Raw genomic sequence first — 72,089 nt, forward strand, 5'->3', positions numbered from 1 at the left:
CGTGGGATTGGTTTGAATAGCTCTTTTCAAAGAGCCGACTTAGACACGATGGGCCGAAAGGTCTCCTTCTCTGCTGTATAATTCTATGATTCTATGATGATTGAGTTCAAGATCTTGATCCTCACTTTTAACTCCATCCATACTCTTGCCCCTCCCTATATCTGCAACCTGCTAAAACCCTACCAACCTGCCAGGTCCCTCCACTTGTCAGGCACAGGCCTGATTCACGTCCTTCACTCTGCTCGTCGCACCATCAGCGGTCAGGCCTTTCTGCCCCCACCCTCTGGAACTCCATCCCAAAGTCCCTTTGCCTCACCCCTTCCCTCACTTCCTTCAAGTTCCATCTTAACATCTTCCTATCTAATGCACCTTCGATCAACTCCCCCATCCAACCTCCAGTTTGGACGCAAACCCTCACTGTCAAGCGCCTTGAGACGTCCTCCCAACATTCAAATGATAAGCAGACATTGTTTCATCTGCGCTCAAAGTCCAATGTGAAGACAAAATAAAGATCTATTCTAATCTTTGTGTAGAAAGGATGGAATCATGTCCAGAAATAAAAATGTTTAAGAATGTTTTCATCAAATGAATAAACCCCCTTTCATACCGCTCAAACTTAGAAATTGTGCATCAGCCTGACCTCCTAATATGCATATGTAGCTGTACTCTAGCTGGGGCCTAGTAGATTTGACTATGACATGACAGGTTCTGACATCTCCAAGTATGTTGAGGGATTTTCTATCACCAGCAGCTCCAATACCTTACTCAGAAGCTACGTCTGGCAGCAACAAGTTCCAGAGTATTGAAATGTTTTGGCTGAAAGCACGATAGGCATAATAGGCACGATATTAAGTGAAATAATCATTATTATAATAATTTTCTCTCTTTTTGCTACACACGAACCCAAAAGGCAGCTTGACAGGTTCCAGGTCAAATTATTTTCTCTCATAGGAGGCCGGTTCAACTAGCTCACGCTACTAATTTCACCTAAACATATACTAATTTAACTCTTCTAAACACTTCTAATTTTAGAACAGTCCCATAGCCTCCAAATTGTCCACAAATCTGCATGATTTTAAGTTTTAAGGTAAAATGGTTTTGCAGGTTAAGATTGGTTGGAATTTCTATCCTCCTGTTCGAACTTGTTGCTATTCCCTGGACCTCTCCAAATCCTCAACGTCATTATAACAATCGGGCACCCATAATTAAGCAAAGCAAAACAGTCTCAGATTTTAATTTACAGCAGTTTAGGTGTTTACAACATCTGTTCAAAAGCACAGGGTAAAAAGGAAGATGCATAAGAAGGAAGGCTATAATAGCACAGTCTATCCATAATGTGTTTGACATTATTGTATTTTTTCCAACACATTATGCACAGATACTGTACAATATCCCTGGTTATCTTGGAGTGCACTCCAGTTGAATTAGCTTCAGATCTGGTCAGAGCCCCCATGTGGAGGAAAAGAGATGAAAGAAAAAAAAGTTAAGGAAGAAAATGTATTTTGCAAGTGTAAAGATAATGGATTTTGTATTGACAAATGTATCCAGGAAACAAATCGGGAGACCTAGAATTATGCACATCAGCAGTTAGTATTTAAGGTTATGTTTAATCATTAACTAACATAACTAGCTAGTTTTTCTTGAATATTCAAAGGACTGGTCAATACTGGTCAATTGAACATTTTCCTTCTCTTTACAACCAGTGTCAACATAAAATTATTGCATGACCATTCTGGGCATTAGAAGTTTCTGCTCGCTAGAATTCTTCCCAAATCCATTATATGCTAAACACAAGAGATATGAATAAGATTGTTTGGAAGTGTTGCTAATTTGTAATGGTTAGTCAATTTTAAAATTGCCCAACAATAAAAAAAATACTAAGTTATACCTAGAAATACAAACTTGCTTCCTCCAGCTTATCCATCTTCTTTTTTTGCCCCCTGCTTTTTACCTCATTCATCTACCTTTTTCATTCTCTTTCTCAAATTCTGCCTTTGTTTCCGCTTGCTCTCAAGGCCTGACAGTGACAAGTTGCACAAGGGGAAATAGAGCTCTCACATGACCTGCAGAGGTGATAGACACGCTCCCAACAGTTTACAGGATTCCAGACTAATTTCCTTGCATTTACGAAACTTACCCACATTTTGATCTCTATTAAATCCCCTCTCTATTGCACCAGGCATGTGATAATGACAATTTACTGGATTTTTAGTTACGTGTGACATTACCATGATAGACACAAGAAAGTAGTTAAGAACGTGTGTTAGCTTGGCTCAGTGTATACTCTTGCCCCTGGATAGTCAAGGGTTTACACCCGAGTTGGGGGTTGGATTCAATTGGAGTGGGCACAAGGGGATGTGGATATGAAGATATCCGAAAACATGATCAAAGAGAAAGTCTTGGGATGGGCCTTGAAGGAGACAAGTAAAGGGGCAAGTGAAGAGACGCTGAGATGGAATTCCAGAGGGTAAGACCAGGAAGGCTGAAGGCTCGACCACCGATGGTGAGATGGATAGGCGGGGAATGTAAAGCAGGCCAGTGCCTGCCATGCGGAGGGAGCAAGCAGATTGGTAAGATTTCAGCAGTCACAGAGGTAGGGTGTGGAAAGACTATGGAAGATTTTAAGGATGAGGATCTTGAACTCAAAGCTTTGGAGGATGGGAAACTAGTGGAGCCCGGTGAGAATGGGGGTGATAGGCTCACGGATCTTGGTGCAGGAGAGGACATGAGTTATCAATACACATGGAATTTCAGACCTGTCAATTATAGACAATAATAATAATAATAATCCTTGCATTTGATATAGCGCTTTTCACGTCGGGGGGATGTCCCAAAGCGCTTCACAGAACAAACTGTAAAGTGAATTGACTGTAAATTTGTGGGCGAACGCGGCAGCCAATTGCGCACAGCAATGTCCCACAAACAGTCGTGGATTGAAAATGACCAATTTATTATTGTTTGGGGTTTTTGGAGGGATTATTATTAGGCGTGTGGAGTAAGGAAACTTGCCCAAGGTTTCGCCCTGCCTGGAATTGAACTCAGGTCTCTCGCTTGCAAAGGGAGTGCTCTAACCACTGAGCTACAGGACTCCCAAAATTCTGAATAATCTGCAGCTTGTGCAGAGAAGAGGAGCAGGGAGTTAACAAGCCTGGATGTGATAAAAGAATGGATAAGCCTCGCATTCCGCTACTCCCACTCTGTACTTCTCTCCCACTACCCTCCACGATCAAATCCACCAGGGTAGGGTAAGTATAGTGTATATTCTACTATCCTTCTGCTACCTTGTCCTCCCTTCCCTCCTGGTCTCTGGCACTTAAGCCATGACCGCCTTCCTCTCTCTCCCTCCCTTGCGCTGTCACCTGTAGCTCGCTGGCTGATGCTATTGGGAAAAATGAATCCCGGGTTCGATCAAAAGACTCGACAAATACCAAATATGGCGTGACACACCTTTGAATGCTTTATTTTGATACCCAACAGGTAATCTCAATCATACCATACAAAGAAAAGCAAATGATCCAATAACCAATACTAGAATACAATGATTGTATCAAAGTTTAACGATTATACTTGACTATATTATATTAAAAACACATTGGTTACATTCAGTTAAGAAATACTCATACTACTAGTTTAAAGGAGTCAGCAGCAGCAGTTCTTCGTCATCCCTCTCTTGAGCCCGAGCAGCTTGGTGATATACTCACAAACTTATGGTGACCCTCTGATCTCTGCTCCCAGGCTGACTATCTCCCTCTTGAGTCATCCTGTTCTTCCAACTATTCTCACCTGGAGGTGGGCTAGTTATACCCCTTTTCCAAGTGTTCTTTTCCTAGGGCCGCTCTATCCATTTCTGATACTGTCACGTACTCAGGTTAGTCAATCGTTTGGCTTGGTGCCATCCTGACTTGAGTCTCCTTGGTCCTGTCTAACCCAAAATGATTAATCAGTTTAGGACTGTATCTGGTGCTTGTTATTTTATTATGTGGGATCGTTAGTACATTCCTTTTAAGTGAATGGTTCTCTCTTATCAGTATCCTGGGATTGTACCAAGGTCCTCCAGTTTAACCATCTTGCTCAATAGTTCATTATTCTTGAGGGTTGCTTTCTGTTTCTTATCAGGCCCCATCAGAATCTAGAGACTTACTGCTAAGCTGAGATTTTGTGTCGACCGGTACTTGGACCGTTATCTCTGTGGCTTGTTGTTATCTACTGATAAGTGGTGACCTTCTGCCCTTTTCCAAGATTATCTTGTTATCTTGTCTTTCTTCAGCTCAACGTGCGAAAAGCCGAGGCCCTCCTGATTGGCTCACGTCAGCACCTCCGCACCTCAGGCGCTGACACCATCAGCATCCAAGGCTGCACTCTCCACCTCTCAAAGTCAGTCAGGAACCTCGGCGTTTTGTTCGACCCTGAGCTGTCCTTTCTCCCTCACATCCGCACCACAACTGGCACCGCCTTCCATCACCTCCGGAACATCGCCAGACTACGGCACTACCTCACCCCTCACGCTGCTGAAACCCTGGTTCACGCCTTTGTCACCTCAAGGCTGGACTACGGGAACTCTCTCCTCGCCGGCCTTCCCGCCACCTCCCTCCACACGCTGCAGGTCATTCAGAACTCTGCAGCTCGTGTACTGTCCCGCACCAGACTTCGGGACCACATCACTCCCACCCTCGCTCGCCTCCACTGGCTCCCCATCCCCCAGAGGATTGATTTCAAGATCCTCATCCTCACCTACAAGGCCATTCACGGCCTTGCTCCCTCCTACCTCTTCAACCTACTATCCCCTACCTACCTGCCCGTACCCTCCGTTCCTCTGGCTCCGGTCTGCTCCACGTCCCCCGCCCCAACCGCCCTACCATCGGTGGTCGGGCCTTCAGCCTCTCAGCCCCCAGGCTCTGGAACTCCATCCCCCAGTGCCTTCGCCTTGCTTCCTCCCTTTCCTCCTTCAAGGCCGGTCTCAAAACCTTTCTCTTTGACCGTGCCTTCAGCTCCCCTCTCGACTCTCTTCCCCCTCCTCGCTCCCTCCCTTCCCTCCCCTCACCCTGACCATTCCCCCCTCCTCTCTCCCTCCCTTCCCTCCTCTCACCCTGACCATTTCCCCCCTGCTCGGGTCATGACCCAACTGTGCAGCGCCTTGGGACGTCCTCCTGACGTGAAAGGCGCTTTATAAATGGAATCTTGTTGTTGTTGTTGTTATTCCATAAGAAACAGAGAAAACCAGATGTGTCCTATCCCATGACCGTCAACATTTAACATAATTTCATACATTTTATACATATTTGCATAACATAATCCTGAATAATATTCCATTATAAATTCCTTATATTGTTATATTCTAACAATGCTGCCCCACTGATCGCTCGTGGTCTCTGCGTGCGCGTTTTGGCTGCCGCCCCGACCTGAGTCACTCCCCCTGAAAATGTTCCTGCTCCCACTCCCCACATTCCTCAACTCCCAGTCTATCCTTCTCTCCCATTGCTTTCTCCCTCTCCTGGACCCCACTATACCTCCCTCTGGGAGGTAGCCTGGGTATCCTCTGCCTAGGTATCCTCTGCCAAACCTATTGTGGCTCCCAGCATTGGTTGTCCCAGAGAGCCACCCCAACTGTCCCATCACTCACTCTCTCCGCAGCAAGCACCTCCGAAAGGTAAACACACCTTCCCCCTCCCTCATCCATACCCTCCCCAACACTGCCTGCTCCTCAAACTCCATGGTCACTTGCCCCCATGACCTCAAATCCTCTCTATACCACTCACCCCATCACCGACCCCACCAGCAAACCCATCCGCATTTCCCTCCAAAATGTCCACTCCCTCTCCAACAAAGCCCTTACAATCCATGACCTCATCCAGGATGAGCACATTGATATTCTTGGGCTTACAGGAACCTGGCTCTCCCCCTGTGATCCCATCCCCCTTGTTGAGTCTTCCCTCCTGGCTACACCTTTCACCACACCCCCGCCCCAACCAAAGTGGCGGTGGGTGGCACTCATCCCCCAAGCTTCCCTTGGTCTATCCCTCTATTCCTCTGACTATTTCTCCTCCTTTGAGCACCTCACCCTCTACCATCTCTCCTCTCTCACCCCCTCAAAATTATCCTAGTTTATTGTCCCCCCCCCCCCCAAACCTTCCGGCTCCTTCTTCACCGATATATCCTCTCTCCTCTCATCCCTGTCCCTCTGCACTGCTCATAATGGGTGATTTCAACCTCCACCTAAATTCCCCTTGCACCACCTCCTCAGATTTCACTTCCCTCCTCCCCTCCCTAAACCTCACCCTCCACAGTGATGCGCCGACCCACAACAGTCGCCACTTCCTTGACCTTATCAATACACATGGCATTTCAGACCTGTCAATCATAGACAATAATACTAATAATAATCCTTGCATTTGATATAGCGCTTTTCACGTCGGGAGGACGTCCCAAAGCGCTTCACAGAACACACTGTAAAGTGAATTGACTGTATATTTGTGGGCGAACGCGGCAGCCAATTGCGCACAGCAATGTCCCACAAACAGTCGTGGATTGAAAATGACCAATTTATTATTGTTTTTTTTGTTTTGGAGGGATTATTATTAGGCGTGTGGAGTAAGGAAACTTGCCCAAGGTTTCGCCATGCCGGGAATCGAACTCAGGTCTCTGACTTGCAAAGCGAGTGCTCTAACCACTGAGCTACAGGACTCCACAAGGCCATCTCGGACCACTTCCTCATCTCCCTCTCCTCCCACATCCTCCTCCTCTCTTCCAAACCCTCCACCATTTTTTTCACCCCTGGAAAAAGCTTCCCCCTGAGTCCCTCACAAATGTCCTCTCTTCCTCGGACCTCCCCTCCTTCTGGCCCTCCACCAATCTATCAAGCTGCTGAATGACCATCTCTCCAAAACCTTCAATTCCCTGACTCCTCTGAAATCCAGGGTTTTTTCCAAAACCACCCACTCCCCCTGGTACAACAATCATTTCCGCTCACTCAAAACACAAACCCGGACACTCGAGCGCAGATGGCAGAAATCCAGCCTCACGAATCACCGATAGCTGTGGCTCGAACACCTCTGCACTTACCACCTTTCCCTTTCACAGGCCAAAACTGACTTTTATTGCAAAGTCATCCTGGAGGCAAACAACAATCCAAAGATGCTGTTTTCCACTGTCCATCACTTCCTCCATGCACGCCCTCAAGCACCCTCTATCTTCACATCAAACGCCAATTGCGAAGAGGTCCTACACTTATTTGCCTCAAAAAATTGAAAACATCTGCTTGGCTGCATTGTCCTCCCACTCCATGTCCCCACTCCACTTCCACCCCACCCAGACCATCCACACCACCTTCTCCCTCTGCCACGGCTCCTGCCACTCCCCCCTTCTTATACTCTTTTGCCCTCATTTCTCCCTCCTCCTTCTCAACCACCCGGATGAAGTTCACCACCTGCTACCTAGACCCCCTCCCCACCCAGCTGCTGGTCACTCAACTCCCCCTTCTCTCCCCACTGTTGGCTGACATGGTCAACCAGTCCCTCTCCCCTTAGGCTCTGTTCCCCTGAAAACCGCTGTTATCACACCCCTCCTCAAAAACCCACCCTCGATCCCTCTAATCTCTCACACTACCATCCCATCTCCATCTTTCCCCTCCTTGCCAAAGTCCTGGAACGCATTGTTGCAGGTCAACTTCGGTCACACCTTTCCCTCCACTCCCTCCTCAAGCCCCTGCAGAATGGTTTTCGCCCTGCCCACAGCACACTTGTCAAAGTCACAAACGACATTCTCTCTATCTGTGACCAGGGCTCCTTTTGCCTCCTCGTCCTCCTGGATCTCTTTGCTGCGTTCAACACAGTTGACCACACCATCCTCCTCCATCGACTCTCCTCCCTCATCTCCATTGCCCCCTCCCTTGCCTCCTTCAAGACCCATCGCAAGACCTCCTCTTCAACCGTGCTTTTGATCTTTCTGCTTACCCCCCTGCTCTCCACACTCGTCGACCCCGACCCCCAGCTTGGGTTTGAAACTCTGTCTGTCCAGCACTTTGGGACATCCTCCCTACGTGAAAGGTGCTATACAAATGTAATTTTGTTGTTGTTGTTGTATCTACTTTAGTGGAACCGCACTCACATGGTTTGAGTTATACTTAACCAACTGCCTCCATTTCATCTCAGCAAATGGTTTCTCTTCCCGCCTCTGCCTGGTCACCTGCAGCGTACCCCAGGGCTCCATCCTTGGCCCTCTTCTTTTCCTTATCTATATGATCCCACTGGGCGATGCCATCTGCAGACACAGGGTAAACTTCCACATATATGCAGATGACACACAAATCTACTTTGCCTCCTCCAGTACCAACTCCAGGTTCGCCGATGTTCTATCAGCTTGTCTGGCAGACATCAAGGCTTGGATGAGTGTAAACTTCCTGCAGCTGAAGATGGACAAGACGGAAACCATACTCCTTGGCTCCAGTTAACATCTTCACTCCTGCGAATCTAAACTCCTCAACCTCCCTGGGCTGTCCCTAAGACTCACTGAACCAGTACACAACCTAGGCATCAAGTTCAACCCCCAATTGTCCTTCGTCCCCCACATCTGGTCCCTGACCAGGACACTTTCTTCCACCTCCACCACATTGCCCGCCTCCAACCGTACCTTACCCCAAATGCTGCTGAAACCCTCGGGCATTCATTTGTCACCTCCCGCTTGGATTACTCCAACCCGCTCCTCGACGGTCTCCCCAGCTGCACCATTCGCTGCCGCCCGCATACTAACCTGAACCAACTCCATACCCACATCTCACCATTTCTGGCCAGGCTCCACTGGCTCCCCCTCACTGAATGGTTCCACATCACCAACTGGATCGACTTCAAGATCCTTACACGTTTGTGTTCAAATCCCTTCACTCTTTGGCACCTCCCTACCTCTCTGACCTCTTCACTCCCCAATCCACAACTTGGCGCCTCCGCTCGACTGCCACTGGCCTCCTACTCATCCCTCGCACCCTCCGCCCTACCATCGGAGGTCATGCTTTCAACCACTATGCCCCAAAACTCTGGAACACTCCCCCTCAATCCCTCCGCCTTGCCCCCTCTCTCCCCTCTTTCTAGTCCCGCCTGAAAGCTTTCTGTTCGACCTTCTTACGGCCACCTACCCCTCACCCTGGCTCGGAGTCAGGCTCCGCCACTGTTAAGCGCGCTGAGACGCTACACTGTGTGGAGGGCGCTATATAAGTGCAAGTTGTTGTTGTTTTAGCATCTTATCGGCTCGAGGGGAGAGGCGTGGTGGAGGCGGGCAATGTTGCGTAGGTGGTGTAAGGCTGAAAGGGTGAAGGCATGGATGTGGGATTTAAAAGACAGTTGAGGGTCGAACAAGAGACCAAGATTCCGTACTGGCTCAGTGAGGTGGAGAGTGAATCCATGTCCAGGCATATGCTGTCAGTGCATAAGGCAAGAAGGCGTTGAAGGAAGCCAAGTAGGTGAGCCTCAGTCTTGTCAACATTCGACTTGAGAAAGTTAGCTCTCATCAGGGCCCAATGTCCATAATAATAATAATCCTTGCATAGCGCCTCATCACATCTTCAAGATGTCTGAAAGTGCTTCGCAGAATATACAGTAAAGTGGATTGACTGTATATTTTGTGAGCGAAACACGGCAGTGCACAGTTGTGGATTGAGTGACCAAATTAAGGTGGTAGAGATAGAGTCCATTGTGGGTTTCAAGAGAGATGTAGATTGTAGATAGGTACATGAAAGATAGAGGCTTGAAGGGGTATGGGGATAAGGCAGGGAATTGAGATTAAATGAACATGTCACTCTGAGAGCTGGTACAGACTAAGTGGGCTGAATGGCCTCCTTCTGTGCTGCAAATTTCTAAGATTCTAAGGTCTGTTTAGCAATGAAAACATAAGAAGGAAATACTGTAATACAAGGAACTCCCAAGCGTTTTCAGTAAACACCTTTCCTGATTGTTTAAAATAACTGGTATTACAACTTAAGAGAAGTGAGAAAGTTAACTCCATCTTTCTGACAGGTGCTATGCTGATTATTTATTTTCTTTCCCTAATGGCATTATTATATCAATCCTTACCCCTAAAGAATGTTTTTTCCTCCTTCAATTTTCTTCCCATACTATCCTCCTGGATAACGCAGCTTCCAACTCCTTAGAGCTGAACTTGCTCCATGGTCATGTGCTTGGCAACAAAATGTTGGAATTGAGTCAAACTCTGGTGGTCTTGGTAGTCTGGTTCCTGAGCCAGGTGGGTTTGCAGTATTCCAGGCCACTGCTGATGCGCCAGCCAACATAGCTTATGGTAAGGGGTTGGAATGATAGTGACTGGGGCTAGAGATTCTTCCCATTCAGCTCCTGTTAACCCTGCAAGCCAAAGCCCTAATGGATAGGGTGGTCCTCATTGGACAAGAAAGGAGAAGCTTACCAGAAAGTGCTTCAGATGTCAATCTATGTAGTTTTAGTTGGTTAAACTCCAGCAGTACCCCCATCACATAGTTTGGTGTTCCAAAGCCTTAACTCTTGCCAACCTGCACCTAATATTCCCTGAAATTAGTTTAGTGGGGTGCATCCCTCCAGGCAGAGAGTGAATATTCTCTTCCACAGGGAAATTTCCATGTCCAGATGGCATACAATCGTGGAAAGCTCAGTCTGATTTGGATACTCTTAAGCATGGTTTCTCTGGATGTCAGACATCCGGCAAACCAAAAAATGTTTCTATCCTCTCCTAAAGGCACTGACGTATGTTGGGGATATCATACTGTGGGCTTCAAGAGGGAAGTGGACTGGTATCTGGAAATTAGCTGCTTCAAGTGGTATGGGGGAGGATAAGGCAGATCAGTGGGATTGAAAGTACAGGTTCCTCTGAGAGCTGGTACAGGCTTGATGGCCTTCTTTCTCTTGTACATTTCTATGATTCCACAGCTGGGACCTCACATCTAGTATTTTGTCCATATAAACACTATGCTTGGACGTGTAAACACAAGGAATATTTTTAAGGTAGTTATTGCAATGAAGTTTTCATCTAACAATCGTACATATGCACTTTCTAATAGGGGTGATTGGATAATGATCAGGGGAGGGATCTCTGGCCCAGGGATGCTGAGGTTGTCTGTAGCACCCATTAGATCAACTAAATCAGGCCAGACTTGAGACCGATTTTAGGATCTTCCATGTCTGCATAGCTTAATTTCACTTCACTGGGATTAGTACAAGACAAAATTGCATTTGTATAACGCCATTCACGTCGAGAGGATGTCCCAAGGTGCTGGACAGTCAAATATTGGGACCTGAGCAGGGTGGGGGGCGGGATTTGGGTAAGGGAGGATAGAGGGTAGGAGGGTGGCCAAAGACATGGTCGAAGAGGAGGGTCTTGAGATGTGCCTTGAAGGAGGCAAGGGAGGGAGTGGGGCGAAGGGAAGGATTTCTAAAGGGTGGAGCAGGAGAGGCTGAAGGCCCAACCGCCAATGCTGAACAGAGAGAGCCGACAAGTTGATAAGTGGACTGGTTACTAATTAAGCTATTGAATATAAATTGGGAAAGAAATCACCATTTTTGTATCTCTCTCAAAAATGCTATTTTGTCAAAAAGTGCTGTCACAGCTGATCTGGATTTCCAAGGATATCAATGGCCTGAAATCATTTAAAATACATCTTGTAAATTTGGAGCGCTGAAGGCTTTCAAAATCTGTGTCCACATACGAAAATATCATGTAGAGTGCTGGCCTCGGGTCAATATTAATTCAGAACCACAGAACAGTGTAACCTGGGGTTGAACATGAGGCAGTTTCCCATAATCTGCAGCTGCTGATTCCTCTTCTTGTACCTCCTACATCCTCTTTTGGTCGAAAACCTTCCAGTTTCTCTCATGACTCATCTCCGTGTGGACAGTAGCATCTCTTGGCAGGTGATCATCTACACCCAAATTATGTGTTATTGAAAGCAAGTGGTAGAGTTCAGGGTAACACTTGGAAAAATCCCCCAAATTGCTGGTCAAGTTGAAACAAATACAGATATCACATAGCATGAAGTTCAATATCTGCTCCTGTTTCCACCAAGACAGGAAATATTAAGAGATTATTCAATGGAGGTGTTTCAGAATTCAGAAAAATTTTAAATGGAAAGATTTCTCCCTGCTGCATCAAAACTCAATAGCAAAGGGGCAGAAAATAAGGATTCTTATTTGAAGAGTTAAGGGGAAGATTAGAAGAAACATTTTCATGCAGAGGTTTATCAGAATATTGAACTGTTTATCACAAGTGGTTAGTGAGACAAACGATGACACAATAAACAGGGAATTTAATAATAATAACAATAATCCTTGCATTTAATATGGCACCTGATCACGTCTTCGATCTCAAAGCACTTCACAGTATATATTGTAGAGTGAATTGACTGTATATTTTGTGGGCAAAATGCGGCAGCCAATTGCGCACAGCAGTGTCCTGCAAACAGTCGTGGATTGAGTGACCAATTTATTATTTTTTAATATTCAAGGTTAACAATCAAAACAAAAACAGTGGTACAAGTTTACACCAACTGGATTCAATTTCCACTAATTGTTCCACTCATTTTAATGAATGACCGCTGCAGCTAATTTGCACATCAGCCATGAACAGAATGGCCAATTTTATTTGATGAATTGTTGGCCAGAAAATCGGGAGAAACTCTTTTCTCTTTTCAGATAGTTCCATTGAATCTTATAATAATAATAATAATAATAATAATAATAATAATCCTTGCATTTGATATAGCGCTTTTCACGTCGGGAGGACGTCCCAAAGCGCTTCACAGAACACACTGTAAAGTGAATTGACTGTATATTTGTGGGCGAACGCGGCAGCCAATTGCGCACAGCAATGTCCCACAAACAGTCGTAGATTGAAAATGACCAATTTTTTTTTATTATTGTTTTTTGGTTTTTTTGGAGGGATTATTATTATTGAATCTTTAACATCCACCTGAACAGGCAGATGGTACCTTGGTTTAATACTTCATCTGAATAATGGCACCTTGAACAAATCAGTACTCCCCCAACAACTTGCATTTATATAGCGCCCTTGACACCAGACAGCGTCCCAGAGCGCTTAACAATGGTGGAGTCCAATTCCTAGCTGGGGGAGGGGGAAGGTAATTGTAGGCATGGTCAGAGAGGAAGTCTTCAAGTACGACCTGAAAATGAGGAAAGAAGGGGCAAGGCAAAGGGATTGAGGGAGGGAGTTCCATAGCTTTGAGGTGTAGTGACTGAAAGCACAGCCGCTGATGGTGGGGTGGAGGGTCGATGGGATAAGGTGGAGGCTGGAGCCAGTCGAGCAGAGGCAACAGTTGGTACTGCAGGGAGAAAGCAGGTTGAAGAGATAGGGGGGCTGCCAGGGGTTGAAGGAATTTAAATACAAGATTAAGGATCTTGAAGTCAATCTGCTCTGTGTCGGGGAGACAATGGAGTTTGACAAAGATTGGGGTAATGGAGATATGGAGTTTATGTGGGTGAGAATGCGAGCGGCGGAGTTTTGAATTAGTTGAATTTTGTGAATAGTGGAGCAAGGGAGACTGACGAGGAATGGTTCGAGGAGTCGAGGCGGGGGATGAAAAAGGCGTGGAAAATGGTTTTGGAAACTTTTGGAATGAGGTAAATATGGTAGAAGTTGAGGAAAGCTGTCCTGACACGGCAATGTGACGGTGGTGGAGGTCTCGGTCAGGGATCGGATGTGGGGTATGAAGGATAGCTGGTAATCAGGTTCAGTGAATCTCGGAGAGATTGGGGAAGATGGGGAGGTTTGACCTTAGGGAGAGATCAGAGAGGGTTAGGAGGTCAGACCTTACACAGATCAGGGACGATGAGGAGGTCAGACTTTACGGAGAGATTAGGGAGGGTGAGGAAATCACATCTTAGGTAGAGATCTGGGAGGGTGAGGAGGTCAGACCCCAGAGAGAGATTGGGGAGTGTGAGGAGGACTGAACCGCAGGATAGCAGACATTGAAGGGAGCCAAAGAGTATGGCTTCTGTCTTGTCAATGTTCAGCTGCAGGAAATTTGCACTCATCCAGCACTGTATTGGAGTGTCAATCTAGCCTAGACTATGTGGGTCAAAGTCCTAACGAAGGGTTTGAACCCACAACCTTTTGACTCAGAGGTGAGTGTACTTCTTATTAAACTGGGAATTCGTCCAGACAGATGTCAGAATAGACATTTCTACGTCAGTGAAAGTTTCTGTTTAGGGCTGTCCTTTTGCAACATTAAAGTTTGGAGAATGTCATGGGATACATAGAATTACTCTGGCTGGTTAGAGCATAGAAATAGACCCTGTAGCCCAACTAGTTTATGTTGCTATTTTCCTCTATACTAGCCTCCAAGTTTACTAAACCCCGCTCCTAATCCCTCCTCCCCTATGTGTGTGTAGAATATTAAAAATACCAAAATCATACAAAATAAGATGAAGCCAAACCACCTTTATTTTGCTTTTTGTACATATAGAAAATGACAGTAATTTCAAAATTGTAAGAAAATCAAGAAAACAAATAATTAGCTACTAAGAATGCAACTTTTTAAAACACATTTACCATCCCAGCTCCCCCCCCCCCCCCCCCCCACACACACATGCACCTTCACAAACAGCCCATTCTCATTGCCTGGATATTTTATATTATCTATAGATATCTATATCTATTCCAAGGGGAGAGGAAAGCAATAATTGAGGCTAAAATTGCAGAAAAATATGAAGGGGCTGTTTAACAAAACTAATTTAATGTCTGGCTGTGGAGGGTCCACGCACAAATAATGCTGTTCACTTTAAATTAATTCAAAGGCCTTTGGTTATGTTTCAACAAAAAAAATGTAGTAAGTAATAAAGTTGTTCTTATTCCTTTACAATTATGGTTGGTAGAAATCAACGTTTATTTTTCTGATTTTATGTTGGGTAATATTGATGGTCATTTTGATTTTTTTGATTTTTAGTGATTTGTTTCATTGATAAAAACGGTCAAATGGTTTGCCAGTTGTATTTTGTAGGTGTACTCGGCAACTATTTTGCATACACCGATGTCCCACTCATTTTATTTGTCAGCTGGAAGCATCCTTGAGAAGCATCCTTGACTTTCTGAGTAGTGCAATGGATCTTTAATATCTTTAATATCCACCTGAACAAGCAGTTGGGACTCAGTTTAACAGCACCTCCAACAAGTATTGAGTGTCAGCCTGGACTATGTGAGTTCAAAGTACAGGTTATACTGTAAGGAGGTTTATCTGTTTTTTACATGCCAGTTCTGCTGTTCAAGCACTGTTTTATCAATAAGGATATTATTTGATGAAAAAACTTATATGGTAGTAACAATCCTTGCATTTGATATTGCACTTTTCACATCTTCTAGACGTCTCAAAATGCTTCACAGAATATAATAATAATCCTTGCAATTGATATAGCGCTTTTCACGTCTTCTAGACGTCTCAAAGCGCTTCACAGTATAGACTCTAAAGTGAATTGACTGTATATTTGTGGGCGAAACGCAGCAGCCAATTGCGCACAGAAGTGTCCCACAAGCTGTCGTGGATTGAGTGACCAAATTTTTATTTTTGAGGGATTATTACCCCCGGAAAAGCGATCCGCCAATCAACTAACAACCGGGTTCCTACTTACTGCTAGTTAAACAGGAGTAAGAAAACTTGCCCAACATTTCGCCCTGCTGGACATCGAACCCAGGTCTCTCGCTTGCGAGGTGAGTGCTCTAACTACTGAGCTACAGGATTCCACATGGTAGCAGATGTCTGAAAATTCTGTTACAGTATCAGTACGATAGCTGGCTGCTTTACACGTGTTTCACCCTAGTAATGTCCAGTTATCTAATTATATACTATTATTTAAGTTAAACCCAGTCTTCAGTAAAAATTCAGTCTGAACATTGCTTCATGGCTTTGCCATAACATGAAGAAGGCATCTCTGTTCCACTCCACACATCTGGCTGTATAGTACTGTGCACTGATGCTGCCATTAACTCCCCGTTGAGACACTTAACTTGTCTGAAAGAAATATTAGAACAGTCTACCTGTGATCAGTTCATTCTTTGACAATTTTTCTTACTACCTTACACTTTTAAAATTTGCTTCCACGGACAATTTATTCAATTCACTGCATACTTTCAAAAGGTCTACAAAATACTGATTTATTTACACATTCAAAGACTGGAATTTTGCCTCTCTTTTTTGTACTAGAAATATATTTTTTATACTGGATTTAAATTCTGTAATGATTCAGTGAAGTGCATAGTGGGAATGTAGCAGCTTGGTTCAGAAGTAAATTGCACAGGAGTCACATCGCCAAGACAGTAGTTTGGTAGCAGCATAAGTGCGTGCAGTGGTATGAATTGCTATCAGCTCCATACGCTGATCCAATAGATAACTTATAAACAACCTTTTTGATATTATCAGAGACATTCATGTAGTTTAGTAACACCAAAGAGTGTATTTCATTTGAGAGTGCTCTCATGTGCCATTGAGAGCAACTCTGGTCACTCCCCCCCACCCGTCTCCTTTTTCATGTTGAAATCAATTCAATCAGAATCTGTTGCTGTACCACTGAATTGGCCGATGAACTGCCACTCCGTGGATTCCAACATTGCACTGCCAGTTTGGAGAATAATGGCTTAACTCAACTTTTTAACCCTGTGATTGTGTGGAAATTATTTTTTTACAGTGCCTTGCAAATGTAATGAGGATATTGCATAGCCATTTTCCCCTCTCCAATGCTCTCTTGCTAGAAATGATATCACGCTACTTCCACTTTAAGCAGTATGAGCAAGGCATAAAAAACATATTTATTCTGAGACTTTTGCTTACTACTTGACTGATAATAGATTGAATGCTTTGATGTAATTTTTTTTGTTAGTTAGCCAGGTATCTGATAAATACGGAAACCCATCACCATTTTAAAGAGAATCCAAACCAGATTGAGAGTTTTATATATGTAAATTTCCCTGTGTCTGAATGGAATGCACAGGCTCTCCACAGAAGGATGAATCCTGCTTATCTAAAAGGGAATTAGGCTCAGGTTGGCAAGAGCCAAAGCTCAGAGTCCCCAGAATGTGTGTTGGGGTACTGCTGGAGTTTAACCAGCTAAAACTGCATAGTTTGTCATTGAGATTGAGAAAGCATGGTGTGGTAAGCTTTCCATTGCTTGTCCAGCTAGAGCCACCCTCCCTGTTAGGACTTTGGTTTAAAGGTTAACAGGAGCCGAGAGTGAAGAATCGCTGCCTCACTGAATTTAATGCGAGGGAGGTTCTCATTCAGCAATTCTAAAATATCATTGAAACGTTGAACATTGTATAATTTTGTCACCACTTAACAAATCCTTTGTGAAATTGTTTAACTCATTCACTACATGCTCTATATGGTGCAATTGTGGTTTAATTTGCTGATGCTCATATTCGCTTTCCACGTGGCTGCAGTTTCCTAGCATTTGGAGCTCTGACGGTGGAAAATGATATGACTGGAAATGAAAGGGTTAATATGCATCCGATATAAGTTGAGGTCTGTCATACATCCAGTCTTTCTCAGCATATTTATGACCAGGCACATGTTGCTCGTTGCTCTCTGGATTTGCACTGGACTTTTCTGCTTCCTCGTAGAAAATGTCACATTCATTGGGAATCACTTTCTCATGCTTAATTACAACAGATATGCTGTCCTTCTCAGTCTTCATATCTATGTATGGATGCATGCCCTTTACAATGAGTAGCTAGGAAACAAAGATTAAAATTTCATGATCCATGTATGGATAAAAAAAAACTCAACTTTTACAAATCTATTAATATTGAGTAAGTAAATATTCGGTAACCTTGAATAACGAATTGTTAATATAATTAAGCCTTTGTTGATTTAAAAAATCGCATCATGTGCTACGTCAAGGCAACAATAAGTTTAACAATACGTGCACACAGTAGGCTGTTTCCTGAGTCCTGGGCAGTTCCCATGCAAAAAATAGTCAAATTCGAAGACATCAGTTGCTGAAAACATCACTTACTGAATCTTGCGTTTGAGCAAAGCAGGAAGTGATGGGATGTGACTAACTTATTTTAGTGTGAGAGCTGGCCGGATGGAGTGCAGGAAGTGAACAGGCCAACTGTGTATAGAGTCCACACTGCAACTGGATTCAGACTGGATAACCAAGTCAGAAACCCATTATAACTGGGCCTCACTGTAATTCTGTTCTTTGTTTATGCCATCCTCTTCACAAACCTATGTTCAATATATGGAATACATATGCAGCTTTTTAAGAGTTCCTCGTTCAATTAACACCATCATAATATCACCATTGACCACCCCCTCTCCCGCCTCCATTACATATTTAAAAGAATAAGTGATTTCCGATCAGCCATGGGGCCTTGAGCCTGGGCCATCTGACAGGCAATGCTTCAAGTCAGATTATCAAGAAGTGAAGATGTGGTTTTGTTCGCGCTCAGACTAAGAGGAAACTTGCTGAGTTCATAAGTTTATCTCATTTAGGCCCTTTACAGATATCAGAGAATCTGTACATTTGATATAGCGCCTTATCACATCTTCGAGTCATCTCAAAGCTCTTTAAAGATATACTGTAAAGTGAATTGACAAGATATTTTGTGGGTGAAAGAAGGGGGACTTTCAACCTAACAGTTGTGGGTGAAAATATTCTTGGGGGTGCGGGGTGGTCTGTGTAAAACTGAGTTAAAAGATCATTCCCCTTGAAGACAGATGAGCTGTTAGTTTGACTATTGGCCAATCAGAGGTGAAGCCACCCCAACAAGAAGCCCACTGGACTGGAAGTGGGTGGGCATTGCTGACGAGTTGAGAGGGGGGGCAAGAGGGGTCCTGTGGGTGGGTTGGGGCTGCTCGGAGGCCTGTCTGTGGTTCTCCTCAGGTTCAGGGCTTTCCCCTCCCAGCTCCCCTTAAAGAGGTGAGCTGTAGATAGATTTGGGGGGGACGGGGGAACTGAACCCCCTCTAGCTCAAGCCACCCTCCGCCTATACATATCAGTCCGTGACTCAATCCATATCTCAAACATGAAGGATAGTATAACTAACCCGCTGAGGTGTCCATGACGTCGGAAATTTAAATTAGAAAACAAACTTACTAAAGACTTTGGCAAAACTTGCTCCTTCCTTAGAAACTTTCCAAGAAGGAACACATTTGCTATCACAAGTAGTGTGACAATTGGAGCAATCAGCACTAGAAATAGAATCAGATATTCTGAAAGACAGAGAAAAATAACAAAAGCGTTAATGGCGATTGAATAAATCTTTTTAAAACAAAAAAAGACAACACTGATTCACAAGCTACCAAATACAGGGCTTTGTCATTTAAAAATAATTAGCATTAATTTTCCTATTGAAGTTTTGATGTGAACCAGTATGTCATGCATTATGCAGTATGTCATGCATTCAAGTTGATTTTGTAAATCTTATTTTTCAGATATCATTCAATACAGTACAATTTCACTTTGCTACTATTCTTCCATCACTTAAATTATATTTCCTTCTTGAAAATATGGTATACTAGTTAAGTATCAATTGCTTCACTATTTCAAACCTCCCTTGCTATCTACTGTCAATGGTGTGCATGGAGGTTGCAAGCACTTGTTAGATGTCAAATGACCAACTAGTGCCTATCCTCCATGGTGGTGGGAGTGTGGGGGGAGGGAAGGAGGTGCTTAGCAGGGCTGAATTGGTTCCAAGGTGACAAGCTTGGCAATGGAATGTGAGAATGGAGTCAACCCACAATGGAAGTCTTGGTAGTCTGGTTCCTGAGCCAGGCAGATCTGCAGTACTCCAGGACAGTGCTGATGACAGACCAGCTAGCTTGGCTCAGTGTGGGCAAACACGGCAGCCAGTTGGGCACAGAAATGTTCCACAAACAGCCATGAAGTGAATGACCAATTTCATTTGGGAGATTGTTGACCGAGGCACTGGGAGAAATACCCTCCTCTTTTCGAATAGAGCCATGGGATTTTTAACATCCACCTGAACAGGCAGACAGGACCTTGGTTTAACATCTCAACTGAAGGACCACACCTCCAACAATGCAGTACATCTCCAGCACTTCATTGAATATCATCTTAGGCTATATAAGTTCATTGTCATTGAAATGTTTCAAGGCATTTCACACATTTGCAAACATATTACCTTGTGTTGAATGTTTGAAACACTGAGGTTTTGACCACATTCCTTTCATCTCCCAACTCACTGAATTAACTTGAGCAGACACACACCAAGTAGATTGGGATATGTTCATTGTCCAATTTGACTTTGTAATTTTACATATTCTCTGTGGCTGGAACATTGTTTGATAAAACAAGGAAGATTAACAATTTTATAGCTATATATTAATCATTTTCATTCCATTTAGCTCCAGATTATCAGTACACAAACACATACATTGGTTAAAAACAATGCTTAAACAATCAAAACATAACACATATTTTGACACACTAACTTTGAGCTGTGCTGACTATTAAAGAAGGATGTAAGACTTTGAAAGTTCTGAATTAAACAATTTTACCAGAAATTGCTTCTACAAATCCTAAAGAAATTGTTCAGTTCTATGAATGCAGCACACAAATTGCTTTCAATATAATCAAGCCCCTTCAATTACGAAAACAGACACATGTCTTAAGAAAGGAGATTCCAAATAAATTGATTAACATAGTTACAAAGTATAGTAAGGAAACATGGTAGTCTGGTCCTTGAGCCAGGTGGATCTGCAGTTCTCCAGGACAGTTTGAAAGAGAGACAAGGGACAGTTACATTACTTGACACAGGGAGTGGTGAATAAGTGGAGTAAACAATCCAGAGAAGCATTGGAGACATTTTATATCAGCAGTTTCAAGAGAGAGCTGGTTGGCTATTTCACAAAAAAATGATTGAGATATGTGAGAAAATAAGTAATGCAGATCGTTTGTTTCTTTGGAAGTTAGCAGATGGACCACATTCACGTTGTTTGTTTCTATGTTCTTATGAACATTACATGAACAGACCTTTTTATGTGATGTCTCCGGCCAAATACAAATATTACAGGTAAACTTGGGTTTTACTTTGAAGCCATTCTTTGTCGTCAGGTTTGCAACAAGGGGATATTCACATTTCACTGTTGCTTGCAGTGGTGTGTACACCATAACACGTGTAGTAGGAGGACCGATTGTGCCTGGGTAAAAGATTAAAACAGGGTAGAATTGAAGAAAATGTCAAATCCTTTGCAACATTGAAAAAAAGAATTCTTCATAGGGCAAAGTAATTCCTAGTGTAGGTTCAGCAGAGGCTCTGAGGTCTGGGCAGTCCTTTATGTTCTAGTAATCCTGAATTCTGCCAGGTGCTGAGCCAAGCTGACACATTGCTTATAATGTGCTTGTACCTGTTATATTGGAATAGATGGTCATCCATAGAGTTTTGAAGTTGAAATATGCCTATTCCTCTAATTTCCCAAATTATAATATAATAATAATCCTTGCATTTGATATGGTGTGTTATTAAGTCACTGAGATGTCTCATAACGCTTCACAGGATATACTGTAAAATTATATTGCTGTGTGTATTTTGTGGATGAAATGACTATATACATGAAATGACTATATACACTAAATTACTAGACAGAAGATTTTAACATGCACTGTTCATAGATTTTCCAATTTTTTACTTATAATAGGAAATCTCTATGAAAAGTTTAGGAGAGTGTATCAATATCCGTTAAGTCCCATTTACCTGCTCTATCCCATACCCTATAGTATATTCCTTTTTAGATATTTATCTAGCTCCTTCTTGAAGGCTAATACAGAATCTGCCTCAACTACCTTTTCCAACAGGTTATTCCGTATCCTAACAACTCTAAAAATTCTCCTAATCTCCCCATTTGCTTGTTTACTAATTATCTTAAATTGATGCCCACTTATCACTGACTCGCCTCTATCAGATCATCCCTCAGCCATCTTTGTTTTAACAGAAAAGTCCCAGTTCCTTCAATCTCTGCTCAAACCTCATCCACAGTATCATCCACTTGTCCGCAGCATCATCCCAAGTAAATTTTCTCTGCCCCCCTCTTTCACCTTGATGTCGTTTCTAAAGTGGAATGACCAAAACTGGACGTAATATTCTTCCAAATGCAGTCTAACTAACGATTTATGTACTTTTAACATTACCTGTTTGGCTATATTCAATACCCTATTTATAAAACCTAAGATTGCATTTGATTCTGTTGACATCTTTGTGCACATGCCTTCCCACCTATAAGGATTTATATATGTTAACCCCTGGGTCCTTCTCATCTTCCACTCCTTTTAATATTCTACAACCTAACATATACTTGCTTTTCTTATTCTATCTCCTAAAATGTATAACCTCACATATAACCTGCTTAAAATTTCACTTGCCTTGCAATATTCTTCACTGTTAGCTGCACTCTCTATTGCTGTGCCATTTAATTGAGTTTTACATCACATAATAGGAAGTTGTTCAGGAAAATAACAAGTGGATATCCTTGTCATGTGACAGGAAGAGGCGGTATACTACAACAACAACAACAACAACAAGATTCCATTTATAAAGCGCCTTTCACGTCAGGAAGACGTCCCATTTTTTTACTAAAAATAAAATACAGTGCAATGCTTTTAAGTATTGTTGTATTTTCATTCTAAGTCACTGGACAATATGGGGAGAAGAAAATGATTGCTGCTCTTTACATTTGTTGTTACACAGTTATAAAGTTCAGTCTCACTTTAGCTTCTGACCTATTCAACCTCCCTGGCCTCTCTTTTGCACTCACTGAACCAGTATAAAACCTTGGTGTGATCCTTAGCTCTCCTGTTTCCACCACATTGCCCGTCTCCACGCCTATATCATATCAAATGCCACTAAAATCCTTATCCACACCTTCATTTCCTCCTGTCTGGACTTCCCAAATGCATTCTCTCTGGTTTTCCTAGCTCCACCATCAACAAACTCCAGTTTATCCAAAACTCCACTGCCCTCATCCTCACCAGCACCAAACTCTGCATGTCCATCACCCCAGTCTCACTAAGAACATAAGAGAAAAAAGACCAAGGTCCATTGTGTTTGCATTCCACCTTTCTGGTGGTCGCATGCACATATGTCCCAAACTACCTATGTACTATATCCCATAAGTTATTTCCTAAAAGAAAACTATCTAATCTGTGTTTGAAAGAATCAACACTCCCTGCTTCAACCGTCTCCATAGGGAGCCTGTTCCACAGGTTCACTATTCGCTCACTGAAATAGTGTTTGCACAGATTTGGTCTGAATTTACCCCCTTTCAATTGCAGGCCGTGTCCTCTGGTTTTACTATTCTGGACAAGTTGAAACAGCCTGTCATCATCTATATCTATATTTCAGCACCATGGGATGTCCTCCTGACATGAAAGGCGCTCTATTAATGTAATTTTGTTGCTGTTGTATATTGTCTTGCCCCTTTAGAATCTTGAAGACAGCAATCATGTCGCCTCTCAATCTTCTCTTTTCAACCATGATCATGCCCAATTTACTTAGTTGCTCCTCATAGTCCAGTCCCTCCGTTCCCTCAATCATTTAGGTTGCCCTCTCTGTAACTTCTTGATTTCTCCAATATTGTTTTTGTACTCAGTGACAGAACTGTACACAGTACTCTTTAAGTGTGGTCTCACCATTGATTTATACAGTGGCAGGATTACTCCACTATTTTGGCTTGCTAAGATCTTTTGATACACCCCAACATCTGGTTTGCTTTACTCTCTGCCACAGAGCATTGTTGGGGAACTTAGGCTGCATTGACTCCCTGTCTCCCAAGTTACTTGAACAACCTTGAAGTTGACCTGGTTGGGAGACAGGGAGTCAATTATCAACTTCAAGGTTGTTACTTTCACCTACAAATCCCTTCACGCCTCCCTGTCTCTCTGATCTCCACCTACCACACTCCTCTGCTCACTCCATCTGCTCAGTCAGCTCTGACTTGCTGCACACCCCTCATCTTATCTGCACCTCCATCAGTAAGTGAGTTTTCAGACTCAACACTCCTAATCTCTGGAACTCCCTCCCTGTACCCTCCATCTCACCTGTTGTCTATCTGTCCCTCCTCAAAACCTACTTCTTCGACTCCATGTAGTCATCGTTTCTTTCCCTTCCTCTTTCCCCTTCTGCGGGTCCAACCCCATCTCTGTAAAGTGTTCTCAGACATTATCATACATGAAGGGCACTGTATACATGCAAGCTGTTGTTGTTGCTGTTGTATGATATGACTAAGTTGACTTACCATTATGTTTGTAACTGAACATCGGTGTGAAAGCAAAAGCTGACTCCTGCAAATGTTTAACGGCCTTGACCTTTGCATAGTACATACTTGATGCAGTCAAGTTCTCTGTAAATGGTTTTGTAACATCGCAATAATGGGTAGAAATTTTTGAACAGGGTGGGAAGGGCTTCCAACGAGAAGTTCTGTAAAACACAAGAACATCTTTTCAGTCGCACTACAAGCAGCAGTGTATTCATTTTCATTGTTACCCTGGTTAAGGTCACCAATGACTTTCTCTCCATCTGTAATCAGGACACCCTTTGCCTCTTTGTTCTCCTAGACCTTCTTCAACACCATTGACCATTCTATCCTTCTCCAACCATGTCTCCTCCCTCATGGTTCTGTCCTTTCTTGGTTTCACTTTTACCTAACCCAATGCCTTCTCCTACCACATGTGGTGCTCCTCAAGGCTGTATCATCAATCCTCTCCTTTCACTATCTAAATGCTCCCCCTTGGTGGCATTATCCTTAGACATGAGGGCCACTTCCATATGTATGTGGAAGACACCCAGCATTATCTTTCTGCCTCGACCCTTGAATTCATACCCAATGCCGTTTTGATTGATTGCCTGTTAGATATCAAGTCCTGGATGAGTTCTAACATTCTAGCACTAAATGTGAACAAGGCTGAGGCTCTCCTGCTTGGCTCTGTCATTGTTTTCTCAACTTAAGCACTTACCACATCAACCTGCATGAATGCTCACTTCAACTTACAGAGCTAGTCCAGAATATTGGTGTCTTGTTCTCTCCCCAGTGTCCTTCAAAACCTACAACTGGGTTATAAGTCACTTGGTTTTCTCTCCTGTCAATAAATAGAACCCACCTCCACCACTACATCTTCTTTGCTCTGCCACGCACCCTCATCTATGCCTTCATTACGTCCAGGCTTGAATATTCGATTGCCCTGCTCACCAGACACCCCTGATCCTCCCTACACAAACACCAGGCCATCTAATACCCTGCACTCTCCTGATCTAGGCTCCATAAACCCATCACATCCATCTTTGTTTGGCTCCACAGGCTCCTTATCCCCCAGTAAATCTCAAGATCCTTGTCCTCATTTTTATATCCCTCCATAGCCTCACCCTACCCTGCTTCAGCAACCCCTTGCACTATTGCTGTCCAGGCCACTCCCTCCGCTCACTGGCCTGCTTCACATCCCATGCTTGATCTGCCCCACCATAGATAAGTGAGCTTTCATCCATTCTATCCCCACTCTCTGAAGCTCCATCCCATAGTCCCTCTGCCTTGCTTTCTCTCTCCTCGTCCTTAAGGTTTTTGGCAACCTTCACCTCCCCCTTCCAACCCCCCCATACACACAACTCAGGCTCCCAGTCAACTGTGTGAAGAGCTTTGAATTCCTGTCATTGTGAAAGGAGAAACATATTGTGAAAAATAAAGTGCTGTGGTTATTAGAAAAATATGTTGCAAAATATACAGACCTGTAATCCTTGCATTCAACACGAAAATATGTTTCAGGTATGTCATAATCCCAAATTAAAATAGTCTTCAGATTATAAGAATTTATCGAGAGATTTATTGGAGGAGAGAGTTCATGTTGGCCTGTGAAATAAACAGGATTGGTATTTAAGCACAATGAAAGAATCCAATCTTGTAAAGGCACACTCTTCTTCTCTTCATTGGCTTCTGCCCTTCCTTATTTACCCTGGTCAGTTGCCAATGTACACAAATTCTATAGTTCAATTTATAAATACACAGAACACAAATTTGCGTAGGATGCATGATGATGACATTTTTGTATTCACTTGCAACTCAAGAGCAGTTTGACAAGTTCCAAATCATCCAGAATATTGTCCAGACTACAGTTTTGAGCAGCAATGGCAGAGTTATAAACAAGCAAATATATTGGGGATTGGAATTGGAATTGCGAAGAGCAACTCCTGTGCCTACCCCAAGTGCGTCACTCCGGCCCACAAGAACCTTGCTCTGGTGCGATTAGTTTCCAGAGTGGAGTTGCTGCCATTTGCAAATCCAGATAATGAATGTGTCAGTATGGTGCAGGAGGTAGCACTGTGATCTTTGGAGATGAAGGGTGTGGACTGGAACTTGAGCTCACAGTCAAGACTGACAGTCCAATTGTAGGACTGGAGAATTGCTGAATTGTCAAGAGATGCTGTGTTTTCTATGGTTTATGAATGGCGTGAAAACCAAGGAACATATTCTGTGGAATTTCATTCATTCATTTCTTTCCAGTTCTAAGAAAGCACAATATTTCCTTACCCAATATTCCCACATTTAAACAAAATCACAAGAGTAGCATGGAAAAATTAAAAAATAACAAGTACATTGCTTAATCAGTGTCTTAAGAGTGTGTGTTAAATATTCTGCACATTTCTGATGCACATCCATCCACTCATGCCAAATGTTCTTGTACAACAAGCCTCAGCAATACCACAGATGGCATTGTTTGTCCTAAAGCAGCGCAATTGGTTCTTTTCTGTATATAAACTCCAGTGACCGTGTGATTTCCTTCCACTTCTGCATTACTGCAATACATGTGACAAGCACACCACACACATTTGATCACAGGATAATTAGAAATTACCAGAAAGGTTATTCAAGCCTTTCTTGTAATTTTTCAAAAGAGAAAGGGCGTTTTAAGGCTGTCCATTACAACAACAACAAAATTAAATAGATAGAGCGCCTTTCACGTCGGGAGGATGTCCCAAAGCGCTGAACAGTCAGGTGTTGGGGCCCGAGCATGGGGGAGGGGTGGCGTAGGGGTGAGGGAAGGCAGAGAGGTGGGAGGGAGACCAAAGCCACGGTCGAAGAGAAGGGTCTTGAGACCGGCCTTGAAAGAGGCAAGGGAGGAAGTGAGGCAAAGGGACCGTGGGATGGAGTTTCAGAGTGTGGGGGCAGAGAGGCTGAAAGCCCGGCCACTGATGGGCGGGCAGGTTGGGCGGGAGACATGGACATTAGAGACATTAGAGCTCATCCTTCCAGAATGTCCACTACACTGTCTTCTCATATAGCTTTAAGCAGTATCACAAAATAATCCATCTGGTCTCCACCCCAACAACTGATAACCCATTTCAGTTGTTAACCCAAGTGTAAAGTTTACAAAGCATGCAATCCCTAGGCAGTGACATAAGCAGCAACCTGATGACCTGGAAGTGATCTATTTTTTAGTGCCAGAAGCTGGGTGTACCATGCTTCTGGTCAGTGTGAGTCCTCAGTAGACTTATACTCGAAGGGAACCCATGCTCAACCGCGTGTGCTTTGTGCAGGAAGTGGCGCTTCCACACATGCACTGCGAGTGTGATAGGATATAACAATGGTGGCACTTCCTCAGATCACACCTGAAGATTTTTCTCTTCGACCGTGCCTTTGGTCACATCCCCTTTCTCCCTGGCTTCGGGATGCTTTGCCACATGAAGAGCGCTATATAAATGCAAGTTGTTGTTGTGCATAGCACAAATATGCAAATGCACAGAAAGTTAAGTCAGTGGCAACATGAGGAACCAGAAAGTGGCCATTTTTAATGCTTTATTATAAGGAGAGAGCTAACTAAGTTCCACCCTGTTTGTAGTATTGTCCTAAATTTTTAAATGTTGGAGACTAGATACTGGTTTTTGCTGTATGGTGTTGGATTACTTTGGGTAGGAACATAAATAAACTGAAGCTGCTATAATTAAGTTGTTAACCTTTACGGGAATGCCTTATCTAAAGGTAAAAATAGAAAAGGTTTGAGTACTTTCCTGTTAGTACTTGGCATATTCCCAACTGTAAATAATTTGCCTAGTATGAAAGGGGGTGAATGAATGTACTATCATCTCCTAAGTCATTGAGGCGTGGCTCTTTTTCTTTGAATTCTTCCTCAAGCTACTTAAGACATCTCTGGAACTTCACTTTGTTAAAGGTAAAGCAGCCATGACTATTCCTGAGCTGTTCAATACAGTGTAGTGTTGATACCTTCTGTAGTGAGAACAAAACTGCTGACGCTCTAATGCAGTGCTGGGGGGTGTGCTACAATGATGGAGGTTCCATCTTTTGGATGAAATGTTAAAAAAAAAGTACCCATCTGCCTGTCCAGATAGGTCCTTTGTTTAACTATTCTCATGGCACTGTTCAAAAAAGTTGGGAGTTTCTCCTCCTGTCCTGATCAACAATCCCCGAATATAATAGGACTTTGCTGTGAGAAAAATTGGCTGCTGCATTTGCCCACAAAATACACACAATGATATCATTTTACAGCATATCATGTTAAGCGCTTCGAGATGTCTCAATGAAGTGATATGCTCTGTCAAATACAAGGATTTTTATCATTAATAATACTCCCCAAAGAGGTGATGGAGAACAACAACAACAAGATTCCATTTATTGAGTGCCTTTCACGTCGGGAGGACGTCCTAAGGCACTGTACAGTCAGGTCAGGACCCGAGCAAGGGGGAAATGGTCAGGGTGAGGGGAGGGAAGGGAGGGAGCAAGGAGGGGGTAGAGAGTCGAGAGGGGAGCTGAAGGCACGGTCAAAGAGAAAGGTCTTGAGACCGGCCTTGAAGGAGGAAAGGGAGGAGGCGGCGAAGGCACTGGGGGATGGAGTTCCAGAGCCTGGGGGCTGAGAGGCTGAAGGCCAGGCCACCGATGGTAGGGCGGTTGGGGCGGGGGATGTGGAGCAGACCGGAGCCAGAGGAACGGAGCGTACGGGCAGGTAAGTAGGGGGATAGTAGGTCGGAGAGGTAGGAGGGAGCAAGGCCGTGAATGGCCTTGTAGGTGAGGATGAGGATCTTGAATTCGATCCTCTGGGGGATGGGGAGCCAGTGGAGGCGAGCGAGGGTGGGAGCGATGTGGTCCCGAAGCCTGGTGCGGGACAGTACACGAGCTGCAGAGTTCTGAATGACCTGCAGCTTGTGGAGGGAGGTGCCGGGAAGGCCGGCGAGGAGAGAGTTCCCATAGTCCAGCCTTGAGGTGATAAAGGCATGGACCAGAGTTTCAGCAGCGTGAGGGGTGAGGTAGTGCCGTAGTCTGGCGATGTTCCGGAGGTGATGGAAGGCGGTGCCAGTTGTGGCGCGGATATGAGGGAGAAAGGATAGCTCAGGGTCGAACAGAAAATTGTAATGCTAGCATTTCCTTTGCCACATGTAACCCATGGTCACTCTTGCTATCATATTCCTTGTCCCTACTCTGACCCAACTCGCACTCCTTGCCTATCGTTGTACCCTAATCACTCTTTTTATCATCTTTTCTTCCTCTATCTCAATGCTCCTTGTATATTGACATTGAGATCTCTTTGTCTCCCTTGGCTTCCTCCATTCCTTCCTCATGATCGTCCTTCCTTCCTTCCTTCCTTCCTTCCTTCCTTCCTTCCTTCCTTCCTTCCAGGAGTGTGTTCATGGGGCAGCCCTGTACAAATGTCTTGGGTACATCTAATAGGCCTTACATGCCTACAGTTACATGAGTAATTGTTCAGCTCAGTGTAAGTGAACTGAACTCCATTTATGTGTCTAGTTCTTGTGGTTGTGTGTGACCCTATGTTCTACTTTGGACAGAAGTCAGTATTACCTACCTAACCAAAGTTACATCTACAGAAGTGAAAGAGAGAATTCCACAGAGACAGCTTAGGGAAATGACAATAAGCACGAGTGGCAACAATCCACTCAAGATCTCAAGTCATGTAGAAGTGTCAGGGAGTTGCGGTGTAGCAGTCCCAGGGAGTTGGGGTGTAGCCGTGTCAGAGAGTTGGTGTGTCACAGTGTCAGGGAGTTGGTGTGTAGCAGTGTCAGGGAGTTGGTGTGTCACAGTGTCAGGGAATTGGGGTGTAGCAGTGTCAGGGAGTTGGTGTGTAGCAGTGTCAGGGAGTCGGTGTGTCACAGTGTCAGGGAGTTGGTGTGTAGCAGTGTCAGGGAGTTGGGGTGTAGCAGTTTCAGGGAGTTGGGGTGTAGCAGTGGCAGGGAGTTGGGGTGTAGCAGTGGCAGGGAGTTGGGGTGTAGCAGTGTCAGGGAGTTGGTGTGCAGCAGTGTCAGGGAGTTGGTGCGTCACAGTGTCAGGGAGTTGGTGCGTCACAGTGTCAGGGAGTTGGTGTGTAGCAGTGTCAGGGAGTTGGTGTGTAGCAGTGTCAGGGAGTTGGTGTGTAGCAGTGTCAGGGAGTTGGTGTGTAGCAGTGTCAGGGAGTTGGTGTAGCAGTGTCAGGGAGTTGGTGTGCAGCAGTGTCAGGGAGTTGGTGCGTCACAGTGTCAGGGAGTTGGTGCGTCACAGTGTCAGGGAGTTGGTGTGTAGCAGTGTCAGGGAGTTGGTGTGTAGCAATGTCAGGGAGTTGGTGTGTAGCAGTGTCAGGGAGTTGGTGTGTAGCAGTGTCAGGGAGTTGGTGTAGCAGTGTCAGGGAGTTGGTGTGCAGCAGTGTCAGGGAGTTGGTGCGTCACATTATCAGGGAGTTGGTGCGTCACAGTGGCAGGGAGTTGGTGTGTAGCAGTGTCAGGGAGTTGGTGTGTAGCAGTGTCAGGGAGTTGGGGTGTAGCAGTCTCAGGGAGTTGGGGTGTAGCAGTCTCAGGGAGTTGGGGTGTAGCAGTCTCAGGGAGTTGGGGTGTAGCAGTGGCAGGGAGTTGGTGTGTAGCAGTGTCAGGGAGTCGGTGTGTCACAGTGTCAGGGAGTTGGTGTGTAGCAGTGTCAGGGAGTTGGGGTGTAGCAGTTTCAGGGAGTTGGGGTGTAGCAGTGGCAGGGAGTTGGGGTGTAGCAGTGGCAGGGAGTTGGGGTGTAGCAGTGTCAGGGAGTTGGTGTGCAGCAGTGTCAGGGAGTTGGTGCGTCACAGTGTCAGGGAGTTGGTGCGTCACAGTGTCAGGGAGTTGGTGTGTAGCAGTGTCAGGGAGTTGGTGTGTAGCAGTGTCAGGGAGTTGGTGTGTAGCAGTGTCAGGGAGTTGGTGTGTAGCAGTGTCAGGGAGTTGGTGTAGCAGTGTCAGGGAGTTGGTGTGCAGCAGTGTCAGGGAGTTGGTGCGTCACAGTGTCAGGGAGTTGGTGCGTCACAGTGTCAGGGAGTTGGTGTGTAGCAGTGTCAGGGAGTTGGTGTGTAGCAATGTCAGGGAGTTGGTGTAGCAGTGTCAGGGAGTTGGTGTGCAGCAGTGTCAGGGAGTTGGTGCGTCACATTATCAGGGAGTTGGTGCGTCACAGTGGCAGGGAGTTGGTGTGTAGCAGTGTCAGGGAGTTGGTGTGTAGCAGTGTCAGGGAGTTGGGGTGTAGCAGTCTCAGGGAGTTGGGGTGTAGCAGTCTCAGGGAGTTGGTGTGTAGCAGTGTCAGGGAGTTGGGGTGTAGCAGTGGCAGGGAGTTGGGGTGTAAGCAATCTCGGGTGTTGGGGTGTAGCAGTCTCAAGGAGTTGGGGTGTAGCAGTCTTAAGGAGTTGGGGTGTAGCGGTTGGGGGCAGTTGAGGTGTATCGGTCTTGGGAGATGGGTGTATCAGTCTTGGGAGATGGGTAGCAGTCAAGAAGTAACATTTCTCAGGTTGGAGTGATTTGTACACATGCTGGAGAAATTCTTTATCATACTGAGAGGTTTGTGGGAGGAAAGAGGCTGCCTCTTGAGGCTTGCATTTCACACGGAAATAGGTGGTTGATCTTGTTTTGGTCAGGCGCCTGTGTGCTTATTTGAACTACTTTTGTGCCATCTTGTGCAGCAGAGGCATTTGAAAAGCAGTTTTGAATATTCAGTTTGCCTGTTCAGGTGATGAAATTTCCCCGTTGGTTTAATAATATAATCCTTGCCTTTAATAAAGCTCCATATCATGTCATCAAAAATATATCACAGGATTTACTATAAAGTGTAGTGGATATCCATTTTGTTGGCGAATGCAGCAGCTAATTTGCGCAAAGCAATGTTCCACCAACAGCCAGTAAGTGAATGGCGAATTTTGATTTGGGGGATTGTTGGCCAGGGTGCCTGGAGAAACTCCCTTCACTTTTTGAATAGAGTAATCGGAATTGGTCACTCACTTCTGGCTATTTGTGGAACATTACTTGTACCTAGAAATACACAAGCAAAATCTACAAAATACTATACTTCACAGAACGTTTTGTGAAGCATTTTGCGGGTTTCAACATGATAATCAATTGCAAGGATTATTAGTAGTATCCAAGGCTTGGGCTTGTAACATTCTGTTTATTTCTCACTGTCTGGAAAGGTAAAGCTAGGTAATGGCAACTATTCTCAGGTGCATTCCTAAAAGCTGATTCTTTAACCTAATATTTTAGAATTTAGTTTAAAACTATATGTTTTCTTCTAACAGAGTGGGTTAAAAGCAGCAGAACAGTTTTCCATTAGTTCAAGAAATTAACATAGAAACAAAAAGTAATTCAATAACAAAGGAGATTTAGCAGAAACATATACAAGTGATTTTCTTGGATGACTAGAGAAATTAAAATGAAAATGAGACTCAAAAGAAAGGCTTATAATAAATGTAAGCATAATAATATTTAAAAAATCTGACAGCGTATACAAAAGATGGAAGGGAAACAAAGAAAAAGAGATTAAAAACATAAACACATAAAAGCAAAACAAAAAAAAGTTAAAATGCTGGGCCAATTAGAAGCAAAAAGGGAAATTTAGTCACAGAAAATGAACCAGAGATCATAAAGGCAGAAATCCTTAATGAGTATTTCACTTCAGTTTTTACAGAGGAGATTGACCCCCCCTCGCCCCTTTTTCCAGTCCCGCCTAAAAAACTTCCTTTTCGACCGTGCTTACGATCACCTCTTCCCACCCCCCCAACAACAACTTGCATTTACATAGTGTTCTCCATGCCGGGCAGCGAACCAGAACACTTAAAAATGGAGGAGCCTGATGCCGAGCCAGGGGGAGGGGGAAGGTGACCATGCGCAAAGATGAAAGTCTTCAGGCGCGATCTGAAAATGGGGAAAGAGGGGGCAAGGCAAAGGGATTGAGAGAGGGAGTTCCATAGCTTCGGGATATAGTGGCTGAAGGTATGGCTGCCAATGGTGGAGTGGAGTATTCAAGGGACAAGGAGAAGACTGACGCCAGTAGAACAGAGGCAGTGGGTAGTGCTGTGAGGAGAGAGGAGGTTGGAGAAATAGGGGCTGCCAAGGTGTGGAGGGATTTAAACACTAGAGTGAGGATCTTGAAGTCAACTCGCTCTGTGACAGGGAGCCAAGGGAGTTTGGCAAGGACTGGAGCAATCGGGGTGTAGAGTTTAGTGCGAGTGAGAATGTGGGCGGCGGAGTTTTGGATGAGTTGAATTTTGTGAATAGTGGGGAAGGGGAGGAGGGCGATTGAGTAGTCCAGCCAAGAGGTGATGAAGACATGGGCAAGGGTTTCGGCTGCTTGTGGAGTGAGTTATCAATAATAATAATAATCCTTGCATTTGATATAGCACTTTTCACATCTTTTAGATGTCTCAAAGCGCTTCACAGAATAGACTGTAAAGTGTAGTGACTGCCTATTTTGTGGGTGAAATGCGACAGCCAATTGCGCACAGTAACGTTTCCACAAACAGTCGTGGATTGAAGTGACCAATTTTTTTTTATTATTGTGTGTTTTTGGTGAGGGATTATTATCAGGCAGAGGTGGAGGAAAGCGGTCCTGGCCAGGGACCGGATTGGGGGAGGAAGGGTAACTGGGGATCGAACCTGACGCGCAAGTTGTGCACAGGTTCAGAAAGTTTCAAGGATAGATTGGATAAGTTGAGGAGACCTGAACCTTGGGACAGAAGACGTCGACGGAAGCCAAAGAGTATGGCTTCTGTTTGTTGACGTTTAACTGCAAGAAGTTTGCGTTCATCCAGGGCTTGATGTCTGTCAGACAAGCTGACAGAACATCAGAGGACTGGGGGTTGCAGCTGGAGGAGAAGTAAAGTTGAGTGTCATCCGCATAAATGGGGAAGTTAACCCCATGTCTGCAGGTGACATCACCGAGAGGGAACATATAGATGAAGAATAAAAGGGGGCCAATGGTGGAGCCTTGGGGTATCCTACAGGTGACCGGGTGGGGGCGAGAAGAAAAAACATTTGCAGAAATGTAGGACACAACCAGCATTTCACCAGTGTCAGCACAGACAATATGAGTCCCGACGTGCGGCTTAAACCCGTAACCTTCAGTAATTAGAACAGATAGCTATAAAAAAGGAAGTGATACTAAAACACGTAATGGAACTCAAAGAGGATAAGTCACCAGAGTCTGTTGGCAGGCAGCCAAGAATATTGAGGGCAGTTGGGGAGAAAATAGTAGATGCTTTTGAACATCTTTGGATATGAAAATTGTATTAGGAAACTGGAGGGTAGCTAATGTAATGCCGATGTTTTAAAAGAGAGAACGGGACCAGACAAGTAATTTTAGACCAGTTAACTAACATCCATAGTAGGCAAGCTTTTATAGACTATAATACAGGATAATATTAATAATGACTTAGAAAGATATGAGTTGATTAAAGACAGTCAATGTGGATTTGTTAAAGGCATGTTTTAACTGACAAATCTAATAGAGTTCTTTGACAAAATAACCAAGAGAATAGATGAATGTAATGCTGTGGATGTGGTATATATGGATTTTCAGCAATAAGGTGCTGCATAGGAGGCTTGTTAAAAAAGAAAATTAGGGAGCATGGTATTAATGGAAAGGGAGCAGAACGAGTAGAAAGTAAGTTGAAGAATAGGAAACAGAGGGTAGGATTATAGGCTTGTTATTCACAATGGAGAGATGTTAAATAGTGGTGTCTACAAGGGCTCTGTGTTAGGACCACTGCTATTCTCCATTTATATAATGATCTGGATTCTGGTAAAAGAGACACAATTTCTAAGTTTGTAAATAGCACCAAAATAGGGAATGCAGTGAAGAAGATTGTGAGGTTTTGGAAGAAAGAATAAGGAGAACAAGCATTTGTTAGATGATAAAATTTTAAAAGGTGTGGAAGAGCAGAGGGACATTGGATTAACATACATACATTCTTAAAAGTAGGAAGGCAGGTGGATGAAGTTGTCAAGAAAGCAAATCAACATCTCTGAAAAACACAGCACTCCCCCAGATTGTCAACCTAGATATAAACTCACAGACCTAATGTGGGAGTTGAACTCCTGGCCTTTTGCCTCATAGGCGTGTACCTATGAGAGTGCTACCAATTCTTGGGTATTTCCATATGTAGGTGGCGTGCATGAAACTCTCAGTTTTTTAGATTTAGGATACCCTTAAGCAGAGTGATGGTTTTCCGCATGGTTAGACATGCGGCTGACCAACAAAAGAAGAGCTAGGCGGACACCCATTATAATCTACTTAGAAGTAAAGAGGGAGAATGAGAAGGGTTGAGAATATGGAAAGACTTCAGTGTGTAGATGCAAGGATACTTTGGACTGCAAACAATAATCCTTGCATTTGATGTAGCACCTTACCACATCGTTGTGACATCTTAAAGCACTTCACAGAATTTTGCAGTTCAGTGTCGTGACTGTATTTGTAGGCAAACACTGTAGCTCATTTTGTGTACACCAACGTCTAGTAGTGCCTTGGGATCTTTAATGTCCACCTGAACAGGCAGATAGGAGGGGAGGGCACAACTTAATGTAACACCTGCAGCTTGATTGATTTTGCTCTCACTCCTCTTCTTTTCAACCTTGTTGGTGTCCTGTGCTGAGTGATGAGTCTCTTCCTCCAGGTTTCTCAATTGAAACAGAAAGAAAATACATGTAGTACCACTTTGGTGTAGTGTTCGCAGTGCTGCTATGTAAGCCCTGGGCCACCATTCCACCAGCTCAATGCATTGCCTTGAGGTGGGAAAGGCTGGAAGAAGTCAATAAGTAATGACTTGCAGCACTGGCTATACAGTGCAGTAATGCTTATACAGATTATGAAAATCACAGATTATGAGCACACAGATTATAAGCAACCACTGAGTCCTGTAGCTAAGTGGTTCGAGCACTCGCCTCACAAGCGAGTGTCCTGGGTTCGATTCCCAGTAGGGCGAGACATTGTGCAAGTTTCCTTACTTGTTTACCTAGCAGTAAGTATGAACCTGGTTGTTAATCGACTGGTGGATTGCTTTTCCAGGGGTAATAATTGCTTCAAAATAACTAAAAATAATTTTGTCACTCACTCCACGACTGTTTGTAGGACACTGCTGTGCGCAATTGGCTGCAGCGTTTCGGCCACAAAATATTCAGTCAATTCACTTCACAGTATATTCTGTGAAGCGCTTTGAGACGTCTCGAAGACGTGATAAGGTGCTGTATCAAATGCAAAGATTATTATTATTATTATACAGAATGAATGACTGACAAACACACTAGAACTGAACCCTTGAGGTGTTGTTTAGCAACTAGATGAGAGAAACAAGCAGTTCTCCTGGGTGGTACATAAACCGATACAACTGGACCTGAAAGTAATTGCTGCCCTTTAGATACAAGCTGATGATTTTGAAAAATGTTTTTAATATAGTATCTCTCTGTTCTATCCCAACAACTTGGTTTAATGACATCCTCAGAAGAGCTCCCTCTACTGCTAGTGTGAATGTTTCCTATTTCTCACCAGCCATCCCGATGCCCTCTGTAAGTGAATTGCAGTGTGTTGTTAAATTGTGTTTAGCATTATGCACAGGATAAAACTCCCTGAACTGAATGCATGTCAGAACGTAGAAGCTAACAAGCAGAAATAGGTTATTTTTCGAGCCTTAAGGCAGACCCGAGCATGAAACCCAGGCTTAGAGCTGAAAAGCCAATGTGTCACCTCCACAATGCATCAACAAGGCTTTACAAGTTAGTGGACAGCTTGCTCTGGGAAATACACAAATGAGATGGCAAATTATAAAGGCAAATAGTATAACGGTTATATCAACTTTCAAATTAAATCGTTAAATCATTCACTGATCTACAACTATTTTTCCAACTTGTCAATTTTCAGGAATAAGAGGAAGACACTCAGACATAGGGCCTGTTCTACCACTTTATATGATCTCAGCAGATCTTCTAATCCCAATGGCTCATCCTTTCATTGTACTTCTCAATACCTCTGCTACCCAAGTATACGTTCATCTCTCTTTAAAACATCTCTATTGATTCTACCTCGACAGCTTTCTGGAGATAGAGCAATTCACACTTTCACGAACCTCTGTGTAAAGAAATATTCTCCCCACCTCTCCTCATTCATTTCTAATAACACTGTGTTATTTTTAACCACAATGAACAGCAATGTTCAATAACAGTAGGTTGAATCATATGCTGTGAGGTCTGGAATTACTGCTGTCTGTTTCTTTCATTGCTGATGAAGATGGTTTACATGTGCCACAGACAAACCTAAGATAGTGTAGAGGCTGTACCAAAGTTCAGTACTTCTTAAACCACAAAGAAAGTGTGAATCAAGAGGTATATGTTAAAAGTTTTTTTTTACTAATTCGGGGGATGAATGGGTTTCCTGTTGACGTCAAGTGCTGTCACTGGTTAAAGCAAAACTGTTGTCATTTCACAAGTTACAGAATGACAGCATGTATTTTTTTATAATTCAAATTACACACAACATTCATTACTGAAATCAGAACTAAATTGTTATCCATATTTTGCTCATCACTCATGGATGATTCAGCCATTCTGACCCCAATCTCCAGAAGTCCATCACCCCTGCCTTCCTGGCTCCACTAGCTCTCTAGCGTCAGGCTAGGATCTTTGTTCCCACCTTCAAATACCTCTACATTTTTGTATCACTTTATCTCTATCCCTGCGATAACCTTACAACTAAACAAACAGTATTTGGATAAAAATAGGTGCTGGAGCTTAAGAAAGAAAAATAAACCCTTCACTTCAAAAGCAACTAAGATGGTTTGTTCCTCGCACTGTGAGATAGATGTACATGTAACATTACAGGTGGTACTCACTGTGAGATGCATTGTAACAGTGCAATTAACCTCACATGGATTAAATGCAAGGATTAAATGCAAATATTATTATTATGGTACTCTTGAATAAATAGAAAAAACGTTTGGCAATATCACAGTTGTTTGGTTTTCTACTAGGTAAAAATTGTAAAGGAAAAACGTGCTGTAAAAGAAAAAAACGAAGCTTTTTATTTTAGTACGAAATGTTGTAAAACTCCATTTTAGCTCTATGTAAAGTCACCAAGCATTGGCTGCTGAATTATGAGAGGAACTATCACTCTTGAGCATCTGCCTCAAGGAGGCCCAGTGAAGGAGAGACATAAAAACTAGACACTCTTCCTAGAACATTACAGAAAAGTACTGAACTGACTCAAGTGAGTTGTGTGGGTAGAAAGGGTGGCTGTGTGAAATTGATTGATTGTATGGATTGCCTTCCCTCCTTGTATTAACTAACTCACTCACTACTGACACTTGGTAATGGCCCCACTGATCCCAAATCACTCTTTCTCTTGTTCTACCAGAATTTGTTTGCCCTCCACCTCACCCGGGAGGGAGGGGTGCGGGAGAGGATGTGTGTGGGGGTGGAAACAGACACAACAAGGTCTTGTTGAAAATAATTTAAATAAAAATAATTTAAAATAAAGAGAGCTAACCTGCTTGAGTCAACTATGCTTAGCCACATTTCCAAATGTACATAACGTATGGTCATCATGTCAGTCTGAAACTAGTAGCCTGCACACTGGTACATACAGTTCTAATGCCTTGAGGAAGTTAGAAGTTTACACGTTACGCTACTGTAATATTGTGAGTGTGAACGAGCTGATATCTATCTTGTGTGGCTGATATGTTCTCAGATGAGGAACCAAACTACCAATGGAAAAAGGAAGCAAGCTGTGAAAAACTATTTTTTTAAAATCCATCAAAAAAAGTATCACATATGCACGCACACATAGTTTTAACAAATATTTGTATAAATATCTGATAAAAGGAAAATATGAAAGAAACAAGGCCTGGGAAATAACTCTTTACAAAATACCAGTAAAATTTGCAGCGTTAACAAAGAAATGAGCTGAGAAACTACTCCAGATTTTCCTCCACAGTTTCTGTTCCGTAAACATTTTGGCAAAAGTAACTGAGTAATTGTAGTCGGAAAGTTTGGAAACAATTTTGCACCACAGGATAAGGTCCTGGGTGTAAGGAGCTTTTGGAATTGGCTATGGAAGAGACTTTTAATTGACCCAGATGCAAAAGACTAAAGGAAAATGGGTGAAGACACAGGTACCTATGTTAGGCAATGTTCCATTTGGCAGAGGTTCTTTTAACATCTACCTGAACGGACAGACAGTACCTCTTTTTAATGCCTAATCTGAATGAAGGCACCTCTGACAATGCAGCACATCTCCAACACTCTATTGGAGCGCCAGCATAGATTCTGACCCCAAAGTCCGATGTGCGGCTTCAACCCTTGACCTTCTGACTCAGAGATGAGAGAGACACTAACAGCTAGGCCAATCGACAAAGTTTGAGATGAAAAATTACAAAAGATCAGAGGAATCTCTAAATAAAATAAGACACACTGGCGTATACCTAAGTAGATATCAAAGCAAGTACTGTTTCTTTTTCAGTTCATGTAGAATATACCAGACACACTGATCACTGTGCTGCTATCAGATAGCACATTTGCACCTGTTCCTTTGTAAAAAATTCCATTCCAACTGGTGCTGATTTCCCGTAAGTGTGTAGGACATAAGCTGGTTACTGGAGGAAGTTCCCATTTTTGTGATTTTTTTTTAATGATCTTTCCTTTTGTAGGTTACAGTTTTAAGATAATGAGATCATTTCATATTTATTACTTGGCACAATCTTTGCATATAAAGATATTCGGTTGCATTAGTCGTTAACACATTATTAACAATTTAACCAAAATCTATCAAAGTATAATTGTCATATTCTTCTTGTAAAGTGCAATTAATAATTGGAAATTATTATGTGTTTAATGTATCATTTAGAAAAAGTGTTTTGATAATCTTGACACACAGATATAGAGATTATATCACGTTGGCAGGAAATTAAGTCATTGCGATTTCCCGTAAGGGATCACGGTTTGTGGCTTTTACTTTGACACCAGAAAACATATCAGTTTTGCCAACCAGCGCTGAGAGGCCGCCACAACTTTATGGTAGATGCTTTGACTCTGCACCTCTGTGCTTCGTCTTTGATCATTGTGCTGAGCTCATGTCAATGCCTGTGGTAAAATTCTGCCACTCCTGCACTGAGGTTGTGTGCAATGACACCTCTGACTATGTGGTTGCATGGTTTGTATCTTAGAAAGTCATTGTAATTTAAGAAATACCTGGGATAGAAAAGGCTTCTTGTCCCAGCAACCCTTCTTTCCACAGATTTCCCATTAATGTGCCAGAACAATTCAGAAGCTTTTTAGTCAACTATTTCGTCAATTTCTTAAATTCAAAGTTCAAATATGTGTTCAAAGTCCCAACGTGGGCCTTTAACCCACAACCTTCTGACTAGAGGGGAGAGTACTTCCGACTGAGCTAGGCAAGGTTAGTTTTTGCTCTCCATGCCAGTCTCCCTAGCTCACGTTTCCACTAGCCTCCTCCATACCTCTGCAGCCCATTTCCTCTCTGATGCTGGGCTCCACACACACACACACACAACGCTCATACTTGCTCAGCTACACTAACTCCCACTATCCAAGCAAATTGACCCTCAAATTCTTTCACTGTTTTGTTGCTCCCGAATTATGCCATCTCTTCAGCCCTATTGTCGTGTTTGTGTCCTCTGCTCTTTTGAATCTGGTCTAAATGCTTGTTTCTCACTTTTCGTCCCACCATCATGGTTTATTCTTCAGACAATATACCCTCCTCTCTGGCAGTCTCCCAAAATCTCTTCATCTTGCTCTTTTTCTCCCTGACTTTTTGCCATTTACACTAAAAGTCATAACCTCTACAGTGTTTCTAAAGATTTTCAAGCATGTTTTCACTCTTGCCAGCGGATATGAAATATTGAAAGCATGAACATTTTTAATGCATTCATTTGTTTTATAAACCTTTGGTAGTGGAAAAGTACATGTGATAAGGTTGCCCTCTACAGATCTCATCTGCTCACTGCACCACTCTGGACTGCAACCAAAAAGTTACAAATGTACAGCATTGAAACGACAACAATAACAACTACAACAAATTACATTTATATAACGCCATTCATGTCAGGATTTCGTCCCAAGGCGCTGGACAGTCAGGGTTTTGGACCTGAGCAAGGGGTTGGGGTCAGAGGGGGTAGAGGGCAGGGAGGGTAGGGGTATGTGGGTGGCTGAAGGCACAGTCGAAGAGGAGGGTCTTGAGGAGGCAAAGGAGGGAGCAAGGCAAAGGGACTGTGGGACGGAGATCCAAAGGGTGGGGCAGAGAGGCTAAAGGTCCGACCGTCGGGCCAAGCAGGGGATATGGAGCAGGCTGGAGCCTAGTGAGTGGATGGATTGATATGGCATTAGCAGGTCACAGAGGTAGGAAGGAGCACGACAGTGGAAGGCTTTGAAGGTGAGTTGGCCCAACCAGTCCCTGCCTCTATTTATGTTCAATGAGTCTCCATCCATTCCTTGATCTGCTCACTGCACCGCTCTGGACTGCAACCAAAAAGTTACAAATGTACAGCATTGAAACGACAACAATAACAACAACAACAAATTACATTTATATAACGCCATTCATGTCAGGATTTCGTCCCTATCATACCCTTCTATTCCCCTCAACCTCATGTGAAGGTCTAGCTTCTTCATGAATGCAACTGCACTACCTGAACCAAGACATGCATCACAGAATCACCCGCAAAATGCACACAGCCACATCACTTTACTGTATATCCTCTATCCTCTAAAGCACTTTGAAACATCTCAACAATGTGATAAGGTGCTCTATCAAATATATAATAGTAATAACCTTTGATTTGATATAGCACCTTATCACGTCTTCAAGACGTCTCAAAGCGCTTCACAGAAAATACTGTAAAGTGAATTGACTGTATATTATGGATTATTATTACGATTGTTTCGCCCACAAAATATACAACCACTACACTTTACAGTATATTCTGTGAAGCGCTTTGAGACGCCTCGAAGATGTGATAAGGGGCTATATCAAATGCAAGGATTATCATTATTATTATTGTTGGTTTGGATGAAGACTATTCGGTCTATCTGATTTCATCCCTCCAGAACATCCACCCTATTATCCTCGTATCAGAGCATTAAACTGCTTTTTTTTAAAAAATTTCAATGTCCTGGCTTCAACCAACTTCCTGGCAACCTGTTCCAGTCATTAATTACCCTCTGGTGTCTGTCTTGAAATTGTAATTCCAACTCTAAACCCTTGCCTTCTTATTCTACTGTCTTGGTGCATTCTAATTCTTTGGTAGTTGCATGGTACATGGGTTTACCTTTTCAATCCCTTCATATTTTTCCAATATAAGCTCCCTATGTAATGTTTTCTCTAAAGTCTGAAGATCCTAAGCTTTATCCTAGCTTGTTTAATTGTTGCTCATAGCTCATTTCCCATTCTTTGCGTGCAAATTAGCTATCGCTTTAACCTTCAATACACCAGTCACTACACTCGAATTAATCACTCCTGCGCTGCTCTTCTTAGCCCTCCCGTGCCCACGGCTGACCATGCCCTGCTAATTCTCTGATATCCCATTCCTAGTCTCAGCGTACGCATTTTGGGTGCTACCCCTGACCTGACCTGCCAAACCCCAAATGCCGCCTCTCCTGTCCCTCCAATTTTTCCTATAAAATTCTCCTCAGCCTCCAAACCATCCTCCACCTCCCACATCTCCGACATCTCCACCCTACTAACTTTCCTCTGCCTCTGTTCTGAACGCCTTCTCATCTTAGGCAACTTCCATCTCCACTTCATCCCTTCTTGCTCCACCTCTGCCGACTTCTCCTCCTTCCCCTCCTCCCTCTCTCTCCTCATTAACTCCGCCACTCATATCCACGGTCACCCTTTCGACCTGGTGATTACCCATGGCCTCACCATCTTGGACATCACCATTATTTCTCTTCCTTAACTCTTCCATCCCACTCCCAGCCACCCAATCCACTTCTATCTCCTACCTCCTCTGGAAAAAAATCACCCTGTCTTGAACTCCACAAAAGAACCCATCCGGCTCGCCCACTCCCTTGCCTCCTTCAAGCCCTTCCTTTTCGATCTTCAGTTATCCTCCCTCCTCCACACCCCCCACCCACTTGCCCTCACCCCCTCTCTGATCCCAACCCGGAACTCAGGTGTAAACCCCTCATTGTCCAGCACCTAAGGACATCCTCTAGAAAGGGGCTATATAAGTGCAATTTGTTGTATTGTTAAATCCCGTGAAGCAGGATTCCTAGCAACCACAAGATAAAAGCTGGAGCCAGTGAAATACTGTAGCTAATCCTTATAATAATACAACTGTAATTTGCCAAAGAATGGTGTATGAATGAGTGTAAGTGCATGAGGGAAAATGGGAAGGAGTAGGTGTGAGTGAGTGAACGGATACACATTGTCCACAGTTGCTCAGTGTCCGAGAGTGACTTGCACTCTAGTGAGTATCGAGGATGAGTGTTTTAGCACATAATCTTCATCTCTCCTGTTACAGGATACAGTTACCCCACAGGCTCACTGACTCCACAGTGGAAAATTGATTGGTTTGGATAAAGAAGGTCCATCAGCCCAATTGATTTTATCCTTCTAGAATATCCAACCTACCATTCTCCCCATAAACTGGAAAGTACCATATTGTAAATTGTGACAGAGTGCTGTTCTGGGTGTCAGCAAGGAACATAGAAAACCCACAATATGAAAAGACATGGATGCTAAATAGAAGCACACAAGTCTAATTCATTAGCAGAATACAAAGGCGCAGACCAGTCAACAACAATAACAACAACAAATTGCATTTATATAGCAACTTTCATGTCGGGAGAACATCCAAAGGCGCTGGAAAGATTGGATTCTTCCCACTCTTATCTCGGTGCCCATCCAGCATTGTAAAGTCAAGCTTTGAGACATCCTTCCATTGTGAAAGGTGCTCTATCATTGTAAATTGTATTGTATTGTTAACCCAAGCCAAAGCTCTAACAGCTAGGGTAGTTAGGGCTTGATCAATTATCTCAATGGCAATTTTAGTGACTTTAGCTGATACTCCAGCAGTACCCTAATGCACATGATAGGGTCCCCAAGCCTTGACTCTTGCCACCCTTCACCTGATTGGGTAAGCAGGGTGCACCCCTCCAGGGAGTGTGTGGAGTCGATTCCAAAAAAAGGGAAATTTCCAGGTGCAGTTTGGCACACATGTGTGGATAACTGTCTGGTTTGGATATTGCACAACAAAAAATGTCTCACTGTAATACTACTGTGTGCCAACAGTTCTCTTTCTTTGCTACTTTCTTACTCTCTCATTCATTCTTTTTTTTCTCTCCAGCCGAGTCTCTTTTCTTCATTCATATTCAGGGTTCGGTTTCCACCTTGATAGGTATCCAACGAGGTAAGCAGCTGCATACGCATGATGAAACCATCATTCAATGGGTAAGGATGTGTGCCCGAGCAGGAAGATAGTGGCAGCGCTCACGTGCATTTCATACTGAGCTGTGATGCCCACCAGAAAGCTCACAGAAAGTTTCTGTCAAATGCCATCCATCCAATGAGGGTTCAAATCTGCACTCGTTGGATCTCAAATGACCAACGAGTGACTTTTCTCCTTATTGGGGAGGTAAGTGGGGTTTCTTTGGAGTAATACGTTTGGCAATGGAATGTCGAAATTGACAGTCTGTGGTGGTCTCGGTAGTCTAGTTCCTGAGTCAGGTAGGTCCACAGTAGTGGCCAGCCTGGCCCATCAGCAGACCAGTCATTGGGAATAGGGACTCTTCTAACTCAGCACATGTTAACCCTGCAAGCCAAAGCCATCATGTGTGAGGTAGTCCTAGCTGAACAAGCGCGGGAAAGCTTCCCAGACAGCGCTCTCAATGGTAAGCTATAAACTCCAGCTTTACCCCAAAATATATTCTGTGGTCCTCCAAGTCTTCGCTCTTGCTAAACTGTGCCAATACTCTCCATATTTAGGTAGACAGAATATCTCCCTCCAGGGAGAGAGTGTGTATTCCGCTCTAAATATGGAAATTTACATGTGTAAGTGGGATACATGAAACAACAACAACAAGATTCCATTTATAGAGCACCTTTCACGTCGGGAGGACGTCCCAAGGCGCTGTACAGTTGGGTCAGGACCCGAGCAGGGGGGAAATGGTGAGGGGAGGGAAGGAAGGGAGCGAGGGCTGGGTAGAGAGTCGAGAGGGGAGCTGAAGGCACGGTCAAAGAGAAAGGTCTTGAGACCGGCCTTGAAGGAGGAAAGGGAGGAAGCAAGGAGAAGGCACTGGGGGATAGAGTTCCAGAGCCTAGGGGCTGAGAGGCTGAAGGCCCGGCCACCGATGGTAGGGCGGTTGGGGTGGGGGATGTGGAGCAGACCGGAGCCAGAGGAACGGAGGGTACGGGCAGGTAAGTAGGGGGATAGTAGGTCAGAGAGGTAGGAGGGAGCAAGGCCGTGAATGGCCTTGTAGCTGAGGGTGAGGATCTTGAATCCGATCCTCTGGGGGATGGGGAGCCAGTGGAGGCGAGCGAGGGTGGGAGTGATGTGTTCCCGAAGCCTGGTGCGGGACAGTACACGAGCTGCAGAGTTCTGAATGACCTGCAGCTTGTGGAGGGAGGTGCCGGGAAGGCCGGCGAGGGGAGAGTTCCCATAGTCCAGCTTTGAGGTGATAAAGACTCGATCTGGTTTGGATGCTCTTAAACATGACGATGGGTTTCTGCATGTGTCAGACACCCAGCTGACCAAAAAAAAAGGCTCTTATTTCTCTAAGCTTTTTCTCTTCATATATGACTTTCTCTTTGTTCTAAAAGGCCTGCTTTCAGAAAATCAAACATTGAAGGCTTCCTGGTTTGTTTCCCTGGCAAAATTCCAAGCTTCCTATAGAAGTGACAGACCCGAATAATTCACACCACACTGAAGCACACCATTCAAACATGTTAAAACTTTGAAAAGAGGACGATGGATATTTAACTTCAACAAAAAAAGTTCTGAAATCAAATAACTCAACAGATTTCACAAAAAAGCAATGATTTCAACCACAGTCTCGTTGCTGCCTTACTTGAGTTGTTCTTATCCTGAAGCAGAACAGCAACCTCTGTGCTTGCCCAGGAGACTTGAACCAGGGATAAGCACAAGGAAAGACTCAGAAATCCATTCAGGTACATCCTGTACACTCGGCTCCAGAGAAAACTAATCTCAATCATATATTGAAATGTGGACCCACCTCTTGGAAACTTTTGCTTTTACTTTCCAGTCAAATCCCCAGTGATTTCTCGATTAAATCTGCCTTCAGTTTCATAGCTGGGGGTTTCCATATTAACTTCCCCAACATAATACAGCAAAGTCCAAATCCAGTCACACAGTTGCTGTACAATTCATTTATCAGCACATTTGTTTTGAAAATTGTTTGTAATTTTAAAAAATGCATCTAGTTCTATTTATATTCTCAAGAGTATTGAAAATAAAGCTGAGTCTGACAAATAATTTTGGAGTAGTTTTACATTTTTTTCATTTTGTTTTCCTTCTATTCTCTCTTCTCCTGAATACTTTGACTCTGGCTGGAGCTTCGTTCCAGCACACGAGCTGCCCACTCACAAGTATCTTGTCCAAGTCACCATTCCTCAGAGGGATCTGGGTCAGTGAGTGCTGGCAGATATTCCCCCATGAAGAGCAATACTGGGCATGCCTGATCTTGTGCTTACCCAATGTTCCAGCTTGTGAGCTAACCAGCAGCAGTGCCAGAATAGCAAGTAGATACAAACAAACTGATTGTTGTCTCACACAGCTCAACATCAGGGAGGCCAATTGTGGTGTTCCATATTACTGCCATTGCTGAGGTCAGGGAACTCAAATTACATTTGTATAGCGCCTTTCATGTCGGGAGGATGTCCCAAGGCGCTGGACAGTCAGAGGGATAGTTGAGGGTCAAACAAGACCCCAAGGTTCCGGACTGGCTTAGCAAGGTGGAGTCTTGTGGATGTTTAACTGAAGAAAGTTGGCTCTCATCCAGGACTTGATGTCTGACAGACATTCTGTCAGCACAGCAGTGGTCCTGGAGTTGAGGTTGGAGGCAGAGAGATAGAGTTGGGTGTCATCCGCATACATGTGGAAGTTGACCCCATGTCTGCGGATGATGACACCAAGAGGGAGCATATAATATTGACGAGGAGGGGCCCAAGGACAGAGCCCTGAAGAACGCCACACGAGACGGCCTGGGGCTAGAGGAGAAACCGTTTGTGGAGATGAAGTGGAGGCGGTGTGAGAGGTACGATCTGAACCATTCAAGGACAGAACCATGAAGGTTTAGGTGAGAGGAGAGGCAGTGGAGGAGGATAAAATGGTTGACGGTGTCGAAGGCAGCAGAGAGATCAAGGAGGACAAGGAGGTAGAGGGAGCCCTGGTCGCAGATGGACAGAATGTCATTTTTCACTTTGACAAGAGCTGTTTCTGTGCTGTGGGTGGCATGGAAACCTAATTGGAGGGGTTTGTGAAGAGAGTGGCGGGAGAGGAAAGAGCGAAGCTGGGAAGCAACAACTCATTCCAGCACCTTAGAGAGGAAAGGGAGGTTGGTGATGGGGCAGTAATTTGGGAGTAGAGATGGGTCCAGGGAGGGTTTTTTAAGGATAGGAGTGATGACGGTGGTTTTTAATGGGGTGGGAACAGTACCAGAGGACAGGGAGAGGTTTATGATGTCTGTGAGTAGAGGGGCAAGGAGGTGGAGCTAGGAGGTAAGGGCAGGGGTAGGGATGGGGTCGAGGTAGCAGGTGGTTGGTTTCATGCGGGTTATAGTGGTGATGAGAGAGGATGAGGAGTCAGATTCGAAGGTGTGGAGGGAGGGATGGGTAGGGGCTGGGTGGGAGGGGGAATGGGGTGTAGTAGACGGAAAGGCAGAGGCAGCCGAGCGGATCCCCTCAAATTTGGATTCGAGGAAGTCCAGCATCATCTCGCAGTTGGCATTTGAAGAAGGATGGGTGAGGCATGAGAGGGTGGGCGGAGGAACCAGTTCGTGATGTAGAAGAGGAGCCTGGGGTTGTCCTTAGCCTCCAAGAATGACAATTTAGCGGAGGCGAGGGCAGAGTGGTAGGATTTGATAAGGTCCAGCCAGATCTGCCGATGGACCGGTAAATTCGATTTAATCCAGGTGCGCTCAGCGGCATGCACCTATGCTTTAGGGGAGCAGAGGTGGCTGGTGTATCATGGTGACTTATGTGAATAGGAGACGGTTCAGGAAGAGAGGGGAGCAAGGGAATCGAGAGTGGAGGAGAGGGTGCTGTGGAGAACAGTGACCAAAAAGGATAGGTCATTGCGGGAGGAAGCCCAGAGGGGAAGGAGTTCAGATGACTCCAAGACAGCCGAGAGGAAATGGGGGGGCAATTTTTTTCCAGGGGCGATAGGAGATGGATGTGGGTTGGGTGGAGGTGGGGAGAGTGATTGAGGAGTTAAGGGATTGGACAGACATTGAAGCTAACTATCAAAACCAAAAAACACGCATTGAAGCTAACCATCAAAGCCATAAATTTATTCTGCACATCTCCTGGTGAAATGTCAAGTGGGTAATCTAAACAGGTACTTAGAGAGGACTGAATGCTGTGGATTCCATGGAAGCTGGAGGAGGTGGTTCCAGGAGCAATGGGTGTCACACATTCGCAGTGTGATAGCATTGGGTCTGAATCAAACAGTGCACACTCAACCCAAGCTCCTTCAATGCCTTTCTGAATGCCTCGGGAACTGTGAACTGAGCAGTTTTCACTTTATTATAAAAAGCAAAAAAAAAGCTAACATGACCAAACACCCAATTTTAGCCCACTGACCTCAAAGAGTACTAAAATCACTGGGAGGGAGATTTCCCAGCCTGCTTTAAGAGAGTGGGATGGGCAATATAAACCCAGCCTTCTGCTCCACATCTCAGCACTGCTGGGGGAAAACAGTTTTCTGCCAATCACAGTATTAAAGAGATGCCGAAATGTTGGAATGATGACAACGTGCTTGCGAAACCTTTCTTCCTTCATTTACAAACATACAAGTCTGGAATTGGGAGGTTTTTTTTTCTCTGCAGCACTGGGTTTCCACAAGGAAAAACAATGAATCGTGAATTAGTTCACATCCGATCAAATCCATGTGAGCTCCAGGATCATATGCGGTCAGTTGAGGTTTGGTTGAATGAAATGAAATTGCATAGAATCAGAATAAAGGCAAAATAATAAATCATCTGGTTTATTGTTCAGTGTTCTCAGCAACTTCTGTTTTTTTGGGATTTCCAGCATCTGCAGTATTTTGCCNTTTTTTTAATAATGATGTCTATCATTCTAAAAAGCTATAATTAAGGTTGGATGCTTTTATAACATATTGACAATTGTACTAATACAGAAAGCTACCCTTTCTCAAGACCACCAAAGAGAAAGTGGGCACCCCCAAGGAAACAAACGGGTAGAAATATACCACAGTAACAAATAAATGGATCAGATATAAAAAATATCCTTGAATTTGATATATCACCACTCACAATCGGAGAATTCTCAAAGCACTTCACAAGATTCACTACAAAGTGTAGTGACTGTATTTTCTAGGTGAACATGACAGATAATTTGTGCACAACAATATCCTACAAACAACAATGAGATTGTACAACATCCCAAATCTCTTAAATGGACAATACTACTTTGAATCAATGTTGTAATTTTCCCAGCTGAACTATCAATCGGAATTGTCCTGGATGCTAGTGGAGTTATATGGTACCTTGCTTAATATTCAAACTACATGAAGATACTGAATGGCCAAATACACTAAAACCTTGGCTAGCCGGACCAATGGGTCTGAGGGGGAGGGGGGAGGAAGATAAGGAAACTTGAGTTTGAAAAATTGTTGGATTGCAATAGGATTCATTAACAGCAACTGAGTTGCTGACAGAGAACCCAGGTGATAGCCAGCATTATATCTTGGCCCTGCAATTCCCTGTTCCAAAGCAATGGAAGTAGATTCCTTGTTGTCATATGTGATGTATTGCCTGTAACCATAAGGATTCGCTGTGACCAACTGAGTAGCTATTAGTAAATCTCATTGCAAGCCACCGATTCTTCAATCACAGTAACTGGGAGAAAATTGTGAGCATAAACTGCAAGAGACCAACAACCTAATAAAAAGGGAACAACTGTGGCCTCAAGAAAATAAAGAACTTTTCTACAGAAGGAATAACAAAGAGTTAAACAAAGCAAATACCGTATGACCTTGGTTACCTTTCAGAAAATGTAACAAGCAGATGCAGTAGCATATCTGCTGCAGGAATACGTGCTGACAAGACTTTAGAAACTGAGATATACATAAGGAAACCCAAAGATTAATCCGGGGCTAAATGAACCAAGCCTCAAGTTAGTGTGAGCTGGTCAGAATGAGCCTCGTATTACATCAGACCATTAACTGGAAGTTAGTGAACAATTGACTGGAAATTGATGAAAAACAGTACACAATGAAGGATTTGAAACTGATCATGTGATAGCGCTTGAGACGCATAAACTTTACTCTCTGGAAACCAAAGGATATTTCAGAGGAAACAGAACTATTTAACTGGTTTCTCCATGTGTTAGATAACAGGGTGACCAAAAAAAAAGCATGTGAGTCTTGACAGCAATGTTTAATCCAAAGCATCGTGGTAGAGAAACAGAATACAGCGGTCAAATCCTCGAAATACCCAAAGAGTTCACTCCAGTATACAAATTCCATTTTCTATTAGATATGATAAATAAGATATCAATGAGAGAAATATAATTGCCTAAGCATCTAGGGATAGTGGCAAACCAGGTATAGCAACAACAAATGCAGGATATTTTCACTATATGCTGTCTGAACAATTGACTGAAGCTAATCTTCAGAACAATCTCCCTCTTTACTAAAGATATTTTTTTATTTCAGTGTCCTTATTGCCTCTCTAAATGAGATAAAACAAATATTTTTTGCATTTACTATAGCACCTATAATATCAAACCGTCTCAAAGCTCTTTACAAGTAATTGCTGTCAAGTATAGAGTTTTTGTAGGCAGCCCCTTTGCACGCATTACAATCTGACAAACAGACATAACGCAAATTATAAATTTATCTGAAAGACTATTGGCCAAGACAATGGGAAATGTTTTACATCCACATGGACAGACAGACAAGGTTTTGATTGTAGTATGTCAAAGAATGGCACTTCCAGCATTGTAATTAAAAAATTGGAATTAAAAAATCTCTCAAGAGCGAATAACTTGGTGGAACAGACTCGATGAATGGCCTCCTGTTCTTGTTTCTGAGGTTCCCCCAGTACAGCACTGGAATGTTAGCCTAAACTGTGAGTTCAAAGTCTATAAATCCTTAATCTTCTGACCCACAGGCAAGAGTGCAAACAATTAAAACAAGCTGACTCCTACTAGTGGCTATCCTGTGGGATGTTAGGTAGTTGGAGCTATATTGGTTGCAAGGTGACACAACTGGCAGTGGAAGATCAGAAATTAGTTGATTCTCTGTGACAGTGTAAGGCATCTGGTTTCTGAGCTAGGGAAGTCCATAATTGAGGGCAATGTTGATGACAGGCCAGGCAGCCTGACCTGATAGCAGAACCTGGAGCAGCAGACCAGGGATTCAGGTCAACCTACATTTAAACTCTCCGGGATTAGGTTAGCAGATGCATACTTCAAGAGTACTAAAAAGAATGCTTTCCCTATACCAGAGAAGCAGATGCCACATATATGTGAAACTCAGTAATTTGCAGACTCTTATGCATGGTGATCAGTTTCTGCATCTAGCAGATAAACAGCTGATCAAATAAAAGCTAACACCTATGTGAAACTATTCTTTTAAAAGATTCAAACAGAGAGCAACCACAATTTTCTGAATTTGACTCTTGCCAGCCTCACTGACTGCTGACTACAAACTGATCTATAGCATCAGTAGCATTCCCTTCCTTAAATGCAGCTGTTCCAGCCCACACAACAACAGACGTAAACTGCTGCTGCAATCTTCCCTGATATCTCTTTTCTGTGTCTGTAGAGTCACTGTCTGACTCATTGACATGCTGAGGGTAACACAACCTCTCAATATTTCTGGGATCTTTTAACTTGTCCCCTGGTAAATATGATTTTGGCAGCAACTTTGGCTATATAAATAAAAAAGAGATATTGCACATCCTAGTATGGCGATGTACCCAGTCACATAAATTCTTGAGTTTGGAAAGAAATTCGGAGAGCATCACTCTATAGGAAAGCAATCGAGCAGATGTTACTGTTATAATTTCAGTACCAGCTGGCTTCAGTGACTATGAGGGCTACACAGTGCAAGCTCTATAGCTCTTCTGCTTTCGAAACCTTGTCATGGTTTCAAACTCACATGTCAAACCACCCTTTCCAGAAATTATTTTGCAATTAATTTTAAAAGTTATGATTTGGATCAATCAGCCTTTTCAATTCTATGGAACCACTTGTCACACGTGCAAAGATTATTTTAACAGGAATTGGGTCCGTTGCTTTTATCTAAAATATTGATAGAATTAGCCACAATCAAACCTCTCTGCTGGGAGTTCTGAGCTATGTACCACCAAATAGTGGGAAGGAGATAGATGAGCAAATCTGGAAGCAGATTTCAGAAAGATGCTAAACCAATAGAGTTTGGGGGACTTCAATTATTCTAACAAAGACTGGCAAAATAACAGTGTAAAGGGCAAGGAGGGGGAGGGATTCCTGAAATGTGTGCAGGATAACTTTCTGGATCAGTATGTTTCCAGCGCAACAAGGAAGGAAGCAGTGCTGGATCTAGTTCTGGGGAATGAAGTGGGGCAAGTGGAGCAGATTTCAGTAGGAGAGCATCTGGACAACATTATAACATTATTAGGTTTAGGGCACTTATGGAAAGGGATAAGGAGTAATCAAAGGTGAAGACTCAACTGGAAGAGAGCTAATTTCAGTGAGTTAAAAAGGGACCTAGCCAAGGTGGACTGGAAAGAAAGATTGGCAGATAAAACAGCTAACGACCAATGGGAAGCCTTCAAGAAGGAGATAGTTCAGAACAGATACATTCCCACAAAAGGAAAAGGTCCCTGAATGAGTAAGGAAATCTCCCTGAATGAGTAAGGAAATTGGGATTAAAATAAAACAGAAAAAGGAGGCTTATGATAAATGTCAAGTCCAAAATACAGAAAATAATCAAATAGAACATGCATTCTGACCAGGGACCGAAGGCATGTCAAGGCGTTGGAGAGGGTGCAAAGGAAATTCAGTAGGACGGCACCAGGAATGAGGGACTTTAGTTATCAGGAGAGGCTAGAGAAGTGAGGATTATTCTCCTTGGAGCAGAGAAGGTTAAGAGGAGACTTAATAAAAGTTATCAAAATTATGAGGAGATTCATTAGGGTGAACACAGAGAAACTATTTCTACTGGCAAGTAGGTCGGTAACCTGAGGGCACCAATTTAAAATAGCTTTTAAAAGAAATAGAGGGGAGGTGAGGAGAATTTTTTTTACACAGCGAGTTGTTCAGATCTGGAATGCATTGCTTGAAAGGGTAGTGGAAGCCATTTTGATAACAGCTTTTAAGAGAGAAGTAGATAATTATTTGGGGAGGAAAAATTTGCAGGGCTATGGGGAAAAGGCGGGGGAGTGGAATTGAATTGGATAGCTTTTTTCAAAGAGCCGGCACAGACACGATGGGCCTCATGGCCTCATTTTGTGTTGTATAATTCTATGATTCTATGTACTGCTGTGTGGAGAAATCACATTACACCTCAGGGAACGCATTGCTTCTTCCCTGTGTGAAACATTGTAGAGAGGGTGACATTATTGTACCCAAAGGATGGTGGCTCATAAAACAATACTAATGGTTCCAATTTTCAGCCAAGACTCTCTGCTGTGCAGGGTTTATTTCCATTTTATGAGTACAACTACAGGACACCAGCTGGCTACAGTAAAGGAATCCTACTGAAATGCCCTGCAGCAGAGAGGAACAATGGCATCTTTCTAACAGGGAATACTTCATGTTCCAAGATAGGTTTAGAGAATAAACCTTAATAATGTTTGCATTTGATATAGCACCTTATCACAACATCAAGGTGTCTGAAACAACTTCACAGGATTATACTGTGAAGTGTCGTAAGTGTGGATTGGGGACAAAAAATTGATGTGGAGGGCTTTGAAAGTGAGGACAAAGATCTTAAAGTCGATCCTCTAGGGGATGGGGAGCTAGTGAAGCCCGGCGAGGATAGGAGTGATTGGCTCACGATGCTTGGTGTGGGAGTTGCAGGGGTGAGGCCATGTCCTATCACTCATTGCAGCATACCAATTACTCCGACTGCTCCAAAGTAATGTGGATTTGCATTGTCCACTCATTCTTCTTTCATATTTACATTCTCTGTATAATGCATTTGGTCGTGGTGAATTACCTTTGATAAATCAACTTAAACTGTCATTTGCATAAGGCTATTAAATTATTTAGGGGTTTTCAGTGCTGTATATGTTTTCCCTGTAGTACACAAATGTACTTACAAGGTGTTTGTGTATCTATTTTCCCATGTAATATTCTAATTGTATCATAAGATCACAACACAGGCTTGGATGAAGAAGGCCCTTCAGCTCATTTGATTTCATCCTTCCAGTTGGTAAAGGTACCTTCAGAACTCAAACCATAGGAGACAGGAATAAGGCACCTCTATTCCTAAATGCTATAGGATCCCTATAGGAAGGATGATACAATTGAATGTAAATGAATCTGACTTGGAGTCACTCATGTCTTACTTGTTTCTCTGACCTCTGATCTTTCGAAGCTCAAAAGAATCCGCTGCATTAAGCTAAATTCATACTTGTTGCACTATCAACATGGAATGTTTTGTAAATTGCAATAAGTTCTAAACTTGAAGTTTAGTAGTTAAGAAATGTATGTTTTCACCATCAAGAAGTCAGTTAGTTCTAGCTTACAGCTGAAGTCTACACTGTTTATTGTGAATTCAAGAACCCATTGCCTGAGAGGTTTTACGAAGCCTTAAAGGAAGCAGGACTGCTCCCTAATGGAGTGCGAGGCTTCAACTAATTTAATTGGATTCCACAGTGGCTAGGTAGCCCACAGCACTGTTCCTTCTAGTTGGGCCTGGCTAGCGTTCAATTCAGTTACAGTGCATCTGAGACTACTGTCTTCCAGATTCCCTTATCTGGCAGCATCTGTACTTGGACAGAGTAGTTACATCTAAACTGAACAGGAGGAGTATTGCAGCAAAGCCAGTTTGTTAATTATATTGGGCCTTTTGGTTACTCATTAATTGTACAGACTGCACTGGGAGTGAATGGGGATTTGGGCTATTGAAAAAATGGAGGGAAAGCTATACTAGAGAAGTAAGCAAAAGTACTAAATTGCTCTGAAGCTGGATACTAAATGAACTTGTGAACACAATCAGAAAGAGGATGAATGAGTAATACACAATAAATCTTCACTTTCCAAATACACATTCGTTGCGCTTTACAGTAAATCATGTGAAGTGCTTTGAGGCATACCAGACTTGAGCAGAGAGCCCAGCAGTGTGAGGAGGGAACTGAATGAGGTGGAACAGAGTGAGCATTCCATTAAGAAATTTGGTGAGAATGGGAATTTGGTGAGCGGGGGGAAAGACGCACATAATTAGAAAATATATAAGTTATATTAAAATAATATAAAACATGTCTGAGAATATGACAGGAAAGCTGAGACCTGTTGCATGCACAATGTGTGCCATATAGGAACTCCAGGATGCTTTGTGTGCCCTGAACAGACACGTGTGTAGGAAGTGCCTCCAGCTGCTCGAGCTTGAGCTCAGAGTTTCTGAGCTTGAGAAAAGGCTGGTGTCATACATAGCATACTGGAGGCTGAAGAGTTCATGGATCAAACATTTCAGGAGGTGGTCATCCCATAGCCACAGAGGGTCCAGAAGGAGAGTGAGTGGGTGACAACAGGATGCGCAGTGCAGAAATCCCCTGAGAGTGTGGCACTCACAAACTGGTTCTCTGTACTGAATACCGATCAGGATGATAACACCTCTGGAGAGGGGGTTCAAAAGCAAATGGATGCACAGGAGGACACAAGGAAGAGTGTCAATGCAATTGTCATTGGGGACACAATGGTGAAAGGAGTAGACAAGGAGTTTCTGCAACCAAAGATGTGACTCTCGCATGGTATGTTGCCTCCCTGGTGCCAAGGTTGAAGACATCACGGAACGGGTGCAAAATGTTCAAGGGTAGGAATGGGAGCTGAATATTCCTGGCTACAATGTTTTCAGGAAAGGAAAAAAAGGAGGGGAGGCGTGGCAATATTGATTAAAGACATGGTTACGGCCCTGGAAAGGGATGATATGCCAACTAGAGGATCCAAAAGCAGAACCTATTTGCTTAGAGTTAAAGAGCAGAAAAGGAGCTGTTACTCTGTTAGGTGTATATTATAGACCACCAAATAGTGGGAAAGAGATAGCCGAGCAAATCTGCAAGCAGATTTCAGAAAGATGCAAAGCCAATAGAGTAGTGATACTGGGGGACTTCAATTATCCTAACATAGACTGGCAAAATAACAGTGTAAAGGGCAAGGAGGGGGATGGATTCTTGAAATGTGTGCAGGATAACTTTCTGGATCAGTATGGTTCCAATCCAACGAGGAAGGAAGCAGAGCTGGATTTTGTTCTGGGGAATTAAGTGGGGCAAGCGGAGTAGGTTTCGGTCGGTGAGCATCTGGACAACAGTGATCACGACATCATTAGGTTTAGAGTGATGGGCAGAATGGCCTCCTTCTGTGCTATATAATTCTATGATTCTGTGATACTCCCGAGATGAAAGTACCGTATCAAATAAAAGAATTAGGATTGTTAAACTATAGTCATTCTTTATGAATAATAATAATCATAATAATAAAATTCTTGCGCTTGATATAGAGCTGTATCTTACCAAAGGGCTTCACATAGTATTCTGTTAAGTGTAGTATTTGTAGGCAAATGTGTATAATAACAATCCTTGCATTTAATAAATGATTCATAGTATACTCTAAGATATTTAATGCACAACAATTTGTATGTGGCATATTGCATGAAAGAAAATACCCTGCTTACAATATATACTTTTTGTTTAGTTAACAATTCAAAATATTAATTGTAAAATGTAATTTTACCTGCACTCTCCACTCATTTGTATGTTTCGTAAACTTTACAATATAATAAATTGCATTATGCTTTTCTATCATTGTGGGAAATGTTAATACTTGTTTTATTATAAGCCAATCATTTATATGCTTTGGTTAAAAATGTTCTTGAATTTAAACCAATGGTAATGTTTGAGTGTTAGGAAGCTTTCCAAATCATGTGAGAAATAGTCTAATTAATTATAGCCCTGAGTTTTGCATTATGTATAACTTAGTTGTGATATTAATACATTTGTTTTATCTGATTTACAAATGTGGAGGAGTTAGCACCATCAGTCAGGAAGCTGACAACAGCAATGATGGAGGGGAAGGTTACCACTAATGGTAAGGAAGCTGGAATCAGTAATGGGGGTGTATCACCAGCAATAGAGGAGCTAGTACCAACAGGAAGAGCGATAGGACTAATAATAGGGGATATAGCACTAATAATATTAATAATAATAATAGTAGTAATAATAATCCTTGCATTTTATATAACGCTTTTCATTTCAACGCATTTCACTGGATTTACTGTGAAGTGGATTGACTGTGTATTTGTAGGCAAACACGCAGCTCAGTGGTACACAACAGCCATGAAATGTATGACCAATTTTATTCGAGAGATTGTTGGCTACGGGACTGGGAGAAACATTCTTCTTTTTCCCAATTAGTGCCATGGGATCCTTAACGTACACCTGAACAGGCAGATGGGACTTTTTTTGTCAGCTAGGTGTCTGACACATGCAGAAACCCATCACCATGTGCTTAAGAGTAACCAAACCAAACCAAGAATTCCATGCATCCCACCTACACATGGAAATTCCAGAGATACAGCAGATTATCGGAATGGAATATACGCTCCCTCCCTGGAGGGATGCATCTTGCTTACCTAATTTCGGAGAATATTTGGTGCAGGTTGGCAAGAGCCAAGGTTTGGAAACCCCAGAGTTTGTGTTGGGATACTTATGGAGTCTAACCTGCTAAAACAGCATACCTTGCCATTAATGGCAAGCTTCCCCGCTGCTTTTCCAGCTAGGACCACTCTACCCATTAAGCCTTTGGCTTGCAGAGTTAGCAGGAAATGAATGTGATGACTCCCTGCCCCCAGTGTCTGGTCTGCCCTTCCAGGTCCTGCCGATGCGCCAGGCTGGCTGTGCTGCCATTAGCAATGCCATGGAGTACTAGCAAGACTGCCACAGAAGGCTAGTTCAATTCCGACACTCAGTTGTCGAGCATGTCACCTTGGAGCCAGTTCAGCTCCAAGGAGACCTCACTTCTCGCTTTAAGTGAAGGATGACATCTCTGACAAAGCAACACTTACCAGGCATACCATTGGAGTGGCCAATGTGGGGCTTGAACCCACAACCTTCTTTCTCAGAAGCAAGAATTGAGCCAGACTGATATATAATAGTAAGGGAGCTAACATTAACAGTAGGGGAGATATTGCCAACAGTAGGAAACAATACAAATAACATTAGCCAGATTGTTGTTATGTATTGTTCAAGTATCTATATTATTTGTCTAAAACAACAACAACTTGCATATATATATAGTGCCCCTCACTCAGGGTAGTGTCCCAGAGCGCTTGACAGTAGTGGAGCATGATGCTGAGCCCGGAGATCGGGAGTGACGACCTCAGGCACGGTCAAAGACGAAGGTCTTCAGGCATGTTCTGAAGGAAGCAAGAGCGGAGGGATAGAGGAAGAGTGTTCGAGAATTTTAGGACATAATTCCTGAAAGTGCGGCCACCGATAGTGGAACGGAGGGCACGAGAGACAGTGGCAGCGGGCAGTGGGTTGGGGGGTAAGCAGGTCGGAGAGGTAGGGAGATGCCAGGGCATGAAGGGATTTGAAAATGAGTGAGAGGACCTTGAAATCGATCCATTTGGTGATTGGGAGCCAGTGGAATCTGGCTAGAACTGGTGTGATGTTTAGTATGGGTGAGTATGGGGCAGTTGAGTTTTGGACTTGTCGATGGTGGAGTTGGGAGACCAGCAAAGAGGGCATTTGAAAAGTCGAGTTGGGAGGGGACGGGTGATAGAATTTGTCAAATAAGATTAGAATAAACGCACTAACGTGTATTCTGGACTATTCAAACGCCCTCCTCGCTGGTCTCCCATCCACTACATCCATAAAATCCAGATTATTCAAAACTCTGCCACCCGCATTCTCACCCGCACCAAACTCCACTCCCCAGTCCTTGCCAGATTGCACTGGCTGCCTGTCCCAGAGAGGATCGACTTCAAGATCCTCACCCTTGTCTTCAAGTCCCTCCACTCATCTGCAACCCCTACCGCTCTGACCTCCTCTCTCCTCAAAACAGTGCCGTTGCCTTCGTTCCTCCGGGTCTGGCCTCCTCCTTGTCCCCCGAATCCTCCGCTCCACCCTCGGCGGCCGTGCCTTCAGCCACTATGCCCCGAGGCTCTGGAACTCCCTTCCTCACTCCCTTCGCCTCGCCTCCTCTCGCCTCCTATTTTCAGGTAGGTAAATTTGTTTTATGAATCTTTAAATCATTTCCAGAATTCCTAATGGATTATTCATGTGGCCTTAATAAACCATACTATAAGGAGCCACTTGGTGTCACTGTAACATTGCCTATTGGAAAACCATCCTTCACCATTTTGTTACAAACACAACTGTTCTTGTCAAACACACAGAAAAAATCTGCCACTGCAAAAATGTTTTACACTTTGTACTGAATAAGAACTTATTAAAAAGTAAAACTCCATATCTGGACTCATTTCCTACCAAACTAAATGTACTCCTGAATTGTACCTAAAGTGCTTTGAGATGTCCATCCCATTTGAACTGAGTTAAATACGTGAAGTGCTTGTTTCCATTTACCACTCAGACGAGCCTTTTAATGTTATTCCCCTCAGTTATTCCCCCGTCCTTCAGATGAGACATTAAATCAAGATCTCTACTCGAAAAGAGAAGGGAATTTCTCCTGGTGTCCTGGCCAACATTCCCCCAAAATAATATTGATCACTTACTACATGGCTGTTTATGAGACACTGCTGTGCGCAACTAGCTGCCGCGGTTTCACCCACTAAATACACAGTCAATCCACTTAACAGTATATCCTGTGAAGCGTTTTAATATGTTTAAACGATGTGATAAGGCACTATATCAAATGCAAGGATTTTTTTATTTGATTCCATCCAACTTTCAATTATCCTGCACTCTGAGATGCTAAGATGTTTGAAGGGTGCTATATATATGCAAGTTGTTGTTATTGCTCTGCACTTTTCAAATCACTGACAGGATTGCCGGTTTTGTAACGATCCCATCACCTCACCATCAAATCTATGGTCATAAATTTGACTCTTCCAGATGAAATGTTTAATTTCAGTGGATAGAGGAAGCAGACTCTGGCATAGAAATAATAGTGAAAGAGTGTCAGCATTATGTTTATGTTCTGTTTCTGGGATGTGGATAAACAGACTTACGTTTGCACTAGGGCATCAAAGATGCTGAACAAGCAGTACAGAGCTTAAGAAGTTTTCTCTAAAAGCTGCTGTTACAGATAACCTGTGGCCTACAACAAATCAACGTAATTCACCTTATTCAGCAGACAGAGTTAGACATACGTGTTCCTAACGTGCTAACGTTCCTCATTGGCCTTCCGAACGCTTCCCTTCACAAGCTGCAGATCATCCAAAACTCTGCAGCTCGTGTACTCTCACGCAACAGGCTCCATGACCCCATCACTCCCACCCTCGCCCGACTCCACTGGCTCCCCATCCCCCAGAGGATCGAGTTCAAGATCGTCGTCCTCACCTTTAAGGCCATCCATGGCCTTGCCCCCTCCTACCTCTCTAACCTGCTGACGCCGTACCAAGCTGCCCACTCCCACCGTTCATCAGGCTCCAGCCTGCTCCATGTCTCCCGCCCGACCTCTCCTACCATCGGTGGCCGGGCTTTTAGCCTCTCTGCCCCCACACTCTGGAACTTCATCCCACAGTCCCTTGCCTCCTTCAAGGCCGGTCTCAAGATCCTTTTCTTCGACCATGCCTTTGGTCTCCCTCCTACCTCTCTGCCTTCCCTCACCCCTACACCACCCCTCCGCCATGCTCGGGTCCCGACAGCTGACTGTTCAGCGCTTTGGGACGTTCTCCCAACGTGAAAGGCGCTCTATAACTGTAATTTTGTTGTTGTTGTTGATGTGCATGAGATCCATCCAATGCGTGTGATGCAGGTGAAACAGCAGTCGTGTTAGTGCATGCAGTTGGTGGAGATGTTGCTGGATATTGTTGTTGATGATTTCTGACTGGTGCCTGAACATGAAGTTTTGGGTGTGACTGTGGAAAGAAGAAAATGCGGAAGTTAGGAAGGTATCATTTTCAGAATCCTCACATCCTCATATTTGCAATACTGAATAAGAAGGAACAGTTTGTACTGAGGAATGTGTTTATCCGCAGCGTATTCACTGCAGTTTGAAAAGTACCTTGGTGTAAAAAATGTGGTGTGTGATGTAATCAAGATATGTTCGAAATATCTGTGAGAAATTTAATGGATTTCAAAATGCGTGTAAGGTGACAGACACCTCCCAGCTTTGATGAAAACTATTCAGAACCTTGGGAAGTCCTCCTGATGTGAAAAGCACTATATGAATCTAAATTGTATTGTAAATTTCTATGGTACGGATAAGCACATTGGATAAAATTTAAAATGTCACAAAATATTCCCAATTGTTAATTATTGCCTCTCAGTAAAACCCTCCTCTCCCCAGATTTACCAACACAAATTCTACATGGGCAACACATGATCACCTTCCCTCTATTGTTGTGGGTATAATTCCCAGCTGAAGGTAACCAAATACCAATAGAGTTTCGGCATGCAGGGCAGACCTGTGAGAAACTTCCTCTTGCATTGTTAGTACCTTAGGTTCTGTGAACCTTCTCCAGTTTCATCTGATAAAAGCCAGGATCTTGCCTGAAGATTCATTTCATATCTTTAAACCCATTCCATCAATATTTATGAGATTTGTTTGTCAAGATTATTAACCGTATGCCCTTTGTCAGCTGATGACCAATCAACATTCCAAATATTACACAATATCTATACTTTTATTCTCTATAAACTGAAAGGTTTTTTTTCGCACTGGAAATGTTTGTGGTGATGATTCAATGACAAATACTGGAACTTTTTGTTCCATAAAAGTTAGGTGGAAATTTTGTTAAAAATGCTATTTCCCTTCCAATCGAAAGCTTTAGTTAATCTCATGACAACTTGCTACAGTACTCTTTGTTTGCATCTGCATATATTATGGATATACAGAGTGACCAAAAAGTCATGAAGCTATGCTATTATGTAAAAAAAATTATAATTTCTTTAAGATGTATTAGACATTGTAATGGTATCACGGCTTTTTGGTTGTCCTGTATATTATGTACAGGTGGAATCGTGATGGTGTGGGACATTTGAGGTCTCAGCCTAGCTCAGTTGGCATTACTCTTGCATCAGTCTTTCAACACCTAGCGCTGACATTCCACCTGGTCAAGGTCACCAATGATATCCTGACCATCTGTGACCAGGGCTCCCTCTGTCTCCTCGTCCTCCTCGACCTATCGGCAGCATTCGATACGGTCGACCACGCTATCCTCCTCCACCGCCTGTCCTCCCACCTCAACCTTCAAGGCACTGTCCTTGAATGGTTTAGGTCATACCTTTCTCACCGTCTTCATTTTGTCTCGACGAATGGCTTCTCCTCCACCCCCCGCATTGTCTCATGTGGTGTCCCTCAGGGCTCTGTCCTTGGTCCCCTCCTCTTCACCCTCTATATGCTCCCCCTTGGTGACATCATCCGCAGACATGGGGTTAACTTCCACATGTATGCGGATGACACCCAACTCTACCTTTCCTCCTCTACTCTCAACTCCACGACCACCGATGTCCTGACAGCCTGCCTGTCCGACATCGAGTCCTGGACGAGAGACAACTTTCTTCAGCTCAACGTGCGAAAAACCGAGGCCCTCCTGATTGGCTCACGTCAGCGCCTCCGCACCTCAGGCGCTGACACCATCAGCATCCAAGGCTGCACTCTCCACCTCGCAAAGCCAGTCAGGAACCTCGGCGTTTTGTTCGACCCTGAGCTGTCCTTTCTCCCTCACATCCGCACCACAACTGGCACCGCCTTCCATCACCTCCGGAACATCGCCAGACTACGGCATTACCTCACCCCTCACGCTGCTGAAACCCTGGTTCACGCCTTTGTCACCTCAAGGCTGGACTATGGGAACTCTCTCCTCGCCGGCCTTCCCGCCACCTCCCTCCACAAGCTGCAGGTCATTCAGAACTCTGCAGCTCGTGTACTGTCCCGCACCAGGCTTCGGGACCACATCACTCCCACCCTCGCTCGCCTCCACTGGCTCCCCATCCCCCAGAGGATTGATTTCAAGATCCTCATCCTCACCTACAAGGCCATTCACGGCCTTGCTCCCTCCTACCTCTCCAACCTACTATCCCCCTACCTACCTGCCCGTACCCTCCGTTCCTCTGGCTCCGGTCTGCTCCACGTCCCCCGCCCCAACCGCCCTACCATCGGTGGTCGGGCCTTCAGCCTCTCAGCCCCAGGCTCTGGAACTCCATCCCCCAGTGCCTTCGCCTTGCTTCCTCCCTTTCCTCCTTCAAGGCCGGTCTCAAAACCTTTCTCTTTGACCGTGCCTTCAGCTCCCCTCTCGACTCTCTTCCCCCTCCTCGCTCCCTCCCTCCCTTCCCTCCCCTCACCCTCACCATTTCCCCCCTCCTCGCTCCCTCCCCTCCCCTGACCATTTCCCCCCTGCTCGGGTCATGACCCAACTGTGCAGCGCCTTGGGACGTCCTCCTGACGTGAAAGGCGCTTTATAAATGGAATCTTGTTGTTGTTGTTGTTGTTGTTTGAGATATTATTGACAGTACAGACTCTATGCCAAGGTTATTATTGTTTTACACATAGGTGTGTTCTATTCATACTAAAATAACCCATCTATACAGTACTCTCCTGGTACTGTTTTTGGTGACAACAACAACAAAATTACATTTGTAAAGCGCTGTTCACATTGGGAGGGCATCCCAAGGTGCTGGATAGACAGAGTTTCGGACCCGAGCTGAGGGTCGAGGTCGGGGAGGGTGACGGGCAGGGAGATCAAAGGCACTGTGGAAGAGGAGGGTCTTGAGATGGGTTGTGAAGGAGGCAAGGGAGGGGTTGAGGCAGAGGAACTGCGGGATGGAGTTCCAGAGGATGGGGGCAGAGCGGCAGAAGGTCCGCATGTCAATAGTAGGGCAAGCGAGGCAGGGACGTGAAGCAGGCCGGAGCCCGCTGAGTGGAGGGAGCGAGCAGGATGGTAGGGGTTTAGGAGGTCGCAAAGGTAAGGGGGAGCAAGACCATGGAGGGCTTTGAGGGTGAGGACCAGGATCTTGAACTGTATCCTCTGTGTGATGGGAAGCCAGTGGAATTGGGCAAGGATGGGCTGATAGGGTCATAGAGCCTGATGCGGGAAAGGACACAAGCTGCAGAGTTCTGGATGATCTGCAGTCTATGGAGGGAGGAGTTGGGGAGACCAACAAGCAGTGAGTTTGCATAGTCAAGCCTTGATGCAATGAAAGCGTGTACAAGGGTTTCGGTGCCCTGCGGTGTGAGACAGTGGCGGAGCCGGCGACGTTGCGGAGGTGGGGAAAGGCAGAGTGGGACATATCGCAGATGTGGGGTAGAAATGATAGTTGAGGGTCAAACAAGACCCCAAGGTTCTGGCTTAGCAAGGTGGAGTGTGCAACCATGGATGGTGATGCTGCCAGAGCCTGAGGTTAGGAGGTTCTGACGGGAACTAATCAGGAGAGCCTCAGTCTTGTTGACGTTCAACTGAAGAAAGTTAGCTCTCATCCAGGACTTGATGTCTGACAAACATTCTGTCAGCACAGCAGTGGTACTGGAGTCAAGTGTGGAGGCAGAGAGATAGAGTTGGGTGTTATCTGCATACATGTGGAACTTGACCCCATGTTTGTGGATGATGTCACCAAGAGGGAGCATATAGATACTGAAGAGGAGGGGACCAAGGACAGAGCCCTGAGGAACATCGCTCATGATGGTGCAGGGGCTAGAGGAGAAGCGTTTGTGGAGATGAAGTGGAGACAATGTGAAAGGTACGATCTGAACTAGTCAAGGACAGAGCTGTGAAGGTTGAGGTGAGAGGAGAGGCGTTGGATGAGGATAGAGTGGTCGACGGTGTCTAAGGTGATCTTTAGCTGGGAAGTACACCCACAACAATAGAAGGAAGGTAATTCTCATGTGTTGCCTGTGTAAGGCGTGAACCTGAATGAAATGTTAAAATGTTTCAAAAACATAAGTTAGGATTGACTTTGAGGCTTTACTAGGTGTAAGATATGAAGACTCAAAAAATAAAACTGTGTGACAATGAATTGCAGTACCTGTTGAATCACGAGTGGAGCTGACTTGGGCTCTGTTAAACAAGTCAAATGCAGATTGCTGCCGGCTCTGTGGGCATGAAAAATATCCTCAGAAACCCCTCCTCTTCACTTTGCTGGTTTTCCTTGTGCTTATTGGAATGGTTGATGTCTCTTCACAGAGGGCAGATTTTCTGTCTGATCTTCTAATAGTGTCTTTGCCATTGCAAGAAATAAAAGTCTTACATCCCAACAGCTCAGTGAATCATAGCACGATGGTCCATAGCAGAAGGTCAATCCTTCTGCTGTGTTGAGCTAGTTGTGCTCAACCAGGGCAGTGGTGAGAGTGCTGCAATTAATGCTACACTTGGACTGAAACAATCAGCCAGGCTTCTAATTCATGATCACTCCCCAGTAACCTGTTGCAGAAATTATCCTTGTGTTCACGACTTTCAATGGCTTTAGCCATCAGATTGAAATTGCAGTACGATTTACTATACGCAGAATTTTGACCCATGTGGAAACTCATCACCGTGCTTAAGAGTATCCAAACCAAGCAGAGAATTCCATGCATCCACCTACACATGGAAATTCCCAAGATAGATTGTTGGAATGGAATGTACACTCTGTCCTTGGAGGGAAACATCCTTCTTACCTAATTCCAGAAAGCATTAGGCGCAGGTTGGCAAGAGCCAAGGCTTAGGGACCTCAAGTGTGCGTTGCGGTTTCAGCTGGAGTCTAACCAGCTAAATCCACATAGCTTGGCCATTGATAGCACTGTCTGTCAAGCTTTCCTGCTGCTTGTCCAGCTAGGATCATCCTACAGGTTAAGGCTTTGGAGTGCAGGGCTACCAGGAGCTGAGTGGGATAACTCCCTGTCCACAGTGACTGGTCTGCCCTTCCAAGTCCTGCCTATGAGCCAGGCTGGCTGTGCTGTCATCAGCAATGCCCTGGATTACTGTGGACCCATCTGGCTCAGGAATCGAGCTACAGAGACCGCCACAGAGGGCTGGGTCAATTCTGACATTTGGTTGCCAAACATGTCACCTTGGAGCCAGTTCAAAATTAAAACTGAATTGAAGCATTTTCCAAAATCTTGCACAAACCCTAAATTTTAACACAATAGTCCGAAGGCTAAGACCATGAGAGATGTCAGGCCTCGACTGTTTAATTTCTGTATTTAATTTGAAAGTAAGTGTTTAAACTTTGTCTTTTCCTTCCTGGTCAATAGGTGTCACTGCTCCTCTAACAAATGCTGGCTTGACTGATTTTACCAATGTGGGCCTGGATTTCTTGGTGCATCATTAAACAGGAAACTTGTTGCTGCTGTTCCTTTGGTTGGCTGAGTAGTTTTTAAATGAAGGGTTGCAGTAACACAGAACAGAAACAAGACGTTAACCCCAAGTTCCTTTAATACGGAACTAAGATTTCTCCCCAAATGTCATTTCTACTATATGAACTCAATATTTTATAGGCATAATATTTATTTCCTTTTCTGTTGTGTAGATTGAGAGGTAGTTACAAAGATAGATGCAAGCTTTGCCAATGGTTCTGCTAGTGAAACCACTGACTTCTGTTAAACTGAGCTATTTAGCCCAGGAGTTCCCAGATTCAGTTCTTGTCTATGATGGGTTAGCTGATCTCAGCCAAGACAGTTATTGGTTGCTACAAATGGCCTTAGCATTTTGGGTTAGGGAGGGAACATCAGTCAGGGTTCTGTCTTCTAAGGCCTGAAATAGCATGTGGTCTTATTCTGCTAAGATCTTTTATCTTAAAATGTAATGCATGCATGGAATTGTGGAAAACTCCTAAATTCTGTCCTGATTTGGAAGCCTTTTTTTTAAGAATTATGGGAAAGCAGCTGCCAAATTAAAATGGATTTTAAGAGTTTTCCACCATTCTGTGCAATCTTAAATTTTAAGAAAAAATGTACTCATAGGCTAAGACTAGGTGGGATTTTAGGCCCCTAGATTGTTTTCCAGTGACACCTATTGGAATGTGTGAACACAAGGCTAGGATCAGGGTCATTTGCGATGCCCTGCTAGGGAAAGCAAGTAAATACTCATTGCCCAAGCTCCCAGAGGGCTTGTCCCACAGGCTGACCAAGCTCACACCTTCACGAGCGAAGAGAAGCTCAGAGAAGGAAAAAAAATCATTACTATAGAAATAGATGCGGTGAAACAGATCAAAGGAGAGCTATCAATATGTGTGAAATGTGAAAGTGAAAAGGCATAAAACAGACCACAAACACATGAGGGGGAAATTCCTCTGTTTAGTGATTATCAAACTTTGTGATGTTGCTGTATAAACACATGGTGGAGTAACTGTACCAAATAGCAGAATTTCACAACAAACAAGCTATGCGTATTATTAAGAATGACATATAGAGTGCATCAAAAACAGGTAACAATTTAACACAAAATGTTGAATTTGTCCATCTCAGACTAAATTAGAATCCACAAAGTTTATGATGGACTGAAGTGGAATGCCCTTGTGTAATCTCTCCGTGTTTAACACCTTGGCCACTCTCGGTAAGTGTCGACAGTGTAAAATAAAGTACTCTGGCATTATATATCTTAAAGAGCATAGTGCATGCTGTTAGCAAACACCAATGAACAGAGGCTGAAGATGTGAATGTGAAAAGATCCTTTACAGCACTGACGGGCGAACCCAAGAGCTCATTATTGCTGGAGTCATGAGTGGTGAAAGAAACTCCTCTGCTTTGTCCATTGCTTTACTGTTTGAGATGGAGTTAAGCGTTTCCCACAGTTTTAAGTTGAAAGATAATCTGGGGGTGAAAATCTACCTGGGTCTAGATTTGCTCTATTTAATGTAGCATTTTAGAGCATCCAGAGTTAGGCAAATTATTGAATTTAGTCTTGAAACTTGCAAAAAAACTAACTTCAAAGTTATGGCTGCATTTGGGAATTTGCCCAAATCTGGACACTCTAAATTGCTAGAGATATGCTGATGTGATGGAGCAGGGAATTTTTCCCGGTACCCTGGCCAACAATCCATGGGACACCGCTGTGCGCGAATGACTGCCACGTTTGCTGACAAATATGCAGTCACTACATTTTACAGTGAGGCGCTTTGATGTGATAAGGCGCCCTATCAAATGTAAGGATTATCTATTATTATTACTATTACACTCTAAAAAATCTGATGTGCATCATCCCTCTCTTTATATTGAAGTTAATCTTTGCTCTGTGGCTAATTTTAAAAAAGTTAACTTTTGACGTCGTATTCAGGAGCAGCAGGTATGAATCGGGCGGAAGCGGTGCTTGCGACCTGTGCTGTTGCTATGGTGCGATGCTGAATTTCCAGTGGCTGCACGAGCCGTTAAATCACACCAGTTACAGTTTTCACCAGTTTCATTGTGGAAAGAAGCCTAATGAAGTTTTAACAACATGAGCTGTGAAGTGATTTAAATGTGGGTCTAGCTGGTGCAGTGTATCGACTCGCACCGCCAGCATACGTCCCTCTGCTTATGCTTGAGAAACACAAGGCACATCACTTTGAAATGCTTACTCTTATGAATCTTAGGGTGGGCAGTTCCTCAGAGCTGGATGTATTGCGTTATTATTTGTTGTGTGGATTCCTGCCGTAAGCTCCTTGGTTGAGTATTAATAACTATTGTACACAGCAATATAAATCAGGGCTGTGTGGGCCGGCTGCTCTTCAGGGTTCCACTTCTTGCGGAACTGAGGGAAGTTCTTAACGTATTACCGGCATTAGCATCAAATTGTTGTATTCACCTCCCACTGAGTCTGCTGCGAGCTCCACAGCTCTTATCCATTTGAGAGCTAATCTCAGCAACCTTAAGCTTAAAGGTTCATACACAGGGTGAGGGGCACAAACGTGTGAAAGTTTTTAACAAGTTGTACAACCTGTGGGTTCCTTCCTTACGCTCACTTTACTTGCAAATTAATCTTTATTCGTTACTTCCTGGCTTCTTTTTCCCTGCCTTCCCCCAACAATAATCTTCTCTTTGCAGCGGAGGTGAGGGGGTGCGGGGGGAGTGGGCGAGGTACGTTTGCGTACACCCAGATGGCACTACCCAACCCTGAAAGAGTTTGTGTCCATGACTGCCAGTGGGCTCCAATACCCTCTGTACACTTCAACCGTGGGAGACCTACATGCAAATAAAGAGAGCTTTGGCTTGGGACTTTTGTTCAATTCTTCTTTAGGTTTGTACTGTGGCTTGACGTCTTGTGACAATACAGCACCTTTTTTTAGGACAAACAGGTGTTGTGAACAATCAGAGGTATTCAAAACAAGAAATATTCCAGTGACTGTTCCATGCAACCAAAGTGGGTTCCTTGTTACTCACAATACACCAGTCACCCAGATACTCTCACAGTGGAGGGTCAGGATTTCAGCAGCACTTGGTGTGAGATAGGGTTGGAGGTGAACAACATGGCAGAGGAAAGCAGTCCTGTTCAGAGACCGAATGTCAGGTAAGAAGGACAACTGAGGAATGAACCAGATGCCAATGTTATAGACAGGTTAGGTGAGTTTGAGGGATAGGTTGGGAAGGTTGAGGAGGTCCGAGCCAGAGGTGAGGAGATGCTGGTAGGAGCTAAGGATGATAGCTTCTGTCTGGTCCATGTTAAGCTGTAGAAAGATGGTTCTCATCCAGGCCTTGATGTTTAACAAGTAAGCAGACAGAAAATCATTGAATTTGGGATTGTGGCTAGAAGAGGAAAAATAGATTTCAGTATCATCCACATACAAGTGGAAGTTAACCTTATGCCTGTGGAGGAAGAGGAAGCATGTAGATGATGAAAAGGAGGGTCCAAGGATAGAGCCCTGAGGTAACTGCAAGTGACAGTGTGAGAGCGGGAGGAGGAAGACAAATTGCAGAGAGTGGGTCAAGTAGGAATTGAAACAGGACAATGGAGTCCCAATATGTCAGTGAGGAAAGAGGCAATCAAGGAGGTTAGAATGGTCACTTGAAAGTTTGGGATTGAGAAATTGTTCCAACATGGGGATTTTGAGTTCATATTCTAGGAATGGAGTCAAATACAAGGATTGTTATTTAACAATTTAATAAGCCTTATTTTCAAAGAGCTATCTGTTACATACATTAAATTGCAACTCAAATACTCCCAGAATTTTTTTTATATAAAGGGATGCTGCAGAATTGAGACATAAATTTACTTTAACCTTAATATTTGTCTGAGAAATATACAAGCCAGTGTGTAATTTTCAGAGTACCGAGACACTATCTCACGTGAAAGGCACTATATAAATGCAAAGTGCGTTGTTGTTGTCGTTGTTGTTGTATTAAGAAGGCATTCTGAGTGAGATTTAAAACAAATCGGGATTATCACCAGTGTGAGAATGGAAATTATATTGTTTAAGTGTGGAAGAGCCAAGCGCCATGTTAACCATCGCAGATCATGTGTATTACACAGACATAAAGAACAACGATTTTGCTGCACAATTAATTTTTCAAGATGCGAATTACATTTGTGCTATCAATGACCCCTTAATTTTGCATGAACGCAAATAGCGCTCCACAGCTCTGCCTAATCACGTTATACGTCCCTTTAATAACTCGATGTGGCACAGCCTACCATCTGCCCTGTCTTTTTAAGGTTAAGCTGATGTGATGTGATGTTTCTTCAGCTGGGCTTGGCTCCTAAGGCTCTTCCTCAGCTCCAGTGAAAGGAGAAAGTAGAGGCAGGCAATGGGAGCTGAGGCTAGGCAAAGATGCATCCTCCCTGTGTCAATGTCTAGTCTTGGAAATGAGGTGCAGGCAGCAGCTCTGAACACTGGGCCAGCCACCACATGGGGATTTGTTTTATTTTAAAAAAGATTCTCACTTGCAAGCAATTATTTTTAAAATTAGATATGGGCGTGTACTTTTCGATGAATACTTGAGGATTAGCCTGTGTTCCACAGCTTTAGTTACATCCAATTTTTCAATTTCATGCATGAACTTCATGGGACGAGCCTTTATTATTGATGCAGCGCCAGTCACACTATATTTAGGTTAAACAAGCCTATGAACAACAGAAGGGATGTGTACAAATCCAGTGACTGCCAATGTACCTCCAGTACTGAAGAACCCCCATCCTCCTCTCACCAGCAGGCGTGAGCTTGGCACGGGGAAGGCACTACATGCTGATAAAACACTGTCCTGTGATCTTTCTTGGGGAAAGTTGAAAGGTGACTTTTTTCCAATTACAGAGACGCTTGTTTGACTCCCTGATGTTCCATTCAATCTTACAGTAAAGCCTTTCTCTGATAAAGTGTATCACTTTTTTAAAAAATCAATTGTTTCCACTGGCTGCATTTTTTAAAATGTGAAACTGCAAACATTTTGATATCAGAGGCCTGAAATTCAGATG

At 43.7% G+C, this 72,089-nt stretch overlaps 1 protein-coding gene across 1 annotated transcript; it reads right to left on the reverse strand.

The window, feature by feature from the left end:
* Positions 1–17,340: 17,340 nt before the first annotated feature.
* LOC103178319 (interferon gamma receptor 1) lies at positions 17,341–46,671 on the reverse strand. Its single transcript, XM_007892986.2, has 7 exons — positions 46,267–46,671; positions 25,711–25,831; positions 24,230–24,411; positions 20,973–21,139; positions 20,122–20,269; positions 19,074–19,189; positions 17,341–17,702 (listed from the first exon to the last, which is right to left on the reverse strand). Exons 1-7 carry the CDS (start codon positions 46,409–46,411, stop codon positions 17,469–17,471), a joined length of 1,113 nt encoding a protein of 370 aa, XP_007891177.1. The 5' UTR covers positions 46,412–46,671; the 3' UTR covers positions 17,341–17,468.
* Between the last annotated feature and the right edge of the window lie 25,418 nt (positions 46,672–72,089).

The sequence above is a fragment of the Callorhinchus milii genome, unplaced genomic scaffold (assembly GCF_018977255.1).
Source record: "Callorhinchus milii isolate IMCB2004 unplaced genomic scaffold, IMCB_Cmil_1.0 Scaffold3, whole genome shotgun sequence".
NCBI lineage: Eukaryota > Metazoa > Chordata > Chondrichthyes > Chimaeriformes > Callorhinchidae > Callorhinchus > Callorhinchus milii.

Coding starts and splice junctions, on each gene's coding strand:
- LOC103178319 (XM_007892986.2), bottom strand. CDS start 46,411: ATGATTGAGATTAGTTTTCTCTGGAGCCGAGTGTACAGGATGTACCTG. Junction 25,832..46,266: donor TCAGGATAAGAACAACTCAA/GTAAGGCAGCAA, acceptor TTTATTTCACAG/GCCAACATGAACTCTCTCCT. Junction 24,412..25,710: donor GTTGAATGCAAGGATTACAG/GTCTGTATATTT, acceptor TGTGTTTTACAG/AACTTCTCGTTGGAAGCCCT.